A 72,089-nucleotide genomic window follows, 5' to 3' on the forward strand; every position below is an offset into this window, starting at 1 on the left:
ATCCACGACCTGTCATGGGAGAGGAGACAGATTGTGTGTTCCCAGTATATAGAAATACTGATGGGTCACCTTCCCTTGTCAGTCCCATCCCCCCACAGTTAGAATCACTCCCTCGGTAACACATTTAACCCCTTGATCGCCGCCTAGTGTTAACTCCTTCCCTGCCAATGACATTTAGACAGCGATTAGTGCATATTTATAGCACTGATCACTGTATAAATGTCAATGGTCCCAAAATAGTGTCAAAAGTGTCCGATCTGTCTGCCGCAATGTCAGGGTAATGATAACAATCATAGATCACCGCCATTACTAGTAAAAATAATAATAAAAATTCCATAAATCAATAACCTATTTTGTAAGCACTATGGGCCAGATTCACGTAGAATCGCAACGGCATAACGTATCGTAGATACGTTACACCACCGCAAGTTTTCAGCGCAAGTGCCTGATTCACCAAGCACTTGCGAGAAAACTTCCGCCGGCGGCCTCCGGCGTAAGCCCGCGTAATTCAAAGGGGCGTGTGCCATTTAAATTAGGCGCGGTCCCGCGCCGGACCTACTGCGCATGCTCCCTTTTGAATTTCCTGCCGTGCTTTGCGCAAAGTGACGTCATTTTTTTCGAACGGCGAGATATTTATTATAGCAAAAAGTAAAAAAACTATTTTGTTTTTTTCAAACTTGTCAGTCTAAAAGAAAGCTATATTTGTGGGTACATTGTTGCATGACAGCGCAATTGTCATTCAAAATGTTACAGCGTTGAAAGCTAAAAATTGGGGGTGAAAATGCCCGGTATTGAAGTGGTTAGCTCTTAAAGAGGAAGTAAACCCTGATGGGTGTTACTTTCTCTTTGTTTCCCTGTAAAGGTAAAGCATAATGGGCTACTATGCATTGCATAGTAGCCCATTATGTGACACTTACCTACAGGAGAAGACCGCAATGTCCCTGTCTTCCTCGCTAGTAGCAAGCGGCCATTCTTCACCCCTCTCCCTTCCGGGGCCGCAAACTCTGGTTCTGTGACTGGCCGGAGGCGCGGGAGCCGACTTTAACAGCATGACTCGAGATAGAAATGGCACAGAGTGCCCTTTCTAACTCCGGCGCATGTGCAGGAGAAATTGCCCTATGGCGATTTGTTAATATCTCCTAGACCGTGCAGGTCTGGGAGATATTTCTTGCACCTACACGTAAGTCTTAATCTAGGCTTACCTGTAGGTTACAGTGGTTGTAAAGGGTTTACAACCACTTTAAAGCTCTTCTTTAAATTGCATGTACATTAACACAACATGGAAAACAACTATCCAATTCCAGTAATACAACAGTGTAACTTTCACAGCAGCTAGCCAAGATTTCTTGAAAAAACTAGTGGGGGTTTCAGCCCACCAGTATCTGTCCAAAAGGGTAAATTGTTGTATCTATTTGACTGTTTTGTATGCTACATAATGTGGCACTGTTGGGTAATTACTACTGAAAGTTTAAACCACCATTAATGAAGGTACACAAATATACATGCATTCCATCTATACAGGATATCTTCAATGCGCAAATTATACCCCTGTGCCGAATTATGCAGCATTTTCTAAATCCAGTGGAAGAGATTAATTGGCACACTTATAATGCTTCTTACAACATAGACCAAATAGGAATCAATGGAATGTTTTTGCCCAACAGTGTTTTTTTCTATTCAGCACGCACTGCCCAATTATTTCCGCACTTGTCAGAATCAGTGGTGTTAAATGACATGTACCCTTTGTTAATGGATATCTTTTAAGGAATGATAAATTCCTAGTTCAGTTATTATTATGAATTTTAGTCATGGAGCCTCCCTGCTTAACATTCAACATGTTATGAATTTAGCCAATAGTAGTTCGTTATTACTGCATAAGTATTGATAATTGGTCTATTAAATCAATAATGGAATTAACTAAACAGTGCATATTAAGCTAAGGTAACGAAACTCATGAGTTCACTCTGCAAGAATCTTAGCTAGAGAATAAGACATCGTTTAAATTACGTGCTTTTCCTTGATTTTAAATTATGTGTTCCATTGTGTTTTATGTTACTATTGTTTGGCCCGGGCCATTGGGAAACCTAATTGAATGGAATTTTTAAGAGGTTTAGCATGAAAAGAAATGTGAATGGGGTTATAAAGTTTAACCCTTGCACGTGCTGTTAGCTGTTGGCTTTACTTAAATGTTTTTCTTACACTAATCCAGTCTGCTGGTATTAAACATAATACAGAGAAACCACAAATACATGCTAACTAATCCTGAGCAGTTTTGTGACTGCATATCTTTCCCTAACCAGCACACATGAGATTACCCTGAATTCACTATATCTGGTCTCCCACAGTACACAGAACATGGAAATGCAATTATTTTAGTAAGTATAAAAGGATAAATACCTTTTCTCATAAGCAGTATATAGCAGTCTCGTGACTTCTCAGTGTCCGCTTAAAGCTTGTAGGACGAGATTATTTTATTCTCTTTTGACTGTCCTATGAAGCTGCAGGACCCCTGACCCTCTGGAAAGTGCTGATTGGCCCTGTGCTGATTACATGCACCCTCCAAAAAAAAAAAAACCAACTCTCTAGAGAAATACACTAAAATGAGCATGTGCAGAGTGACTCCAAAGGCTCTGTATTATCAGGAAATGGATTAGGGATAGTGGAAGAAGTGACAGATCAGAGAAGACAGGATCAGCCTTTTTACACAATGCAGAGGATTAACCTCTCCACAGTGAGTATAACAAGCATGCTTTACTACATATACACACAGATTTTACTGTTGTGGGTTTAATAACACTTTAATGCAAACCACCTCTGATTTTATCAATTTAGCCTGTGGCTTTTTATATTTCTATAAGCATTATGTATCATTTCTAATTCTCACTTGTAATATACTTTTATTTTAAAATAGGTACATTGTATACACTTTGCTCATGGTCAATGACACTCACACATACACTGATACTTTGTGGACTGAGGACTAGGGATGAGTGAATCTGCATGGGTTTGATTTGAATCCTGCATTGATTTAAGCTCATGTTTAAATCTGGGAAAGCCACATTTAACAATGAACCCCATTGAAGTTTATGAGACTAAATCTTAAAACGAAATTATAGCCATTTTCACGGCTAATAGCCAAGCTATTGTCCAAAAAATGGCATGGGGTGCTGGGCACGCTATAGGAAACTTTTTTGCTATAATAAATATCCCCCAAAAACATATAAAAAAAATGTGTGCAACTTGGATATGACATTGGCTTTGACCAGGGATAATGGACAACTGTTGCACACAGATTGCATTATATAACATTCAGGTATGACTTCCATGCAACGTCTGTGGGTTAACATTAAAGTCTATGTATATAAATTGTATATAAAAGTATTGCTATTTTATTTAAATGTATTTAAAAGTTTAATTCAAAATAATTAAAAATGTTAATGTATACAGTGGAGTTTTTAAAGCACCTGCAGGTGAAACAATACATTGAAATGAAATAATATACAATTTTGAACTTGACCATTCAACAAAAGCTAGAATAAAAAGTGATTATTTTAGTAAATTGCCCTGTTGTGCATTCTTTTTATATTTATCTACATTCTACAAGAATATATATTTATTTTGTTTCTGTTTTATATCCATGTATTTACCTCTTTTATATAAAAAGTAAATTTTATAGTAAATTAAAGAATACAGGATACAGTGGATACTAAATGAGTTTTTTGTTTTTTTTATCTTTAATTTTAGATTCAATTGCTTACTGTGAACCATTTATAGCATATTACTATGGATTGGATAAAACTGTGATTGTTGAATACATGGATTACATGATGTTTTAAGTAAGGCACTAATCATTAACTTTCTGCAAAGTGTTGAGCAAAAAGAAAGTGGAATTTGTGAGGTTGCTGGTCCATATGGCCTGCAGGGAGTTAATCTTCTTCTTGATCAGCAGGTAGCTTGAGCCAGGCTGTCTGTTTGGGCTGCTAGTAACAGAGAGGCAGATCAGTTAACAGCAGGGAAGAGGATAAACCAGGGCTCAAATACAGTCAGGAATGCAGCAGGAAATTATTTTAGAAAATATGCTACAAGGCATATTGCAAACAACGAATGCAGATTTGAATATCCTACACACGGAGCAGCAGGTTGTTTACTATTTTGGCAAATTAACACTTAAACAAAGGGGTGGGGTTACATTGGATTTATATGATTATTAAAGTGGACGTTCACCCTAAAAACGAATTTTTAACATTAGAGCCAGCATAGTAAGGGCATATACTTTCGGCAGGTTTTTTTTTTTCTCCGTACTTACCTTTATATTCTGATTTGGTCCAGGGCTTCCTCGTTCTGATGACTCCGGGACTGGGCGTTCGTATCCCTGCCTCAGGGTTCCGATGACTGCGGGACTGGGCGTTCCTATCCTTCGGTTCTATGATTGACAGCTTGTGAAACAGGTGACCTGTCGCACAACGCGCGTCACCAGATTTCCGGAAATAGCCAAGCTGCGAGTCGGCACTATACGGCGCCTGCGCCCGCCGTGTAGAGCTGACTGCGCAGGTGCCGTATAGTGCCGACTCGCAGCTCGGCTATTTCCCGACATCTGGTGACGCATGTTGTGCGACAGGTCACCTGTTTCACAAGCCGTCAATCATCGAACGGAAGGATAGAAACGCCCAGTCCCGCAGTCATCGGAACCCGGAAGCCCTGGACAAAAACCGAATATAAAGGTATGTACGGAGAAAAATAAAAAAATAAACGCCGAAAGTAAATGCCCTTACTATGCTGGCTCTGCTAGAAGTAATGTTCAAAAAATTTTTTTGGGTGAACCCCCGCTTTAAGGATCTTACACCATTGATCTCTTTTGTTTCAAATGGATTCACTTTTAGAAAAAAGTGAATGTAAAGATTATTAAGGATCTTACACCATTGATCTCTTTTGTTTCAAATGGATTCACTTAGAAAAAAGGGAATGTAAAGAGGGACCACTTGTAAAAACACAGCTTGGTGGGTATGGATGTTAGGGTGTTAAGGCCAATGGAGATAGATTAAGACACACTCATACTTCACAACTGTCATTATCTTTCATATGTTTGCAATATAACTATAGCTCAAATTTAATTTTTAATTTTGGACATAGCAGGAAGGGTTAGAAGCTCTGTCAGTTTTATACTATTAAGAGGGTCCCCACTTGGAAGACTCCCAATCTTTTTTTGTCCTGGAGAAAATTCACTGAGAGTAGAGAGGAATTTGGACATCTCCAAACTCTCTTCTTTCTGAACTTCACACTCTAGTTTCGTCTAACCATCTGTGGGCCGGATCATTCACCACCCTGCAGTGGCACGTGTCTAATAAAAAAAAATAATAATTGTCCCTCACTTTGGAGAGATTGTCACTCATATTTTGTTGTGTGCTCATGATAGGAAATGAGGAGAAGTCTCCCCAGAAAGGAGTAAGCAAAAAGCCTGCCAGAGGTTCTAACACCTTCCTACTCTTGTCAAAACTATAAAATGACCGGTGTACTGTAGCTTTGCCTTGAATTGAGACAGAGATTCCACACTAACCTTTTAATGCACTTGCCGTTCATAATTTGCAACAACGGATTTTCCTTTCCTCGATATACCCACATATTTTTTAAAATGTTTAAAGCATAACTCCGCTTTTGTTAAGAAAAAAACATTCCCCTCTGGGTGATCTATGTACATTGCAAGGATTATAAAAACCTTTGTTGCAGATTCCTATCTTTTTTTATTCTGAAGAAATCCAATTCTTTTGTGTTTGTCTGTGCCTCTGAGTGGGTCTAATGGGAGTGGTTTCATAATTAACTGTCAGGTGTGCAGCTGCAGGGCACTAATGAGAAAATCTGCTGGGCCTGCATTCCTTTAGATGTGCTCTTAATAAAAGTAACTCTCCAAAAATGAAATTTTTGTTGCAGGGGGTGCCTGAAATTTGACTTGTATCTTAGGCAGACTTCTGGGAAAATTGGTGAGCCAATCACACAAGCAGGAAATTATGATTTTGGGGAGTGGCCAGTACACACTCTGTGTACAGAACAACTCCAGGTAGCCATATTGCAAAGCAATTTGCTATTTTTCCCCCCCACAAAAGTGTAGTTACCCTTTAACATTGTCCCATGTCCCATGTAAGATGAATGTTACAGAGCAGAGTGAAACAAGCAGCAGAAACATTTTTATGTTTTACCTTCCTGCTGCCATTGCCCCCAAATCGGCAATTATTACTTAAACATATTTTATGAAAGCCATAGAAAAGCTGCCTACAAACTGTTTGGATCAAAGCTCTTGGCATTGGTCTATGCTAATGAGAACAAATTCTAGATATCCAAGTATAGCATTTTTTTTCTTGGCGCTAGATTGTCCTTTAAATAGTTTTTTTGCATGTTAAAATGGTAAAGAATGGACTTTGGTAACTTTACAAGAAGTTACTAATTTTTGATATTATGCCTGACTTACAAATGCTGCTTTACCTTATCCTCATATACAGTGCCTTGAAATAGTATTCATATCCCTTGAAATTTTCCACATTTTGTCATGTTAAAACCAAAAATTTAAATGTATTTTATTGGGATTTTATGTGATAGACCAACACAAAGTGGCACATAATTGTAAAATTAAAGGAAAATGATAAATGGTTTTCATTTTTTTTTACAAATAAATATGTGAAAAGTGTGACATACATTTTTATTCAGCCCAATAAAGAGTCAATAAATTGTAGAACCACCGTTTACTGCAATTACAGCTGCAGGTCTTTTTGGGGATGTCTCTACCAGCTTTGCACATCTAGAAAGTGACATTTTTGCCAATTCTTTGCAAAATAGCTCAAGCTCTGTCAGATTGGAACAGCAATTTTCAAGTCTCGCCACAGATTCTCAGTTGGATTTAGGCCTGGTCTTTGAATGGACCATTCTAACACATTAATATGCTTTGATCTAAACCATTCCATTGTAGCTTTGGCTGTATGTTTAGGGTCATTGTCCTGCTGGAAGGTGAACCTCTGCCACAGTCTCAAGTCTTTTCCAGACTCTAGCATGTTTTCTTCTAAGATTGCCCTATATTTGGCTCCATCCATCTTCCCATTAACTCTGACCAACTTTCCTGTCCCTGCTGAATAAAATCATCCCCACAACTTGATGCTGCCACCACCATGTTTCACGGTGGGGATAGTGTGTTCAGGGTGATGTGCAATGTTCATTTTCTGTCACACATAGATTTTGCTTTTAGGCCAAAAGGCTACATTTTGGTCTCATCTGACCAGAGCACCTTCTTCCACATGTTTGCTGTGTAACCCACATGGCTTCTCGCAAACTGCAAACAGGACTTCTTATGGCTTTCTTTCAACAATGGCTTTCTCCTTGCCACTCTTTCATAAAAGCCAAATTTGTGGACTGCATGACTAATAGTTGTCCTGTAGACAGATTCAATATATTTTTTCAAAGCACTGTACAATTCACAATTAAGAATTACGTGTTTAATAATGTTTGAATTATTTATGTATTAGTCATTTTGCATTAATAGAGTGTACAGGTCAGGAGTCAGGGAAGAGGCTGATCGTGGATAGGGCACCCCTTGCAGCTAAGTGCAGTGCTTCCCTGGAAGTGATACGGGGAAAGCTGTGCCCAACGGTGCACACTTTGCCAGGTGTTTACTGGTGATGAGCTGGCCATTCGGAGAGAACTGAGAGTCACTGGGGTGATCTGTAGGGCCACTGAGTGCTTGGTTCAGGTAGGTATCTCCAGTAGGGCAAACCGGGAATGGAGGGTGAAGGCAAGCCAGGGGTCGTACACGTGAGATCAGTCGACAAGTATCAGATGCAAAGTATAGGTGAGGGAGCAGACAAGAGTGTAGTCGATGGGGCAAGCCAGGGGTTAATCAGGAAAAGATCCAAAGCAGAAGTCAGAACAAGCCAGGTCGGTAACAGGGAATCAGAATCATGAAAACACAGAAGCACAGGGAACACTGGGAAGCTGACGATAATCCAGCAAGGGGTGGCTCCAACAGCAGACTTAAATACACCCGGAATTACTGCCCACATCAGTCACACTGTGTGCCGTGACGGCTATGATTATCTTGGGAGGGATTGCCAGTCCTTCTTTGGCCATTTCCCTGACCGTACATTGGGTTGGGTATATATTGTGCATAATTTTACGTGGGCTAACACCTCCATTATTTTTCACTTTTTTTATTGCTCAAAAAAATTAATGTTTGCAATACTGTACAGCAGAGAAAAGGTTTTTCCCATGTGGCTTTGAAGACAACTTTGAAAACACGCACATCATTAAAGCACCTTAAAGCTATATGTAATACTATGAAATAGCACGATTTTCATGGAAATTATCAGGGAAAGGGTACACTGGAAGTGCATATTTGGCCGTGGAATTGATTGTTTTTTTTTTTTCACAATTAACTTGGTGAGCTGGTAGGCTTGGTGAGCTGGTAAGCTGCAATATATTACATTTTTGGTTTTGGGTTAAATACCGTTTTAATAAGAACTTCTTTCATCCAGACAAAGCAGGTTTATTAACTTTTGAATAAAAAACATATATTATATATTTCATGAAAACAATAACTGCTTTTGGGGTACTGCTGCTATATGTAAGCCAAGCTAATTGCAAACAAATACAAAACAATTACTTTCATGGCAAAATATGCACTGCCAGTCTGCGCTTTCACTGATAATTTCCATGAAAATTGTGCTATTTCATAACACTACTTATAGCTTTAAGGTGCTTTAACTAAAACAAGTGACTAAAATGTATACTTGTTTATATACACTCAGACTTAAAATCTTGTGGTTGTCGATGGGGGCGTGGCCTGATGAGGCATGTGAGCAGACATGCTGCACGGAGCTCCCGCCGATTATCCTATACCGATCCTTCCCTCACCGCTTTTGACGCCTGATTTCGCCACCGAACGGTGCAAACTGACCCCCGGGCACCTCCGGAACATATCCCCGCCGGAATCGTGGCATGATGACTCGGGGAAACCGCAGAGATGCCACGGCTGCGGCCTCCCAGGATTTCCAAGATGGCGCATGGATGTCTCAGCCTCCAAAGACACCACAAGGCCAGGAGAAGTAAACGGAGCAGGGGGGTAAGTCTGCTAAGCCCACTAAGACCAAGGACCAAGCCAGGGACATGCTGTACTATGCCCAGAAGCTTGCAGGTCCCACAGAATCTAACAAAGGCCGGGACACAGCAGCGAACAGCACCCACAGTGCAACCAGACAATGACAATGCAGGAGGGATGGATGACTGTGAGCCTATGGAGTCAATCCCTGATCCCTTGCTAGCTATGCTGGATACTCAGTCAGAGGGCAGTCCCCAACCAACACTCAGTGAAATCCTGCATGCTGTCCATAAGTGCACTGTCTCTGTGAATGACTTAAAGTAGCGCTTTGGGGGGCTGGAGGAGAAGGTGTCTCTCCTCCGTCAGGACATACAAAAGATAAGGGAGCGGACCACTGCCGTGGAAGGGAGGGTGAGTGACATTGAAGATCAGATGCCCCATGTAACCCGGGAAGTGCGGGTTGCAGCCCAGCAGGCCCGACAAGCCTATGATAAAACTGATGACATCGAGAATCGCATCAGACGCCACAATGTCCGCATAGTGGGACTTCCTGAGAAAGTGGAGGGCAGGGACCCCACAGCTTATGTTGAAGCATTCTCCCCTTTGTATGCGATTGAAAGAGCGCACAGGGTGCCACCGTGTCCCCTGCCGCCTGGTAACCCACCAAGAGCAATGCTGGCAAGACTCCTGAATTACAGGGACCGTGAAGTGGTGCTGCGACTTGCGAGAGAAAAAGGCGCTGTGCTGCATAATGGTACAAAAGTTTCCTTCTATCCTGATTTCTCGGCGCTCCAAATTTGCTGAGGTCAAGAAACAACTACAAAAACTTCAGCTCCCCTACGCCATGCTATTTCCTGCAAAACTTTGCATAACGGCCAGAGACCAGAACCACTTCTTTGAATCGACACAGGATGCAGCCGGCTGGTTGTATCACAATGAACAAGCTCTACGCCGTCGAGGCCGGGACGAGGGAGAAGGTTGATGCTGTTTTTACCGACTGAAAGGCGTATGCTTTCCTTTTGAAGTGTCCATTTGGCCAGTTTAGGGCCTTTACCTGATTCCTACTTAAAGCGGTAGTTCACCCCCCCCCGACACATTTTACCATCGAGACAGGCATTGTAGCGCGAGCTACAGTATGCCTGTCCCGATTTTTTTAACCCCGTACTCACCTTGTACTCGGACATCGTAGATTTCGGCTTCCGCGGGGAATGGGCGTGCCTATGGAGAGGGAGGATGATTGACGGCCGGCCCTGGCACGTCACTCTCCCCGAAGACAGCCGGAGTAGGTCTCGGCTCTTCACGGCGCCTGCGCACAGGCTATGCGCATGCGTCGTGAAGACCAAGCCTATTTCGGCTATTTCCGGAGAAGCGTGACGCGCCAGAGCCGGCCGTCAATCATCCTCCGTCTCCATAGGCACGCCCATTCCCCGGTATCTTCGATGGACGACTACAAGGTGAGTACGGGGGTAAAAAATTTGGGACAGGCATACTGTAGCTCGCGCTACAATGCCTGATTTTAAGGTAAAAGAATTTTTTTTTTTTTTTTTTCGTCGATAGGGTGAACCCCCGCTTTAAGGCGAGTGAAATGTCCACAACATTTTTTGTTCCTTGTTTTTCCCCATTCTTTTTCTACAGTTTTTAAGTCCCTGTGAAAGGGCAAAATGTGACAGTATACAATTGCCTGTTCAGGGCCTTGTATATGTAATAGTGTGGTTCCAGTGTTGGTGCCCTGTTGGCACGAGTAAGGTTTTTTCATGCCCAGCCTCACGAAATATGGGAGGCCCCTGTTGCGTCCCTTTGGTAAGGTGCGAGCCGCAGGCCGCATGTTGCCGTAATACCTGTTTCCATGTGTTTTTTGATGTGCTGTTGCGCATGCTACACTTCCCCAGTGTTTTTACTTTTTCATTTTTTTCAAGACAACCCTTTATGTGCTGCACCCCTTGTTGGTTGCCCCGCTCTGCCCACGACTCGGAGGAGAAGGATATTTGGGATTGCTCCCTGGGCATTAGGATCCCCCCTGTCCTTACGAGTGGATGACTGTATTTACACAATGTCAACTACACCCACAGTGACTTGGAATGCCCGGAGGGTAAATGATTCCCTGAAAAGGACAATGATCTCTGCGGGTTTAAGGAAGTTCCATCTGGCCATAATTGGCTTGCAAGAGACTCATTTACAAAAGAATACAGTGGGGTTTTTGCAGTTTGCCTGGGTGGGGCGGGCATATCACACCACTTACTCTGCGTTTTTTCGCGGAGTGAGTGTATTGATACATAAGGTGTTAGCCTATCAGGAGCTGGACTCCCTAATTGACATATCTGGTAGATTTGTGTTCTTGTACTGTAAGATATACACGATAACATTGATTTTAGCTTTTGTATATATTCCCCCCTGTTTTCGAGGGAGGTGTTGTAGTTGCTGCTGTCTTACCTGGCCAACAAACCTGATACCCCGGTTCTAATTATGGGTGACTTTAACTGTTATTTGGACCCCAGACTTGATAGGCACCCTCCGGTGACCCCCCCTGGGGGAGGCCGGGGGACTGCTCTTAGCCAGCTGCTGCATGAGGTGGGTTGGACTGACATTTGGCGTATCCGCAACCCCAATAGTAAACAATTCTCGTGTTTCTCCAAAACTCATGGGTCCCTGTCCCGAATTGATCTCTGTGTGGGTACCCCGAATCTAGTGAGTAGTGCATCTAGGGTGGAATATTTTCCACGGGGGGTGTCGGATCACTCCCCACTGGCCCTCTGGTTAGTCACGCAGCCCCCCAGCTCGATGCCTAGGGCTCCCTGGAAGCTTAATGCTTTTTGGCTTAAACTGTTCACCTCTCAGGAAAGGGTAGCCTCCCAGATACAGGTTTTTTTTAGAGCACATTCGCATTACAATAATAGCCTTCAGAAGTGGGAGACCTTTAAAGCATTTATTAGAGGAGTGTTCATTCATGAAATCCAAATTGTTAAAAAAAAATCATCGGCCCTGCTGGAGCGGGTGGGGGACCAGGTGAGACAGCTTGAACTGACATATGTGACTAACCCTTCTGATTCGACACGGGAGGCATGGATGTCGGCTCAGGATTCACTGGACCGTCTGAGATCCTCCACTGCGGAACGTAAAATGTTTTTATGAAATTGGCATTTTATGAGGAGGGGGAGAAGACGGCCCGCCTGCTTGCCAAAATTGCTCACTCCCAACAACAGTCACCGGCTATTGGCGCCATTCGCGCATCAAATGGTAAAATTATTAACTCTCCTGACGCCATTATATCCGAGCTGAATGCTTTCTATGAGAACCTATATGGGTCGAGAGAGGCCTACTCCGATGACGATTTGGCGACCTATATATCCCATATTGATTTGCCTTCGCTGTCCGCTGAGGCACGAAGGCAACTAGATGCTCCGATTACTTTAGAGGAGCTCCAGAGGCCTATTCTTTTCCCACATGAAAGGCTCCTGGTGAGGATGGCCTGCCTATGGAGGTGTTTACTCAATATGGAGAGCAATTACTGCCAGAACTACTGAAAGTTTTTAATGCCTCGCTGGAGGAGGGGGTCCTCCCTGATTCCTTGAATAGAGCTAACGTGATCCTACTGTTAAAGCCGGGAAAGGACCCGGTGGACCCTGGCTCTTATAGGCCTATCTCATTGCTTCAGAGTGATGTGAATATCCTGGCTAAGGTCCTGGCGCTTCGGGTCAATGGGATTGTGTCCTCAATTATCCACCAGGATCAGACTACTAATCTATGCAGGCTGTATTTAAACATACACGTTCAGGCAGATAATGGGGGTCGTAGGGCTCTGCTGTCGCTAGATGCCAATAAGGCATTTGACAGTGTTAGTTGGAGGTACCTATGGGCAGTTCTGGTCAGGTTTGGCTTTGGGGATCGCTTTGTGGCATGGACTAAGCTACTGTATGCGTCCCCTCGGGCGACCATTAGGATGGCGGATAAAATGTCGCCTGCTTTTGCTCTGGGTAGGGGAACATGGCAGGGCTGCCTGCTGTCTCCCCTGCCCTTTGAAAATGCTATATAACCGCTGGCGGCCCTGATATGGTCGAGTGCCGTGATTGATGGGTTTTGGTATGGTAGCCTTCATGAGAAAATTATGCTATACGCTGATGACATGCTACTCTTTTTGGGAGACCCTACCCTGTCACTGCAGGGGGTTATGTCCTTCATAACGCAGTTTGGTCACTTCTCAGGCCTGACCATTAACTGGTCCAAATCTGCCCTGATGATGTTAGATGAGGACCAGGAGGTGGTCATCCCAGGCCTCTTGTCCCATCCCGGTGGTTAATAGCTTCAAATACCTCGGTGTACAAATATCACCCAAACTCTCAGAGTACTGTTCGCTTAATGTGTACCCCTTGCTGTCCCGCTTTAGGGATAAGATCAATATTTGGAATAACCTTAAAATGTCACTGGCAGCCAAAGCTAACTTAATTAAAATGATTCTAATGCCCCAGCTATTGTATTTTCTACACAACTCCCCGGTGGTTATACACTTGAAAGTTTTCAGAGTGGTGAACACCCTTTTTCGGAGATTGCTGTGGAATGGTAAAGCCCCCAGGATCAGGCTGGAGCAGCTTCAACATGCTAAGGATAGCGGAGGGTTGGCGGTCCCCAACCCTTGGCTGTACTACATTGCTGCCCAGTTGCAGCATTTGGTAGGCTCTATGGCTCGCGATCCAGTGGCCTCTGCGGCACGGCTGATGCTGTTTGCTTCAGGAGCTGAAACCATACCCCTGGGCTTGGAGGCACAAATGTTTCTTAGGTCTAATAAACAGAACCCAACAATGACGTTAACTCAAAAAATATGGAACAAGGGTAGGCAGCTCCACGGACTATCGTAGCTGTACGTCGGCTCCTTTAAGGGGGATAGCAGGCGCTCGCTGCACTGCGGGGGTGTCAATGCTTATAACCACCGTCCATGCGCAATCGCAGGCACGAGAGGCAGAACAGGGACGTATGTGTGTAAACACACAAATCCCTGTTCTGTAAGGAGAGGAGTGGCAGACCGTGAGTTCCTACTAGCTAGGAACCACGATCTGTCATCTCCTATAGTCAGTCCCCTTCTCCCACAGTTAGAACACACATTAGGGAACACAGTTAACTTCTTGGTCGCCCCCCTAGTGTTAACCCCTTCCCTGCCAGTGACATTTACACAGTAATCAGTGGATTTTTATAGCAACGATCGCTGTATAATGGTCCCAAAAATATGTCAAAAGTGTCCGATCTGTCCGCCATATTGTCGCAGTCCCAGAAGAAAATCGCAGATCGTTGCCATTACTATTAAAAAAAAATATTAATAATAAAAATGCCATAAATCTATCCCCTATTTTGTAGAAGCTATAACTTTTGTGCAAACCAATCAATATACGCTTATTGTGATTTGTATTACCAAAAATATGTAGAAAAATACATATTGGCCTAAACTGAGGAAAGACATTTTTTTTTTTTTATTGGGAATAATTATTATAGCAAAAAGTACAAAATATTGTGTTTTTTTTTTTCAAAATTGTCGCTCTTGTCAGTTAAAGTGACGCAGTGCTGTATCGCAAAAAATGGCCTGGTCATTGAGCAACCAAACCCTCCGGGGCTGCAGTGGTTAAACGGTGCCCTTATAATAGGCTTACCTTTAGGTAAAAATAACCAAGCAGAGTTTACTACCGCTTTAAATTATATGTTTATCCTAAACAGTGGAAGACTACTATGAATGTGAGCTCAATTGATTTACTAACATTGGAGAGTGCAAAACCTGGTGCAGCAGGTAGCCAATCCGCTTCTAACTTCAGCTTGTTCAATTAAGCTTTAACCAAAAATACCTGAAAAGGTTTGATTGGTTTCCAATCAGAGCTGCACCCTTTCAGACTGGGGCGGGAGCCGCGGTGGCGGTATTTACCGCCAGGATTGCCGCGGGAATCAGCCGCTAGCGGTGCGGTATTAACCCCCGCTAGCGGCCGATAAAGGGTTAATACCGCCCGCAATGCGCCTCTATAGAGGTATTGCCGAGGTTTCCCATTGTTTTCAATGGGAAGGAGCGGTGAAGGAGCGGTATACATGCCGCTCCTCTCACCGCTCCAAAGATGATGCTGCTGACAGGAGATTTTTTTGTCTCCCGCCAGCGCATCGCCTCAGTGTGAAAGCTCCCGGGCTTTCACATTGAGTCTGCAGTGAAGGAGTTTTTCAGGCGGGATAGCAGCGCTATTTTTAGCGCTGTACCGCCTGAAAAACTCCTCAATGTGAAAGGGGTCTTAATGTCATATTAGCATTTTCCGGTACATCATATATTTTTACATTGAGGGAAAATACAAACAAAGAGATATTCCACTTGTTGATCAATATCTGGGCTAGTTTTTAATCTTGGTACTAGTATTGCCAAGTAGGTAATGGGTGTTTTTATTACAGATTTAATTGCGAGTATAATTAGTTCCAGGAGAATGCTTGTAATCCAAAGCACTCGCATATCAAAGCAAGTTTCCCCATTGAAGTCAATGGAAACAAAATGTATTTGTTCCGCATTGACGTCTGTGGCATGCAATACCGCATGTGGCCAGAGGTGGGGGGGTGCTGAAAAGCCTAGGAAATACTCGGAAAGGCTCGGGGACAGCTCGGCTGAACTCAGAAAAGCTTGGAAAGGCACGGGAACAGAGTATTTCAGAGGTTTTATGAGTATTTCTGAGTGTTTCCGAACGGCTCTGCTCAGCTTCAGCGCCCCCACACCTCTGGCCAAATGCAGTACTGCACACCGCTGTGGCTTGAATTCTGCTCATTTTGAGAGACTACACTCACAACCTGAGTCAGGTTTAAAAAAAAAAAAAGCTTGTATTGCGAAACACTCGTTAACCGCGTTACTCGCAATCCGGGGGTTTCACTGTATTTATCTATTCTAATTAAAGGTATACTTTTTATGTAGCATTTTCCTCTTCATGTTTTTATGCGCGTTATAATGTTTCCAGATTATATTTTTTCCCTGTGTTGATGGTACAAAAAAAAACAATAATTCATGGTAGATAATAAAAATAATAACCAACACAGCAAAGTATAATATTATTGTAAATCAATATTACCTAATGTGAAGTATATATAAAATTTTGTGCCTAATAAAACAAAAAATATTATGGTTGAACGTATAAAGAAGATGTAAAGACCATAAAAAGAATAAAGTGGTTTTACATTTGTAAAAGGAAACTTATCCCTCTTAAAATTCATAAAATAAGGGTTTGTTTATATACACTATCATAGTTTAGATTGCTCGTAATATTCCCAATTATGCCTGTTCCGGAACTGTCAAATTTTTGCTAGTAGAAATAAATCAAATAGTTAAATAAACCTAAATATTGAAAAGTAAAGACTGGGAAATGCAAAAAGAATGGTTCAAATAAAAATACTTTTGTATCTGTTTTGTAATGTATTGCATAAAAAAATCTACTAGCTCATATATATTACTTATTTCAAACAATATGTACTATAGAAATAATAAATGGTGTCATGCCATAGCAATTGGAAATTAATTGCAAAACCTAGGAGTGCAGTCATTTTAACTGCTGATGTAGACCTTCTGTATGTGTAGTGAAGAACTCATGTATATATTTATTTCTACCTTTAATGGTATATGTGAACCATGTTTGGAAATCACCTGCAGATATTCTAGCTATTACGCGCAGAAGGGTAGGTGTCTCTGCTCATATTACAACAAGGTGGTTCATTGTTTATGTGAATACAGTTAACAATCAAATTAGAGCACAAAGGCAATTCAGAGAGGCCACCCGATTGTTCATTAGTGGTTCCATTTTATTGAGAAATGTTTTGTTTCGCTGTAGTTTCACTCTAGAAACTGGCTTTTTAACACTTTCCTGTTCTTGTTCTAATTGTAACGCACCACGGTCATAATACTAATTTACTAAAGCAATAATGTACATGATGAAATAAGTAAATTCAGGAATTTGTTTTTCACATGATTCGATTCAATTGAATAAACAATCAATTTACTAAATGGACCTCTCAACTCCTTCAACTCAAAATAGCCCCTATGACAGTGGCGGCCTGTAAATTAGGGGGCACCCGAGCGTCGCCCCCTCTATCCACAGCCGCCACTCCCATGTTCTATCCACGGGCACTACCCCTTATTCATGTATCCGGCCCATTTCAAGACGCTGGGCGCATGAATTATGTCGGCAGAGGTGTTTTTTTGAAGCACCTGATTAGAGCCAGAAGCTCTAATAGGCTTCAAAATAGGGTGGGCTTATGGCGCAGAGCATTGTGATACGAGCCCACCCAGTTGTTACAACAGCAAATTAATATTCACTATTGAAACACTGATCCTCAATCTGGCCAAGCAGGAGCAGGTCTGAGACCCAATTTCCAATTGGCCGAAAAGAGAAGAGTCCCAATTGGCTGCCGAGGAAGATGGAGGAAACAGAAGCTGCGGCAATGCCCATGGAGAGCAAGGGAACGGAAGCCCTTCGCCGTGGCCGAGCAAGGGAAGCCGCCGGTGAAGCCTGGGATAAGTGCTGCCCACCATAGATAGAGAAAGTGCACCAGACCCGACTGACAAGGGGGGGGCATTGTTATTGTTTGCCGCCCCTCAAAAAAAATTGCCACTGGCGGCCACTGCACTATGACTATATAGTTTGATAATGCTATGACTGCAAGCTGTAATAGTATTAATAATCGTAAAATTAATAATCTACTTTTGCAGTTCTTTTAGGTGCTGATTTTCTGGTCAATTTACGATTACTATCCTAAATGCTGCTTTCTTCAACTAAACATAACAGTTTTCAATTTTCCTCACAATCTTTGCATAAGGTGAATGTGGTAATATCAGTGCACTTATAGCACATAATAATTATTCTATGTCTACCCCCTTCTACTTTGTCTTGGACCTACAAGAAGGAGGTAGACTCCTGACAGTGTGCAGAAAAAAAGGTTTCGGATACAGTACTTAACAGTGTTATCACAATATTTGGTACCCAAAATAATACCCATATTTAACATAGAACATACACTTGTTATACTGTTCCTAACCAGTCTTACCCACTTGCTTTCTGGGCACTTAAACCCCCTTTCTGCCTGGGCCAATTTTCAGCTTTCAGCACTTTCACTCTTAAGCCTCATACACACGATCGGACTTCCAACTGACTTTTCCCCCCTAACCTTCCAGGACAGCTACTTGAGAGATGATTGGCTCTGCCCTCTACAGGAAACACAAATCAGATACAATTTAAAAGGCCCCTCCCTTTCCTCTGACCCTCAGTTGTTTTGTGTTTCCAGACCCTCCAGGAGCACCGACACGTTTTTTGTTTTTCCTAGGTCTGGTAACTGTGGTTGGCGGACCCCCCTTCTCTGGCATCATCCAGTACTGGTTGTGGCCAAGTCCTAGGTGTATTAATCCCTGTATTTTCTGCCAGAAGGGTTCCCTATTTTGGAGGTACTTACTTACCTAGTGTAAGTGGTGGCAACTTCCTTCAGGTTTTTTCCCCCAGCTCTGCCTGGTGGAAGCCTTGTCCTCCTCGGCTTCACCAAGGTGTACCAAAATGGTGCCGGAAGTCACATGACGCACTTTCCAGCACCGTGTTGATAAGGAACACAGCGTAGTACACTGAGGACATGCTGCCTGGGACAGCAGCCTATTTCTCCGGGCCGATCTCCACCCACCGCATGGAGCTTGAGGACAGGCCTGAGGATGGAGCACCTGTTCGGATTGAACCAGCGGCAGCCTCCGGTTCCCATACTGCCAGGTAAGCCCGTATCTGTGATTATACAGCAGGGGACCTTTTTTTGTATGGGCCTTCTTTTCTTATGATTCTTGTTTCTCCAGATCGGTGAAAAAAAGAAATGTGTAAACTTTAGAGCCAGGCTGACTTTTTTGTGAGGATTGTATTCCATATGGGGTTAGTTCAGAGACTACCTCTTTGAAAGAATTATTGTCTTCTATGAAGGAGGTTATAGCCTCCTTCCAGTCTCTTAATGACAGGGCAGCAGGTCTGGGGCCTTTTTCATCTGGTCCCAGAACTCAAGAGCCTTCGGCCTCAGTTAGACCCTTCCTCAGTCCGAGACCAGTGGTTCGCACTATGCCTCTGATCTGGAAGAAGAGGCAAACCCAAGCTCTTCATCTGATGGGGATTCCGCATCAGTGGATAAGGCGGGTAGCTCTAAGTATCTTTTTCCAGCAGAGGATATTGATGAACTTTTAAATTCAATATATACCTCGGAACCGATTGAGATGCCACTGCAAATCCAATCTGTGCAGGATAAAATGTATAGGGGTTTTCAGGGGCGGAAATCAAAAACGTTCCCGGTACACCAGTCACTTAAGGATATAGGGGGTAATCCACAAAAGGGATACGCCAGCGTATCTACTGATACGCCGTCGTATCCCTGTTTCTATCTATGGAACTGATCCACAGAATCAGTTTCACATAGATAGGGAGAAGATCCGACATGTCTAAGGGACTTACACTGTCGGATCTTAGGATGCAGTACCGCAGCCGCCGCTGAGGGCATTTCTCGTCGAAATGCCGCTTAGGGTATGCAAATTAGCACTTACGGAGATCCACGAAGCTTTTACGCTTCATTTTTTCTCCGTAAGTATTAGTTTGTCATCGCAATATTAGGGCTGCTTTTACAAGGTCTAAACTGTTTAGGCCTTGTAAAAGTAGACCCTTCTATCCCGCGTCGCCGTCTTTTTTTCTTTCAAATTTTTTTTTTTCCCGCCGCAACTCTTATTTTTTTTTTACGCCCGTCACGATTCTCAAAACCCGGCGCAACATAAAACCGCGCAATGCACGTCGGGAAAATGATGTCGGGAACATGCGCAGTACGTCCGGCGCGGGAGCGCGACTAATTTAAATGGGACTCGCCCCATTAAATTAGGAACGCCTTGCGCCGGTCGGATTTAAGTTACACAGCCGAAAATTTCTAGGTAAGTGCTTTGTGGATCGGGCACTTAGGTAGAAATTTTCCGGCGGTGTAACTTAAATCCGAATATTTAAGTTACACCGGCTGGCTGTGGATTAGGCCCATGATTCTTTCAGAATGGAAGGAACCTGAAAGCATTTTGTTGTAGTCTAAAGGGCACAAAAGAAGATTTCCTTTTTAATCTGAAATTGAGGAGAGTTTCTTTAAATGTCCTAAGCTATATGCCCCTATTTTGCAGGTTTCTAAAAGGTCAGACCTGTCCTTTGAAGACTCGAGGGTCCTTAAATAAAACTCCTTGCTGCATAAGGCCTGGGATGCTTTAGCTTTATCCTTGGGTCCATCTATATCATCCACCTGTGTGGCTAGGAATTTGGACGTATGGGTTCAGCGTCTGGATGATCTCCTTTCATCCTACACCCCCAAAGAGGGGATTAGAGAGTCTCTCCCACTTATTGCCAAATCGGTGGCCTTCTTGGCTGATACAGCGGCAGCCTCTGTGAAAGCTGCAGCTAGGTCTTCTGCTCTCATTAATTCAGACAGGCGAGCGAAATATGGCTTAAATCTTGGGAGGAGGACCTTAACCTCCAAGAACAAACTCGGTGGCATTCCCTTTGAAGGCAAGCTCTTATTTGGTTCCACCTTGGTGGAGGTCCTAGCTCGTTCCTCTGAGTAAACGGTCCCCTTCTTCTCAAAGCAATAAGCCACAGAATAAGAAGCATTTTCGCGGTTTCCAGAGTCTTCCCCCCCAGAGATTTTTTCTTACTCATCTGCCGAGAAACCAAGAGAGACGGCATGCCATGTTGAATCGAGTTTCTGTGTGGGAAATAGAGGGGGTCATATCTCCTGTTCCGGAAAATCAAAACATTTGGAGGATTTTATTCCAACGTCTTTTTGGTTCAAAAAGCCTCCGGGGGCTTCCGGATGGTCATCAATTTAACCACTTCCATACAGGGCACTTATACACCTTCCTGCCCAGACCAATTTTCAGCTTTCAGCGCTGTTGCACTTTGAATGACAATTGCGTGGTCATGCTACACTGTACCCAAACTAAATTTGTATCATTTTGTTCCCACAAATAGAGCTTTCTTTTGGTGGTATTTGATCACCTCTGGGATTTTTATTTTCTGCAAAAAAAAATAAAAAGACCGAAAATTTTGAAAAACAAATACTTTTTTTTTGTTTCTGTTACAAAACTTTGTAAATAAGTATGTTTTCTCCTTCACTGATGGGCACTGATGGGGCTGCACTGACGGGCACTGATAAGGCAGCACTGATGGGCACCGATGAGGTGGAATTGATGGGCACTGATGGGCACTAATATGCAGCACTGATGGGGCACTGATAGGCGGCATGGATGGGCACTGATAGACAGCACGGATGGGCACAGATAGGCGGCATGGATGGGCACGGATAGGCGACACGTATGGGAACAGATAGGCGGCATGGATGGGCACTGATAGGTGGCACAGATGGGCATGGATGGGCACTGATAGGTGGCAAGGATGGGCAAGGATGGGCACTGATAGGTGGCACAGATGTACTGTATTATATTTTACTTATGGATGCCAATCAGTGCCAAACAATGCCTGCCAAACAGTGATGCCCATTGTGGGCACTGATTGGCATCCATTGTGGGCACTAATTGGCATCCCTGGTGGTCTAGGGTTGCATACCTGGTGGTGGGTATCCCTGGTGGTCTGGTGGCATCCCTGGTGGTCTAGTGGCAGGCATCCTCGGGGGGGGGGGGCTGTGATGATAATCGATCAGCACAAACCCCCCCTGTCAGAGGAGCAGCCGATCGGACAGACGCGAGTGAGGAAAAGCCGATAACTGGCTCTCCTTGTTTACATCGTGATCAGCCGTGATTGGACATGGATGATCACGTGGTAAAGAGTCTCAGTCAGAGACTCTTTACCTAGATCGGTGTTGCGGGGTGTCAGACTGACACCCTGCAACAACGATCGCCGCTATGTGCGCCCCCGGGGGCGCACAGCGGCTCAATATCCTGAGGACGTCATATGATGTCCAGTCAGGATATTGAAACCACTTTGCCGCCGTTAATTTGTAAAAGGGCAGGCGGCAAGTGGTTAAGCATCCTGAACAAATATATTGTCTACAGAAGTTTCCGGATGGAAACATTTATTCTGTAAAGAATCTGTTGTGGCCAGAGATATTCATAGTTACCCTGGATCTTCAAGATGCTTATCTTCATGTTCCAATTTGCCAGAGACACCGAAGGTTCCTCAGATTCTCACGGACAATGGGCCGAGTCATTGGCAGTTCAATGCCCTTCCTTTCAGGCTCTCAGCAGCACCCATAATTTTTACAAAGATCAAGGCCGAAGTCATGGCCTTTTTTCGGATACAAAGTGTATCGATCATCACATATCTGGATGATTTTCTGATCTTTGCCCAAGACAAAGAGTCCCTTATCCGGGATCTGCAGTTGGTCTTGCGGACCTTTCAGAATCTGGGGTGGAAAGTCCAACCAACAGAAGTCTTGTCTGGTGTCCTCCCAGAGCATACTTTTTCTGGGTTATCTAATAGACTCTGTTGCTCAGAAAATTTTTCTTCCTGAGGAGAAAATGTTGAAACTTCTCTCAATGCAGGCCTTCAAATTGCTCCCACAGACCTCTTTGGCGGATCAGGCAGTTATTAGGATTAGTGACTGCAGCCATCCCAGGGGTGCCCCCGGGCCCAATTATACTCGAGACCCCTTCAGGCGTTTCTCCTACACCTTTGGGATCGCAGGAAGTATTCTCTAGATCAGCTGGTTCATCTGCCAAGAGAGAATTTCTCAATCTCTCCTGGTGGGAGCAGCAGGGTAACTCACGGGGTGGAGTTTGACGCAAAATTCTAAAAAGTATCAAATAATTACACATCCCCTTTGTCCCTAGTGGTCTGTCCAGTGCATGCAGTTTTATATTATAAAAACTGTTCTTTCTGCCTGGAAACTGGAGATTGTCCATAGCAACCAAAAAGTGTCTGTTTATGTCAAAAGTGGTTTTAGCTAGAAAACAGCGATAATAAATTAGAATCACTTGCAGAATTGAGCGATAGCGATTTGTGGGGAAATTCATCATCAAACACTGAAAGTAATGACAGCGACAATTCTTCAAATTTCTGTGTTTTTGATTTGATTACATTATTGAATAATTGTTATTATAATTACATTATTATTTGTTATAATTATTTATAGTTATTTATTATATTATAATTTATGATTTTGTGTTTCAAACTTTATCATACCCGGGATGTCTACTAGACTCTTGTTTGCACAGATTTAAGTGTGTTATTCCTAAGAATTACAGGCCTACAATATAAAACGCCAAATTTCCATGCAAAATAATGGTACCGCTTTCAGCACCAAAAATCTGAAAGAATAATACCGCCAGGGAGGTTAAACACACAAATTCCTGTGCTGTCAGAGGAGAGGAGCCATATTGTTTCTTCCTACGAAGTAGGAAAAATGATATGGCTTCTCTCCTAGTCACTCACATCCCCACACAGTTAGAACATGCTATGGGAACACACATTTAACCCCTTGATCACCCCCTAGTGTCCCTGCCCGTGACATTTACACATTAATCAGTGCATTTTTATAGCACTGATCGCTGTATAAATGCCAATGGTCTCAAAAAAATGTCAAAAGTCTCTGATCTGTCGAAGTACCGCTAAAAATCGCAGATCACCGCCATTACTAGTAAAAAATATAATAATAATGGCCTAGATTCAACAAGCAATTGCGTCTGCGTAACCATAGTTATGCAGCGCAATTGCTTAGTTGCGCCGGCGTATCGACTGCTCCTGATTCAGGAAGCTCGAAACGCCGACTGCAGCCTAAGATATGACTGGCATAAGGCTCTTATGCCGTCGTATCGTAGGCTGCATTCTTACGATGGCCGCTAGGTGGCGTTCCCGTAGTGGTCAGCGTAGAGTATGCAAATTGCATACTAACGCCGATTCACAACAGTACGCGCGCCCTGTGTACGCAGTTTACATCGTTTGCGTTCGTCGGTTTCTGCGTAAGGCTGCCCCTGCTATTAGCAGGGGCAGCCAATGCTACGTATACCCGTTGTTTCCGCGTCGCGTTTTTGAAAAATTACGTCGTTTGCGTAAGTGAATCGTGAATGGCGCTGGATGCCATTTACGTTCACGTTAAAGCAAATGACGTCCTTGCGACGTCATTTGCCGCAATGCACGTCGGGAAAGTTTCCTGACGGAGCATGCGCACTACGTTCGGCGCGGGAACGAGAATAATTTAAATGATCCACGCCCCCTATGGGATCATTTAAATTACGCGCGCTTACGCCGGGCAGTTTTCAGGAGCGCACACGCAAATTACGGAGCTACTGCTCCGTGAATCAAGCGTAGCGCAGGTAATTTACGGAGGCGCAGTGTTAAAACGGTACGCTGCGCCTCCGTAAGAAATGCGCAATTCGTACCTGAATCTACCCCAATAAAAATGCCATAAAAATGCCCGAAATCTTTCCTATAGTTTGCAGACGCTATAATTTTTGCAATTTATTTTACCAAAAATATGTAAAAGAATATATATTGGCCTAAACTGAGGAAAAAAAATTGTTTTTAAAAAAAAAACTTTTGGGGGGATATATTATAGCTCTTTTTTTGTTTATAGTGCAAAAAATAAAAACTGTAGAGGCAATCGAATACCACTAAAATAAAGCTCTATTTGTGGGGAAAACAGGACACAATTATTTATTTGGGTACAGCGTCGAACGACCATGCAATTCTCAGTTAAAGCGACGCAGTGCCAAAATGTAAAAAGTGCTCTGGTCTGGAAAGGGGCAAAATCTTCCGGGGCTGAAGCGGTTAAAATAGTCTTCAACTTTTTATTAAAAAGAATAACTCTACTGTGAACTGATAGCGACTTCTATTCAAATCTTCCCTGAAGTAGCCGTCTTGTCAATGCTTCCTGGACCCTTTAAATCATAGATCATTCACCGCCACCATACCTTCTCTTGGGGAGTGGGACACTGAGACACTGAGATTCTGTCACAGACCTTGAGCGTCTGTTGACGCAGGAAGCAGGAAGGGAAGAACAGTTTTCACTAACCTGGAATTGGTGGTCTATGTTGCGCTACTCATCTGAGTTTTTCACTTGGGCCAAGGGAAATTCAGTTCCCACCTCTCTCGAGCCATGATGGAGTAAATATGTTCTCTCTTTCTATGTCCCCTACTCTATTCACACTCTCTTGCTCTCTTGTATTCTATGATTCATACATTTGATTCCTCTTCTCTACCTTGAAAATTGGTCAAAGACTAGTCTATCCTAGTCTAACGATTTCTACAGCATACACATAATCTTTTAAAATCTGAACACTAGGGGCCAGATTCACAGAGCAAGTACGCCGGCGTATCTACTGATACGCCGGCGTACTTTCAAATTTCCCGCGTCGTATCCTTGTTTTGAATCCTCAAAACAAGATACGACGGCATCTGGATTAGATCCGACAGGTGTACGTCTTCGTACGCCTTCGGATCTAAGATGCAATACTTCGACGTCCGCTGGGTGGAGTTTGCGTCGTTTTCCGCGTCGGGTATGCAAATTAGCGATTCACGACGATCCACGAACGTACGCGCGGCCGTCGCATTTTCTAACGTCGTCTGTAGTCGGCTTTTTCCGGCGTATAGTTAAAGCTGGTATTTTGCGGCGTATAGATAGAATTGCCATGTTAAGTATGCCCGTCGTTCCCGTGTTGAAATTTGAATTTTTTTTTTTGGCGTAAGTCGTCCGTGAATAGGGATGAACGTAACTCACATCTAAGTTAAAAAAATTACGTTGTTGCGACGTCATTTCGCGCAAAGCACGGCGGGAAATTTCTGGACGACGCATGCGCAGTTCATTCGGTGCGGGGACGCGCTTCATTTAAATGAAACCCGCCCCCAACCCGCCCAATTTGAAATCCGCCGCCAGAAATACACTACGCTGCCGTAACTTACGGCGCGAACTCGCTGAGGATTCGAATATATGCTAGGTAAGGTACGGCGGCGTAGTGTATCTCTGATACGCGCCGCCTAACTAAATGTATGTGAATCTGGCCCTAGATGATTTGCACTTGTCTATTGACCTTTGCCCTATATCTACCTTATATAACGATACCAAAGGAGATACTCTATACTTTCTGCTTGATTCATTTTTTAACTTGTAAAACTGAAGATCAATGTATGCGTGTATTCTATGCTTTGTACCCTTTTTTTGTACTTGCTCTTTGTTTGTATTCACGTTTTTGAAACAATGAATTCAAATTAAACAGAAAGTTGGAAAGAAAAAACTCAGCCAGTTCACTCAGATTTTTCTGCAAGTTAATATCTGCTACTGCAACATCAGTGTAAGAAACAGCAGTGTACAGCCTTGTTAACAAATTGACAGTAGAGCAACAGGGGTTTCAATTCTGCTGTTTGCCACTTGCCTTCACATCACTGAAATCACTGAATCACTCATTGAAAACCTCATGAAAGTCCCTCCTTCCACCAACTTAATGCAGTGCTCCCCCACGGCTCCCTCTTCTGTGGCTATCTGGTACTTAAGATGTGGGGACCATCTCCCATGATTCTGGGCTTAGTGGGCTTAGGCCTAGTGGCCAAGTGCTAAGGCCGTGTCACATTGCAGAAGGTTGACAGTATACTCCCTATTAAATCTGATCCCCACTGACCTCAGCCGTTTTTTTTTTTTCTTTGTTTTTTGTGGCTACTAAGAGTACTTTGAAGTTGCATATATTTATACATATTTAAAGCCGTGCTCCAGGAAAGCGGCTACTAAGAACACATTTAAAATATGTTGTAAAATTATAGAAACTATGGGCCAGATCCTCAAAAGGGATACGCCGGCATATCTACTGATACGCCGTCGTATCCCTGTTTCTATCTTTGGAACTGATCCACAGAATCAGTTTCCCAAAGATAGGCAGAAGATCCGGCATGTGTAAGGGACTTACACTGCCGGATCTTAGGATGCAGTACCGCATCCGCCGCTGGGGGCATTTTGAGTCGAAATGCCGCTTCGCGTATGCAAATGAGCACTTACGGAGATCCACAAAGCGGTTTAGCTTCGTGAAATCTCCGTAAATACTTACGTTGCAATCGTAAAATTAGGGCTGCTTTTACAAAGTGTAAACTGTTTACACCTTGTAAAAGTAGACCCTTCTTTGCAGCGACGCTGATTTATTTATTTTTTTAATTTTTCCCGCTGTATCTTTTCTTTTTCCCGACGCAACTTTTTTTACCCGGCGCGATTCACAAAACACGGCGTAACGTAATTTTGCGCTATGCCTGTCGGGAAAATAAATTGGGAACGCCTTGCGCCGGCCGGATTTAAGTTACACAGCCGAAAATTTCTAGGTAAGTGCTTTGTGGATCGGGCACTTAGGTAGAAATTTTGCGGCAGTGTAACTTAAATCAGAATAGTTAAGTTACGGCGCCTCTTTGTGGATCTGGCCCAATGTTACCTGGCAAGGACTTTGTATTCCAGAATAGCCACTGATTTGTGATTAAGACAGCCGGCCATGTAGCATATCCAGATCCTCACCCCCTACTTCTGCAATAGCACAGCTTGGTCAGAGAATGCTGGTTCAAACACACACACAACCTGCAGATTGGACAAAAAGGATACAGAAGCTAGTAATTTGTCATCCCTCTGCTGACTCCAGTCTCTACTCCTTTAAGCATGGTATAAGCATAAGTAGGAGCATATCACATATCAGAGTAAGCTATATATATCAAACATCCTAGATATTGCAGCTTACCAATTCTCAGATGTGATGGCTGCATTCGTTTTCTTCTTTGGCCCTTGATCTTTATCTTTGTCAGCCAAGAATTGTCTGCTTAGCTCTTTTGATTTTCACATTCAATGATGTTGGGCAGTAAGGTGCCAACAGGACCACCCGCCGTTCAAATACAATTAGTGTACTATCATCCAAACACTACCATCTTCCCAGATTTAAAAAGATTTAATTTGGCCAAAATGTATGAAGAATATTTTTATTTTATATATATTCTAGCAGAAAGTAAAAATTATATATATGTTTTTCAGAATTTTGCGGGTTTTTTTTCATTGATATCATAAAAAAATAAAAACCCAGTGTTAATAAAACACCACCAAAAGAAAGCTCTATTTGTGTGGGGAAAAAATGATACAGATTGAATTTGCGTACAGTGTTGCATGACTGCACAATTGCAGGTAAAGTAGCACAGTGCTGAATAGCAAAAAATGGCCTGGTCATAAAATAGGTAAAACCTTCTAGTGGTTAAAGGGGTTGTAAAGGAATTTTTTTTTCCTAAATAGCTTTCTTTACCTCAGTGCAGTCCTCCTTCATATACCTCATCCTTCGATTTTGCTTTTAAATGTCCTTATTTCTTCTGAGAAATCCTCACTTCCTGTTCTTCTGTCTGTAACTCACCACCGTAATGCGAGGCTTTCTCCCTGGTGTGGAGAAAGCCTCTTGAGGGGGGAGGGGGCTATCAGGCAAGTCAGGATGCTATCTACTTTTCAGATAGAGAAAGAAGCTGTGTGTTAGTGGGCATCCTGACACTCCTGCTCGCCCCCTCCCCCTCAAGAGGCTTTCCCCACACCAGGAAGAAAGCCTTGCATTACGGTGGTGAGTTACACACAGAAGAACAGGAAGTGAGCATTTCTCAGAAGAAATAAGGACATTTAAAAGCAAAATGGAAGGATGAGGTAAGTGATGGAGGACTGCATTAAGGTAAAGGATGCTATTTAGGAAAAAAAATTATTCCTTTACAACCCCTTTAACCGGTTAACGCCCGCCGCATGTCCACAGAATGGCAGGTACAGGCATATGGGCGTACATGTACGTCCCCGCCTTTCCGCGGGTCGGGGGTCTGATCGGGACCCCCCCCCGGTACATGCGGCGGTCGGTAACCCGCGGGGACCGATTCGTTTATAGCCGCCCCATCCTGATCGCTCCCTGGAGCTGAAGAACGGGGAGAGCCGTATGTAAACACGGCTTTCCCGTGCTTCACTGTGGCGGCTGCATCGATCGAGTGATCCCTTTTATAGGGAGACTCGATTGATGACATCAGTCCTACAGCCACACCCCCCATCAGTTGTAAACACAGACTAGGTGAACCCTAACTCCTACAGCGCCCCGTGTGGTTAACTCCCAAACTGCAACTGTCATTTTCACAATAAACAATGCAATTTAAATGCATTTTTTGCTGTGAAAATGACAATGGTCCCAAAAATGTGTCAAAATTGTCCGAAGTGTCCGCCATAATGTCGAAGTCACAAAAGAAATCGCTGATCGACGCCACTAGTAGTAAAAAAAAAAAAAATTATAAAAATGCAATAAAACTATCCCCTATTTTGTAAACGCTATAAATTTTGCGCAACCCAATCGATAAAGGTTTATTGTGATTGTTTTACCAAAAATAGGTAGAAGAATACGTATCGGCCTAAACTGAGGAAAAAAAAAATTATATATGTTTTTGGGGGATATTTATTATAGCAAAAAGTAAAAAATATTGCATTTTTTTCCAAATTGTCGCTCTATTTTTGTTTATAGCACAGAAAATAAAAACCGCAGAGGTGATCAAATACCACCAAAAGAAAGCTCTATTTGTGTGGAAAAAAAGGACGCCAATTTTGTTTGGGAGCTACGTCGGACGACCGCGCAATTGTCTGTTAAAGCGATGCAGTGCCGAATCGCAAAACCTGACCTGGCCTGGGTATTTAGCAACAAAATGGTCCGGGGCTTAAGTGGTTAACCATATTAACTAATCCTTTTTTTTTCCATTTAAAATTTGTATTTATTTCTTCCACAACAAGAGCGTATGTTCATGACAGTAAACAATTCACTAGCAGAGTAATTGATTATGCACGTATACTGTATATTATATATTTAGAAAATGAAACCTTGTATGGGGTGTTGCTGGTGTATTCCAAACGTATTTGAACTTAAACTATTAGCCCAGCAAAATATATAAAAACAGAAAATATAACTGAAGCACAGGGTGTTATTTTAATGCAAAACTGATACACTGCATATTATATACTGTGTATATAGACATCAATAGAGTAATATGTTTTTTTTACTTGTTATGGGTCAACATCAAGTGTGCTTTAAGCCTGTCGACAGCTTTATAAACTACTTACAGAGCATTTGATCCATTAATGTCCATATAAACACAGGGTTATGTGGTCTAGTACTTAATTTAATCCTTTAAGCTCAAGCAGGGGTGCTACATGTAGATCGTGCTCTACAAATCTCCCTTTCTTCTTCCTTGTCACAGGATGGATCATTAAACTGTATTTTCAGGGTGATCTAACATCCAATTAACTAGCTGACAGTCCTCTAGTATCTCCCACTGGTCCTCACATGCACTGTTTACAAACACGGGCTTCTGCCTCTGTAGAAAGGGCCAGGTTCATTTGCTCCTACTGAGTCAGTTTGTTGAGTCCTGCATGGCTTCTTTCAGGAAGGTCTTTGTGTGCTGTTGATAAGCCATATTGCTTCCAGCAGTACCTATGCCACCCGAATGGCACCTCTCTCAATTGGCGGGAAGGACTCCAAAAAGCCTGGGGGGTGACAGCTATAAATGAGCACATTAATTGTGTAAATTGAAGTTTAATTAAATGCAAATAAGTATCCATGTGCACATAAATGGTAGTGATGGACAAACTGCTCTTATTTAAAATGGAAATGGAAAATATATTGCCGTATGATGTGTGATGGTAAATTGGAAGAGGAGAGATCAGTAGATTAAGTAAGGGCTGTGTGCAACCATATTTATGCATGCAAGACCTAGGAGTCTATTTAAAAACGTCACACCAGGGCCACACAACTTTCACCAAAGATTCATACCTTTTCTAATTGAATTTATTCAAAAATGTGTGGATCTTGGGCAAAAAATATATACATAAACTAGTCCCCCAAAGTGTATCTATTCCCATTCCAGAAGCAAAAAATGTTTTATATTGCAACTGCACAGTTCTTAGATGTGGTGACTGTTGTAGTTTTCTTATTTAATGTAAATTTTCTATAAGTACAGAAAAATATTAAACATGTGCATTTGTTTTCGTCCGAATTTCGGGTATTTTCTTTATTGTTTCAACAAACTAAAATGAACGCGCAGAATCCGAAATCCGAAACATACGATATTAAAAAATGCTTTATTTTCATTTTCGTTGCTACAACAGTTCGATATAGATAGGAGATTCGACATGACGCTGAAAAAAGCAATCTGTGTCTATCGAATCTGCGGTCGAATGAGCCTAACCTTAACTCTATTAGTCCAAGATTATTCTACAGAGGAAAGATTCGACATAGAGAGAAAAGATTCAACATTATAGAGACAGTGTTGGGGTAGACCTATCGACATGAATGACGAAGATTTGACAAAGCAGTGAAAAACATACAAATGTTGAATCTGTCATTGAAGGCTTATGGTGTCTGTTAAAAGTTCTAAGAAGATTTGACGGAGCAGCTAAACTGTACGACGCCGCAATCTTACATTTCCGGTCAAATGCTCAGCCCATAGGCTATTGAAGAATTTGAATGTTGGTTGACTACTGTAGTAATAATAATTTATATATATAATTATTACTATGGGATAACAGGCAGCATATAATTTAATGACCAAACAGACATGAATAATAACTGACCAAACTCAAATATTTGGAATAAATATGGTCGCGACCTTTATTAATTGTTTTTTATTAATTTTAATTACCTATAAACTTTTTATTTAAAGTTTACCAATAAGCAGTATTTTAAAACCAAACTAATACATATGATGACCAATTTACAGTTCAGCTATTACAGCTCGAACCTCATAACCAACAGTACAACAGTATATATTCACTGTCCCCCTTTCACAGGAAAGGTGACCCACCACATTAAAAAGGCTGCAACAAAACAAAAAGAAACAAAAAACAAAAAAAAGGGGAGGGGGGGTTGGGGAGCTCCTGTAGCTATACCTTCTGCTAGCGACTGGCCACAGAAACCGTTATGGACCCCTTTTTATAGGGTCTGCAAGGGGTCCTGGAACATTCCATGCATTTTCCAGGCTCCCCCTTACAGGCAGTTACTAGGCTCCCCCAAAAAACACGAGCCCTTCTGCCCTGCTAGGGATACCTGAAACTTCTTGTGCAGCCGTTATCCCATGAGGAAAAGGGGGGCCTTGACACCCTTATTCCCTTTTCCCACATTCTTCTATAGCTTGTAGGTCGGAACATTCGACCTGGAAATGTACAATTACGGCGTCGTACAGTTTAGCTGCTCCGTTGAATCTTCTTAGAACATTCGACAGACACCATAAGCCTTCAATGACAGATTCGACCTTAATTAATTTGGATTTTCAGACGAATGCATTTTTTAACGAAACAAGATAAATAAAAACAAATTTCGGGAGTAACTAAATAAATGTATTTTTCGGACGAAAACTAAATTCCGAAACAAAATATTTCAGTGTGCACATGCCTAAAACATATATGTTGATCCTGCAAGGAAGGAATCCAATAGAAGTGCGTGTTAGGGAGATGCACGTAGGTGTGCTTGCTTGGTAACACAAATTGCTAATCAGCCAATCACATGGCAGAAACTCAATGCATTTAGGCATCTAGGCACGGTGAAGATAACTTGGTGAAGTTCAAACCGAGCATCAGAATGGGGAATAAAGGGCATTTAAGTGACTTTGAACAAGGCATATAGTAGTTGTCGCTGCCAGCCAGTCTGGTCTGAGTATTTCAAAAACTGCTGATCTACTGGGATGTTTACACACAACCATCTCTAGGGTTTGCAGAGAATGGTCCAAAAAAGAGAAAATATCCAGTGAGCGGAAGTTGTGTGGACAAAAATGCCTTATTGACGTCAGAAGTCAGAGGAGAATGGGCAGACTAATTAGAGATGATAGAAAGGCAACAGTAACTCAAATAATCACTTGTTACAAACAAGGTATGCAGAATACCCACTACTGTCAGTCAAATCCTGTGACGAGTGAGCAGGGGGCAGGGTCAAGCCACACTTTCTGTGTCCATGAAACAGGCAAGGCGGCTCGGGTTAAAGCCTATACGAATGCCCCTGCAGAAGATGAAGAGTCAGTAGTGCCAGAGGGGGATCCAAGAAGAAGTGATTTGAGGGCCATTATATTGCAGATAGCATGTTTGTTTAAAAAAAAAAGACTTTACAATGACTTTAACTGGTGACCTGATTTGACTGTAGCACCCAACCTTTACCCTAACACATAGATTGCCCTATAAAATTATTGCTTATCCTGCAGCCAGACACTTAACCTTTTACTGTAATCTTATGCCGCATACAGACGGTAGTTTTTTGTGATGAAAAAAAAACGACGTTTTAAAAAACGTCATTTAAAATGATCGTGTGTGGGCAAAACATCGTTTTATGTCTTCAAAAAAATGACCAAAAAAAAATTCGAACATGCTCGAATTTTTTGTGTCGTTTTTCAAAACGTCGTTTTTTGTTTCACAGAAATTGACCGTGTGTATCAAAAAACGACGTTTAAAACGACGTTTTTAAACCCGCGCATGCCCAGAAGCTAGTTATGAAGTGAGCTTCAATGGAAAAAAGTGGTGAAACGTAACCTCGCTTTGCTAGAGCATTGTGAAAAAACAATGGTGTGTAGGCAACATCGTTTTTGAAAATGATGTTTCGAAAACGTCGTTTTATTTCATGATTTAAAACATCGTTTTTTTTCATCACAAAAAACGACCGTCTGTACGCGGCATAACATTTAAAGGGTAACTCCGCCTTTGCTTTAAAAAAAGTAGCAAATAAAAAAAAATAATATTGCATATTGTAATTGAATGTTATTCCAACAAGCTTCAACAGCTGTAATTTGTTTCTGTAAAACTCAATACAATATGGCATGCTAGAGGCCTGCTGTACACATTTGGTGTACAGAATTTTCCCAGAAATGTAATTTCTTGCTTGTACGATTATCTCACTAATTTTCCCAGAAGTCTGCACTTAGACCCCTTTCACACTGAGGAGTTTTTCAGGCGGTACAGCGCTAAAAATAGCGCTGCTATACCGCCTGAAAAACTCCTGCACTGCATACTCAATGTGAAAGCCCGAGGGCTTTCACACTGAGGCGATGCGCTGGCGGGAGAGAAAAAAAATCTCCTGCCAGCAGCATCTTTGGAGCGGTGAGAGGAGCGGCGTGTATACCGCTCCTTCACTGCTCCTTTCCATTTAAAACAATGGGAAACCGCGGCAATACCGCCCGCAATGCGCCTCTGCAGAGGCGCATTGCGGGCGGTATTAACCCTTTATCGGCCGCTAGCAGGGGTTAATACCGCACCGCCTGCGGCTGAATCCTGCGGCAAATTTGACGGTATAGCGCCACTATTTTTAGCAGCGCTATACCGCCACCACGGCTCCCACCCCAGTGTGAAAGGGGCCTAATGTGCAAGTCAGATTTTAGGCATCATCTGCAACAAAAAAGTTCATCACTTTTTAATGGATAAACCCAAGGCACATTAAATGTATCCCTGGTGGAAATACTGAAGGATACAGATCAGTGAGTGGATGTCCTGGATATAAGAAGGGTAGAAAATCTTGCGCAAACAATGAATAAAAGTATAATAATGATGATATATGAAAACACAATCATGTAAATGGTGCAAAATGTGACTAAAGCTGCTACATAAGAATGAGACAAAAATTCTAAATGGAAAGTGGTAGAAATGTAGCGCTAAACCTCATGTGAAATAAAAGTGCACATAAACAAAGGAGTGAAAATATGAATGGATATTCAGCAATAAATCTAAACAAAGAAAATATGGAAAAAAGGTAAGTCCACAACAATACAGGGGTGCTCTTCAGACAACTGGATGGCTGGTGGACAGGGCATCAATTGTAAAAATGAATCATCACTGTGTAGAAAGAATGAATACCCTTACCGCAACAGATTGACCCGCGTGTAAGCAACAGCGGATCATATGAGCATAAATAGACAAAACGATACGTGGCCCAAGTGGTGGAAGGAACCCAAGATCTCCAGTCGGAACTTCAAAGATGCCTTAAGGCACTCCAACAGATAAGGGTGAACCACTGAATAAGGTTACTACCCTGGCAGGTTAAATTAGATGAGTTCAGTATGTGGTGAAAATCGCCAGCCCTGGAGTCTCATAAACGTCCTATTTAGGGTCCTGTTTTCCCTTTGCAGCCTGAGGCACTGGTGTGATATTACAGGGATGCAGAGAAGGCTGAAAACCAGTAAGCAGGAAACGAGAAGCAGCTGGTCGTGACTTCACAGGAAGTGTCCAGGATATATCCAGCACACATACCAAATCCCCCAAAACTGTAAGGCCGAGTACTCACGGCAGGACATGTCCGATGAAAACGGTCTGCAGACCGTTTCCATCGGACATGTCTGGCCGGGGACTGCCCGGGGACTTCTGTTCGATGGCTATACACACCATCGAACAGAAGACCGCGCGTAAACAATACGCGGGGCGTGTCCGCGGTGTCGACGCGTCGATGACGCGGTGTCGCCGCGACAATGACGCGCCGGCGTGGGCGGCCTGCCTTGAAAATGCTTCCACGCATGCGTCGAAGTCATTCGACGCATGCGAGGGATGGCGGGCGGCAGGACATGTACGGTAGGTCTGTACAGACGACCGTACATGTCCGGGCGGACAGGTTTCCAGCGGACTGTTTTAAAGCAAGTCCGGGAAACAGTTGTCTGCTCAGAAACGGTCTGTCAGACAATTGTTTGCTGGAATCCTGTCCGCGCGGCTGTACACACGACGGAACATGTCTGCTGAAATTGGTCTGCCGACCAGTTTCAGCAGACATGTTTGGTCGTGAGTACGGGGCCTTAGGGTCCTAGTGGCCCAAAGTGATCTGGTGAGTGGCCCCCCTTACCTTAGGTGGAGGCGCACATTATTTAAGAAGAGCGCAGATGGAAAAAAAATCAACCCTTATCACTATTTTGCACGTGGTGAATACTTATAAAAGTGGATGTGAAGAGTTATAAATATATTCACAAGGACTAATTACAGTTGTTTATTTATATTGATGTCATTATAAGAGCCCATATATATATATATATATATATATATATATATATATACATATATATATATATATATATATATATATATATATGGTACTTTAGAATTTGGTAACACTAAGGTTGAAATTGCATAAGGTTTTTTTTGTGTTTGGCACCTGGATATTGATTGGTTATTGGTTAACCATTGGAATGTGTTTCACAAATACATTATGAACTTCTATTTACACTTTGGAAAATATATGGGAGCCTCTCAGTAGTGAAGATAAATAAAGAGTAATAGTACCATCATCCTAAACATAATTTTGAATAGAGATAGGGTTTGTTGGGACCCCAGAGGCCCTAAAAAGCCAAGGAGGTAGGTAGGGGCAAGGGGACTGTAGTGGTACTAGGTAAGCAAGTTAGGAGGAGAATTGTGATAGAGGTAAAAAATGAATCAATTTATTGAAAATAACATTAAAAAAACAGGAAATACACAATGTTATAAAAATACATCAGCAGCAATATAAAATAGACATATTATACAACCAGCCAACTCATCACCGAGATGGTAAAGGACCCTGATCAGAGGGTAGCGGTGGAGCGAAGGGGGTCATTTAAGTCAGGAACTCATCTCTACTAGTTTCGCTACTGTAGTAGCTTCGTCAGGAGATATTATTCTGTGCACAAAGTGACCACTCGTTGGGGGAGCATGGGTCCAACGTGGAGAGGGGTTCTCACACGGAGGCCTAGATGGAGGAATTGCCCCAGCGCAGAGAGGGCCTGTGTTCACTGTCTTAAGGTATTGAAGGTTAAAGGGCCCTGGGACCTATGTGGTCATAGGCAGCAATGACTGTAAAAGCCGTGTACAAGGCTGGAGGTGGCCGGTTAGGCTATACCTGCAGCAGAGGGGTACTTTAGGACAAGGAGCCGCTTGTGGTTGGTAGACGACAAGTGTATCCCAGGGCCAGGTGTGTATCACCCTCTGGGGTCCCAACAAACCCTATCTCTATTCAAAACTTTGGAAAATATGATATCTAACCAGCGTCTCAACATACGATGTTCATGATTTTTGGCAATAGACTAAAAATTTAAGGCAGCGGTTAATCACTTTATTTATTGCACATAGATGGCCAATCATCCAATTAGAACAATGTCACAGTAAAAACGCACCGAGAGAGTTGCTGATGACCCAGGATTGTGCAGCAGCATGATGTCAGCATGATCATAGCTAAACTTTTAAAGAGTTTGAAGGCCTGGCAGGACTCAGCTTTAAATGGCCTGTTTGATGTTGTGTTCACATGCTCCTGTATGCATCACATACATGCAGAACCATACACAAGTTCGTGCGCCGTTAACTGATTGCACAGGCTGATACAATCTTCCTAATGGCACTTGTATAAAGGCTTATCTTGACATCCCTGGTTCTAACATAAATATAAAAATGTGATAACTCCAGGTCTAATACTAATTTTACCCATATGGGGATGCTGTTGTCCCTGTTTCATTGATCACATTCACATATGACATTCTGCAAAGGACAAATCAGTAATAAAAACATCCATAATGGAAACTAAGTTTCCAGAGGTTGGGTTTACAATGCAAATGGATGCTTTACCTGGACAGATAAGGAATGCCATTTCTTTCATCTTTACTATTCTCAGAGGAGGTAGACCTGCATCAATGATTTCAGGGGACAGCGTGAATGATGTGCTTACAGTTAAAAGAATTCTGCTGAGAATCACTACTTGATGTGCAATGGAAGGAACATCCAGTACACAGAGGAATGTCATGTCTTAGCCTCACTCAAGCAGCAAACACAAGAATTAAATGCATCACTGGATGGGATATTGTGGGGTCACATCTCAGTTTTAACAATTGTATGTAACTATAAAAAAAAAAAATTTACTCTTGTTTTGTAACACTTACTTTGCATAGGAGACAAAGAAGATCATGTATCGTCAAAGTGGAACTGAACTTAAAAAGTGAACATTTTCTATGTTTAAGCCCAGGTTCACACTGGGTACGATTTCCTTCGATTTGAGATGCGATTTCACATCTCAAATCGGCGGCATTTGCCGTCAATTGTCGGCAATGACACTGTCCTAATCGGTGCGACGCCGCATCTGCGGCGCTGCACCGATTTCAAAAAGTAGTTCCTGTACTACTTTTTGCGATTTCGGGCCGCGATTTACATAGACATCTGTGCAGAAACCTGCACAGATGTCTCTTAAATCGCGGTCGAAATCGGGACTGCCGGCGGGAGTGAAATCGTGCGAGTTCAGCTGAACTTGCACGGCTTCCTCCCGCAGCCCAGTGTGAACCAGGGCATAGAGAACATTTAGAAATGTCAAGTGTGCCTCATACACACTATCAGTTTTTTTTCGTTCAACTCAGCGGGTTGAACGAAAAAAAGAACTGGCAGCTCAGGTTGGAGCCACTGTACTAAAAATCCGAATTTAGTGCAGTGATCTGCCCTGGCTGAGCTATTGTGTTCTGACAGGAGGACCTGCCAGAACACTCCAGTCGGCTGCTGGTTTTCCAGCATGCTTGTCTGACAGCAGCGGGCTGCCATACACACGGGCCAATGTCGCATATGGCATTTGGCCCGTGTGTACTGGGCTTTAGCAGTACCTTCAAAATGTAAAAGTTTAGAAGAAAACCTAGAAAGGCTTGTATCCATTACTTTCATACCCATTAACAGATCCTCTGCTGAAACAGAGCCAAAACGGTGCCCTTTTACATTGCAGCCTAATCAAGCTGCCTGCATACTTTCCAGCAACTGCACAATATTTATGTCTTATGGCTCTCATTTTTATATTAGTATCTTGTTTCTCCCTCGTACATTGTGGGCTACTCAAGCTACTTACATACTGTCTAGCAACTGTACTATATTTTGACTATTGTCTCTGAAACAATACACTGCAAGATAAAACCTGCCTTAACTCTCCTTCTTACATTGCAGACTAACTTACATACTGCCCAGCTAATGTACAATAAGTGTGACTTGTCTCTGAATTTATACTCTCTAATGTTTGTTTCAGGATAAAATCTGCCTCATCCCTGCATTTTATATGATGCATGTCCAGCCACTGTACAATATATGTGACTAGTGCCTCTTAATGCTCAAAGCAGCGTATTATTGCAAAAAGAGAAGTTCAACCACTATACTATCGTTTTGCCAGTGGCCAATTTGAATGAGTTTGAAGGCTTTGTTTTTTAAGAACAAACTTTGTTAAAGCTTCTGTATCTACTGTGGTACCTACTTTTACTATTTAATTCTTGCCAATTACCACTGGATAATCCTGTGTCACAGTCAAAAATCTAAAAAAAAACACCTTTTCAAGTTAAGATGGATCTAATTGGTGTTCTGCTGCTCTGTTAAGCCAAGCAATAATATAAAAAAAAAAATGTAAAAATAAAAAATGAATTATACATGTACAATATGTGATGCCAGAACACAGTGTAGCTGATACTGTATGTAAGAATAGTACTGCTCAATGCACAACATAAACCTTAATTGGTGTCTCCCAAGCATGTAATTTAAAGGATTGGTGATTTTCCTAATGTCCACTGAATTTTTTTCCATACTTTGTTTTCCATCGTTACATATCCTCCATCACAATGGCCAAGCTCCTTGTGCCTACCCCCCTTTTTCTTTTTTTTACAATCCAAAACCAAATTTTAAGATTCACCCCTCTTTGATTTTAGTGAAGTAAATATTCATGTTCACAATTTTGGGATTTTATTAAGACTTCCATGAACACCCTTGAACCAAATATTTGCTCATACTTACTCACTGAATGCAGCCCAAGAAAGGAGTACTATCACACCAATATCCAGCACTTTCAAACAGCTTTATTGATCCAGATAGTCAAAGCGCGACCCCACACAATACCTAGGCTTAATCATAGCAACTTTATTATAGCAATTTTACATTTGCTTTACAACTGTCAAAAAAAGGATTACTTTCCCTAGTAAACATCTAGTTCACTATTCAATAAATATCCACACATACACGTAAATAGAACATAAACTGAATTAGAACTCAAATACAGAAAATGTGGGCAATAATTTATTCTTTATAATAAATAAATTAGGTTGTCATTTATCTTTATCTTTTCTTTTTTCTAAAATGTGAATTAAGTTTTATATTAACTTTGTGTATTGTGCACAGTTTTTTTTTTTCAACATGCGCACACTTGCAGTATAAGTGCTGGGACTTGCTAATGGCTTCAAAGTCCTGATCTGTGTAGCAGGGCCACTATCAATGTCTCTTAGCATTTATTGCTGTCATAAGGAATGTGCAAATAATTACAGTATAACTATTTTTTTTTTTTTACACTGGATTCATCTGCAAAAAAAACTGAAGTACTTAGCACAAAATACCTTTCTCTCATGCAGAGCCAAGTCAAGTTACCTTCTACAAACCTATATGGTTTTAAATGTCTCGAGTGCCACATAGCACAGCTGCTGTAGTTGCATAATTGTCACATACACATGCTGTTATAGTCAAATATTATTTTTCAATATAGACTGGACATGGTTTAACCATGATCATGGTTTTCCTTTATATACTATTTAATAGTTGCTTTTCAGCCAAAATAAAGAAACCTTACATAGTTAGTCTGGTTGAAAAAAAGACACAAGTCCATTTAGTTAAACAAACAAAAGGGAGAAAAAAATACAACCCTATATACACAGTTGTTTCAGAATAAAAAATAAAAAAAGCAGAGCATGATCCAATTTGCTCTAGCAAAAATCCTTCCTTATCCCCGAGAGGCAATCAGATATTCCCTGGATCAACTTCACCTATAAATGTTAGTATCCAGTTATATTATGTACATTTAGGAAATAATCCAGGCCTTTTTTTTAATGCAATCTACTGAACTGGACAGAGCCTAATGACCTGAACCCAAAAAAATAGAATTTGCTACGTTATATATAGACAATCCAAGAATGTTAATTGTGTCTTGGTAGTACCCCCAAACGTGTACAATTTATTTAGAATTCCCCCTGAAAAATAGCAGCGCACTTCCTGGTATGAGAGGTTGCTCAGGCATTGTTCTGGCTTTAACCTTATAGCTGTATACAACAGATCCCCTTACAGCAATGATAAAAGCTTTGAAAAAGTATTCATACACCTTGAAATTTTCCACATGTTGTCATGTTACAACCAAAACGATAAATGTATTTTATTGGGATTTTATGTGATAGACCAACACAAATTGGCACATAATAGTAAAGTGGAGGGAAAATTATAAATGTTTTTCCAATATTTATACAAATAAAACACTGCACATCACCCTGAACATACAGCATCATTTTGTGGGGGTGTGTTTCTTCAGCAGGGACAGGGAAGCTGGTCAGAGTTGATGGGAAGATGGATGGAGCCAAATTCAGGTCAATCTTAAACCTTATACTCACGGTCAGACTTCAAACAAACTTTTCCGTGGATTTTTGTTTGAAGGGCGTTGGCCGTGAACTTGGTATGCACACACACGACAGGATTTTTTCAGCAAACTTTCCCAAAATCACGTGTTTTTTCTGCTCTTTTCTGCTCTTTACCGCTACCCTTTGGTCAACTTCTGCTATTGTTGGTTGATTTTAACATTGGTTCTGAGCATGCGTATTTGTACTTTGGACTAAAGTCCAATGGATTTCTGTACACACGGCAGGACTTTGTACCGTAGGACTTTTGTTGCCGAAAAGTTTGTCCGTTTGCAGAGCGAACTTTTGTCTGATGAAAACCGAAAAAGTTTGTCCGATGGAGCATACACACGGTCGGATTTTTTTGAAAACCTGCTCATTTTGAAGTTTGTTTTTAAAAAGTCAGATCGTGTGGCCCAGTCAAAGTTCAGACCTAAATCCAATTGCGAATCTGTGGCAAGACTTGAAAATTGCTGATTACAGACGTTCTCCATCAAATCTGACAGAGCTTGAGATGTTTTCCAAAGAAGAATGGGCAATAATGCCACTCTCTAAATGTGCAAAGCTGGTAGAGAGATCCCCAAAAATACTTGCAGCTGTAAGTGAAAGTTGAAAAGGTGGGCTGAAGGGGGGCTGAATACAAACGCAGGCCACATTTTTCACCAAAAAAATTTCAAGGCACTGTAAATATTTTTTTTTAACCCAGCTATGATCCAAAATGAATATTTTAAAAATGTTCACATTCTAGCCTTCTCCCCACAATTCTCCCGAAACAACTTCCATCTTGTAAAAAGAGTAATCCCCCCCCTTTTCATATCTTAAAATACGCTGTAAAGTTGTGTCAACTAATCTCATCATTCATTTCATTCTTTCATGGCAGACCAGACTATGTGGAAAGTGCTGTTGTGCACATGTCACACAGTGGTGGCATGTTTCATGCAACATTTCAAATCCTAGCATTCGATTCTACGGTTTGTGAAGGAGGTGAGATAATGTTTATGGGCATAGGTGGGTACACTTCTACCAAATGACATTTACCCTATAACTAAAAGCTAAAATATAACCAGCTAGGGGGGGAATAATTAATGACCATTATGCCTTGTACACACAGTCAGACTTTTGCAAAAGTCCGCTGTGACCCCGTCGGAAGTCCGACGGACAAAAAGAGAACAGGTTCTCTATCTAAGGTCCGTCTGACTTCCGAGAAAAAAAGTCCGATGGAGGCTACACACGGCCAGACTTTCCAAGAAAAAAAGCCAGTCTGACTTTTTTTCTAGGAGAGTCCGGCCGTGTGTACGAGGCATAAGGCCTTGTTTACATTGAATGGAGCTTTGAAATCATGCAACTTCACCTGAAATCGCACCATTTCAAAGCCGCATGACAGTGTGACCTTGAAGACATCTGCACAGCTTCAATGCACTGTAGTTATGAATATTTGCATACAAACAGTTGTCCAAACATTTATGAACAGGCCATTTTTTTATGTACAAATTTAACATACAGCATTAATGAAGATAGTTCAATGTCTGTGCTTGCAACAACACTGTCATGGTAATAGCCTATTACCTACTTTACCACTATCAGAGAATCCAGAAGGCTTACCCACAGACCTTAAATATTTCTAATTATCCTGTTTTTCTCAATTAAAATATCTATGGGTTATGGATGATAACTACTGATGATTTGTGTTACCAGAGGAAGAATGTTTCTACTGGAAACTTTTAGCCATTGGATTGTGCTTTTTGGTGACAGTGGAACTACAAGACAAAACACAGGCTGGGGGCTGAATATTTTTTTAAGGCAACCTATGATGATAGAAATGTGATAATTCCATTGCTGACTTGTTTTTAAAAGATGCAGACTCCAAAGCTGACAACATGATCCTGGCGTTATCACCTAGTAAGTAAGACTTTTTTGACTGTATGTTTGTCCCAGGTTAGTGACCCAATAGGCAATTAAGCAATGAAAGCCCTGTAGTCTGTGCCTTTTAAAAGCATGTTAGCAATGACAGATCCCCAGGGCTGGACTTACCATTGGGCTTGACTGGGCTCAAGCCCATGGGCCCCTCCCAATAGGGGGCCCCTGCCTGTTAAAGTCTTGTTACTTTTTTCTTCTTGTATTTCGTCCTGCAATGTTTGATTATTTCTCTACCACATGCGCTTCCCATTCACTGAGTCACAGTAATGCTCTGTGTGTGCTGTTTCCATTTCAACATTATGCTGTGTCTGAGAGTTCCGCTCTCAGCGCCACAGCTTAGCAGACACGCGAGACTTGGCAGTCATTCTCAGCTTCCTCGCTTGGTTGCTGTAGTAACGTCGGTCAAGAAAGAGGCTGGGTAAACATACAATCGCGCATGCGCAAGATTTCAGCAAGGGGAAGCAAGGAAGGGCGGAAGTGGTTTTCACAGGGGACTAGAGAACAATACATACACAAGATGGTGCAGGCGCAGCCTAATCCCTAAGTAGAATTTATTCAAAATGACTTAAACACAGTAAGTAAGAATCGTTTTTACATATGTTAGACTGGGCAATATTGTAAATAATGTTACACATTAACATGGCATGAAAAGCCTGATATGAAGTGCTGAGTTTACTTCCTCCTTAATTTAAAGTTTATTGATTGGTCTAGCATCAATGTTAATTTAATTAGCTAAATTAAATGTCAGTGATCTTGAGGTTTGCTGACTGGTTATTGTTATTTGCAGTTACGTAGTGCCTCGTTTACTGCCGTAATGTAATGGCGGACAAACGGTATCAGAGTGGCGCGCTTAAAAGAAAACTTTTTGGGCGCGAAAAGGTCCCGTGGGGGCCCGAAAGTAACTCAATCCCAGGGGCCCCCACTACCCTAAGTCCTGCCCTGCAGATCCCATATTGTTATTGTCATAGTTTTTCTTTAGGATTCAACTCAATTCAATGTTCTTATGTGTAGGGCTGACGTGAAGTGTATAGCCAGCTAAAATGTTTTATTAGTATTAGATGGAGTGGGAAAAATAATTAGTCTAGCAAGGTTTATACTTCAATCTGGGGTACTGTTAAAAATATTTACCCTGACTTCATGTCCTGCTGACAACTTTTTACCGAATAGGAAAGAAGAGTTATGTTTTTCAGCCTTTAGAAAAAACAAAGTTTTTTCCAACTTCATCATTAAAACGACGTTGCCCACACAAAATCGTTAAAAAAAATGCTCTAGCAAAGCGCTGTGACGTACAACACGTACGGCGGCACTATAAAGGGGAAGTTCCATGCGGATGACGCCACCCTTGGGGCTGCTTTTGCTGATTTCGTGTTAGTAAAACTTTGGTGAGAGATGATTTGCGCTTTTCAGTCTGTTACAGCGTGATGAATGTGCTATCTCCATTACAAACGCTTGTTTTACCAGAACGAGCGCTCCCGTCTCATAACTTGCTTCTGAACATGCGCAGGTTTTTCACGTCGTTTAAGCCCACACACGATCATTTTTTACAACACGAATAACGACATTGTTTAAAACGTCGTTAAAAAATGGAGCATGTTGGAATTTTTTTTTGTCGTTTTTCAGAACCCAAAAAAAGCTGTGAAGCCCACATACGATCGTTTTAAATTACATTTTTTTAAAACGTTGTTTAGATCTAAAGACATAAAAAAAGAGTCGGGACATCTCTCCCTGCATTTCTTGCAGGTAGAGCAGCTTATTAAAATTAATTGGCTGCCCTACCCATGACGTGTGTGCGCAAATGTGCATGCACAGATCTGAATCAAGCCTTATCTCATAATCCCATTCTCACATTAGCACTATTAGTCCCCCCTTCACATCACAGTTCCCTCCCTTTCACTTCAAAATCCTCTCCTTCACATTAAAGTCCTCAGCCCCTCATATTACTGTCCTTGACCCCCCATATTACTACTGCCTTTAGCCCCCCATATTACTCTCTTCAGCCTGCCCCATATTACAGTGCTCAGGCTCCCCATATTACTGTCCTCAGCCCCCGATATTACAATACCTCAGCCCCTCTATTACTGCCCCCCTTCACATTGCCCCCCCCTGCCCTTCCTTACCGGACATGGCGGAGGGTGGGAGGCACAACAGGTCTGGACAGAGGGAGGGAGCTGCAAGCTTTTGATCACCTGTTTGTTAACTCGGGAAGCACCTGCCCTTCCGTCCAGAGCTATCCTGCCTCCTGCTGTCATCCCTGGCAGAGTGACAGTGGCGGCAGTGAGGGTTGTGGCCATCAGCTCCTAAATGGCAGGACTCCAGTGGTCCAGATGAGACATTGACTTGGTCCAGGTCTGGACCGTGTTCTGCTATTTACTGATGCCTGACCTAAAGTAAGTATAGCAGGGTGCATGGCCAATGGTGGCCCAATATAAATCCAAGATAAAGAAATAGCTACCATGCCTTATACTATATAACAGGGATATGCAATTAGTGGACCTCCAGCTGTTGTAGAACTACAAGTCCCATGAGCCATAGCAAAACTCTGACAGCCACAAGCATGACACCCAGAGGCAGAGGCATGATGGGACTTGTAGTTTTGCAACAGCTGGAGGTCCGCTAATTGCATATCCCTGCTATATAATATATGAATAGATCTTTTGATAGTTAAGTAATTTTCTATGCAGCTGTCACATTATCTACAAGCATAGCTTATTGTAGGATGTGATAGAGGCCTTGCTCAATTTGAAAAAAAAAAATGCCTTAAAAATATAGATAGAATATACTAAAGATAACCTTAATCCATATTTTTTTAAACATAGATTTTCAATATTATTTAAAAAGCTATTAACATGCCTAATGACTGTATATTACAATAATAATTTCAGCCCTTCATAGTGCTATGGGATGCTTCACAACTCATTGATTCAGCTATTCGTTTACATCAGTCAGTCATCATTAACAGCTTAAGGTGGATATAAATAGCAGCAATATACTTTATATCCACTCATGATATGCAAACTACAGTAATCCATAATCCAAGCTTCGTCTTTTAGCACTTTAGAATGACAAGGACGAAAAAAAAAAAAAAAAAAACATTTCCCTTGAAATTGGTTTGGATTAATGCAAACCATCTTTTACCTTCCTGAACAAGCCCATATTAAAGAGAGACAAATGCTGTTTTAATTTTTACCATTTAAATGTAATTCTGCCTCCTCAACAAAATACAATCTTATGTAAATGGTGAAAGGATCAGCCCTAAACTACATCATAATTCTCTGAGCATGCTCAGTATATTTTAGACGTAGTGCTGCACAAACTTGGCATGTTTTGTAACAACATAGAGACCAGTGTTGATTGTCCCTTTAATTAATTCCATTCTAAAGATTATACAACTACTGATCCTGTCAGTAGGTCCCCTATCTTTTCCTCGAGAGGGCTCTCTAATTCCCTTTGTGGTAAGCGGGTTGATAAAGAGGACATCTGTGCTGTTGTCACAGTGTGCAATTTCAGGTAGACCATGTGTTGTACCTTTACCTAACATCTCATTTTTGACCAGTGAGGCCAATTAAAGAAGGAGCATGAGAAGAGTCAATTGAGTGGCTCGTGCTGGTCATAACCACAAAGACTTAAAGGCTATAAATCTCTGTTATTACCAAGCTGTTCCTGCCAGCAGCATGCTGCCATGAAACAATGAGAATAGATTAGGATCAATCAGGCCTCCCCAAGGCTTGTCAGTGGGACTTTAAGCCACACCTTCAACCTAAAACTTTCCCCTTCAAAAATCACCTACGCTGATCCCATCTAACAAGGTGTCTGCTGAGTTTAGTTCTTCTGCTGAACCATATGTTCACAATTAGTTAACTTCTTGTTTGTCACTAGGGGTATAACTGAATGTGAACCATCCCTAAAGGGTGTTAAAGACCCAATAAGGTGACGCTAGCAAAGTCCAGCCTGTCCCTCCCAGAAGCAGAAGAAGCATATTTAATTCCAGCTGTGAATTAACTTCATCCTTAATTTAAAAAACCAGCATGAAATCAAAGGACCCTCGGATACAGAGAGAAGAGATCACGGGTCAGCTCAAAATCTGCTAAGTGAAAATACTATTGGCTCACCCCATTTAGCCATCTACTTGGGCCTGGGCAGGTGGCTGCAGGCGTTGTTATCCCTGGCTTAATTTCTCACAGAGTGGCTTATGTGCATTATCTGTCCTGTCACTGTGTGAGGCAATCCTTTGGGTAATGATACTAATGAAAACTAATAAAATTCTCTTCTGAATATGCTGACACAAGAAAATCATATTGAGGTAAGTTTAATATTTTATATCTCACTTAATTACAATATTATTAGCAGTAATCAGTTACCGGGTGTTCCAATGTTAGACTAGAGAATTGACTGTAAATTACTTCTCGTATATTACAATGTGTCAAGGACATCAAATGAAATGTTGATTTTCTGAAAAGCCTGTAGAGAACAGAGTACACAGTAAGTACACTTGTGGACAGGATGGAGAAAATCTTTCTGATCTGTTATATATTTATACTTTTCGTGCTAATACGAAAGCAACGTATCTGAGCAGTTTTAGGAAATTGGTGCATACTGTCGTAAAGGGGTTGTAAAGGTACAATTTTTTTTTTCCTAAATAGCTTCCTTTACCTGAGTGCAGTCCTCTTTCACTTACCTCATCCTTCCATTTTGCTTTTAAATGTCCTTATTTCTTCTGAAAAATCCTCACTTCCTGTTCTTCTTTATATTTAAGAATAACTCTATAAAAGTGATTTTATTGAGTTTGTCCAGTAACTTTTTTTCCTGTTGACATGATTAACTTTCTTTTTTTCGAAGTATTATTATAGTGCCAACAATTCATGCAGCAGCTTACATATTTGCACACGTACATCAGTCTCCGCCCTCAAGGAGCTTACAATCTGCATATATACACATACATGGACCAATTTAACACAAGATCCAATTAATGCCTACCCAGAGGACAGAATAGGCTTCATATTAACTGTTATTTGATTAATATTTCATTCTTGAGTAGCAAAGTCTCAGATGGCTTTTGTGTTTTATAAAGTACTGCAGTTTGTTGGTACCACACAAATGCATTATTATGGCACTATGTTCTTTTTTTCTCTGTGGGTTCTGTGTATATTGATTATGTAGGACGTTTTATGTTCGAATTCTTAAATGTTAATTTTTACATGTGGTTGCCCATAGCAACCATCAGTATTCACACTGATGCTGTCAGAGCAATACATGATAGATCGAATTAGTTGTTGAGCATTGATCCCTAAAAATGAACACTTAAAGAACACCTGTTTCTTGTCATCAGGTTCACTATATAGCAACCTCTCTTTGTTATTTGTACTTACTTAGACTGTCTTACCTCCTTGAGGGCAGGGGCTGATAAGGATGTACAGTATATAAAGCTTACAAAGGGCCAAGTCTCTTCCTCCTGTCTACACATGATGACACAGGGTGACTGGGTGCTTTCACTGTGTAGGAAAGGGAGAGAGTCAATGCTCCTCTATGTCTAGGGGTTTAAAAAAATTCACAAGGTAACACAGTATTAACAGGGTAGTGGGGGAGTGATTGGAAGGTAAGTGTCTGCAGCAGAAGGGACCCACTTGGCTGCAAACCCATAACTTTCCCCTGAATCTGCAAAGTTTAAGTTTCTTGTAAGAATTAAAAAGTCTTCATTAAATAAGAGCAATATAGGCAAGGATATTGTTAACAATATGTTTGATTAAATGTTTGATAATAGGCAAGGATATTGTTAACAATATGTTTGATTTAATGTTTGATTTAAAAATAACATTTACCAAATATGCAGGAGTTCACTTATTAAAATGTAATTTTCCTTTCAGTTAGTACTCACTTTAAAAAATCTAATCAGGATGCAGGGACTATACTATTTCCTTTTCAATTTTCTGGATATTTGAGTGAAAATTACTTTTTTTTTTATTAGTTTTATGTGCTTTCAGTATTTTTAATTCTAATTTAATATTTGTATTGCTTGATGCATTGTTTAAACATTTTCGGGTCAATTTAGAATTTATGTGCCAATGTGATCTCTTACAACATTAATGTAAAGAAAAAATGTTGAATTAGCTTTGGCTGCAAATATAATTCTGGCTAACTCAGCTTGCTTTAGACACAGATTGAGTGTATGGAAAGTCAAAAAATTTTTTTTTAGTTTTGAATAGTGCTGGGAAGGATTAAAACACCTGTCAGGTTTTTATTGCCCTCTGTTACCCCGCTGGGGAGATTCGAGCCTCTACATGTCCTAGGCGCCATTGTCACAGAGACAGAAAACAATGAGAAATCTAACATTTTTGAGTTATCACCAAGACCTGTTCCAGTGACAACTGTTTAATTCCCTTATTTTTTTATTTTTATTTTGTTCACTTCCTCTTGCATCTCTATGACAGAAAGAGAACGGAAACCTCCACAAAGGACACAAAACGCTAACATGTTTTGGCAAAAGGCTTCCTCATAGCTGAGGAAGGCTTTTGCCTAAACATGTTAGCGTTTTGATGTTGCACTGCTGTTTGTGCTCAATAAAGATTTATGAGTAAGGCTTTTGCCGAAACATGTTAGCGTTTTGGTGTTGCACTCATGTTTGTGCTCAATAAAAATTTAAGAAGAATCAATCGAGTTTCCGGCATTCTTTTTTCAATTTTGATTTATGGGACACAATGGCCTGAGCACCGTTATTCAGCTCATTATCCTACAAACATGCTTTAACATTTGTAAATATGCTCATAAGGTCACATCATATGCAGACGATCTGATTTTATTCCTTTCATCCCCTCAAACTTCACTTCCAGTCTTGTTACAAGAACTTGAGACCTACAAGGCACTTTCAAATTACAAAATCAACATTTCAAAATCAGAAGCCCTTAACATTACGTTACCCCCTTAACAATTAAAGAGCCTGCAATGACAATTTATCTTTAAATGGTCTTCTTCTCATATTAAATATTTGGGTACCCCGATTCCTGACAACTTAAGACAGATTTTTGAGTTGAACTTCTGATTGTTAAAAAGATTAAAGCTGACCTACAAAACTAGAACAATGCAGCCCTTACCTGGTTTGGTCAAAATAGTGTCTTGAAGATGAATATTCTACCACAGCTCCTTTTTTTTATTACAAAGCCTCCCGAAGTACTACAAAGTTTTTTGAAAGATCGAAGCACTACCATTGGGGAGGAAAAAAAGGCAAGTATCAGCGGGGCGATTTTGACTCTTCCCAAATCAAATTTGATGTTACTGTTTATTTGAGGAGAGTTTGTTCTTTAGTCGTCATCTGAGAGGATTTGCAACGAAGCAGGGCCAATCAGACATGGCCTGTCACAATCCTATTCCTTGCTGATAGCCAGAAATCATCACTGGGATCCAAGCTTTTTGACAAAATGGCAACAGGATCTAAATGCTACGTTTCTCTCCTGCCCAAAAAAGATAACATCATTTTTTCCGCTCACAAAGCTCACTAGCAAACAAACACATATCAAGAAAATGGCTATAAAATACTTACCAGGTGGTACAACTTTTATTAAAAATCCGTCCTCAAGTGCCCCCTCAAGCTGCCACTGCCAAAACACATCTTTTGGGTCTATCTAGTGATTAACACTTTCTGGTCAGAAGTTAAATCTTCCATTATAAACATTACCGGATGGTCTATTGCAGACTCACTTAGCAACATATCTCTTCCATGATACGCTTTTATCTTTTAAAGTGTATAAAAATGAACTTTTAAAACATCTTTTGAGTGCTGCAAAAGCATGTATACTGGCTCGTTGAAAACAAACTACTCCACCCGCATTTGAACAATGCCATTATGGGGTATTTGATATCCAACTTATGGAACAGTTAACCACTTTTATTAAAATTCAGTCTGAGAATCATCTTGAGATTTGGATGCTTTGGCGATTATTCCTGGTCTCTCAGTGAGTAGGCCTTTAGAGCCAGGAGATGTTATTACTGGTGGGAAGAGCTGGGCCCTTCCTGTCCTACCCCTTCAACTCTTCCCTTCCTTCCCCTACTTCCTCTCTCCTCCTTCCCCCTCTCCAGTAAGACCCCCCCATCCTCCCCCATCCTAACTCCCTCTCTTTTTTTTCTCTTTCTTTCTCTTCCTCTTTCCCCTATTTTCTTTGTTTACCTCTTATCTGTCTATCGTAAAATAAAGCAATCTCAATACCTTAATAACATGGTAATGCAGTCTTTTTTTTTCCCCTGCAGATTATATGTTTTCAGTTACCAATTATTGTGTTGGTAACTGGTTTTTGATATAAGGACAGCTGGACTAAATATCTGATTGTCATAAGATGTATTATTTACCCTGTAACATGATCGGAATAAATAAACTATTTATAAGGTATTTATTACCTTTCCTAAATATCACAGTATCCTCCCTTCTTTAATATGCCTTTTTTCCTAGAAGGAGGAAGCCATGTTTGTTCAGTCGATATCCTGAGTCAGCATCTACATACTGGACTGAGATGCTGTCTCAGCAATAATGCAGTCATATAGATCCTGATACCGGTTTTTACAAATATTGCAGTTTGGTGAAGAGAAGACTAAGGCCGCGTACACACGATAGGATCGCCAGAGAAGAACGGTCTGAAGGACCAGTTTTATCAGTCCAAACCGATCGTGTGTAGACCCCATAGGTTCTTTAACCTTCGGTCAAAAAAATGAGAACTTGCTTTAAAATGGAACCGATGGACGCCTAACCGATAGGTCAAAACTAGGGTTGTCCCGATACCACTTTTTTAGGACCGAGTACAAGTACCGATACTTTTTTTCAAGTAGTCGCCGATACCGAATACCGATACTTTTTTTAAATGTGTCCCCAAATGCAGCCATGTCCCCCCCATATGCAGCCATGTCCCCCACATATGCAGCCATGTCCCTCTAGCCATGTCCCTCACATATGCAGCCATGTCCCTCTAGCCATGTCCCTCACATATGCAGCCATGTCCCTCACATATGCAGCCATGTCCCTCTAGCCATGTCCCTCACATATGCAGCCATGTCCCTCTAGCCATGTCCCTCACATATGCAGCAATGTCCCTCTAGTCATGTCCCTCACATATGCAGCCATGTCCCTCTAGCCATGTCCCTCACATATGCAGCCATGTCCCTCACATATGCAGCAATGTCCCTCTAGCCATGTCCCTCACATATGCAGCAATGTCCCTCTAGCCATGTCCCTCGATGCGGCGGCGCGATGCGGCGGCAGCGGCGGGGGGGGGAAAGGGGGGGGGAAGTATTCTATTTAGGTATCGGGGTATTTGCACGAGTACGAGTACTCCCGCAAATACTCGGTATCGGTCCCGATACCGATACTGGTATCGGTATCTGGACAACCCTAGTCAAAACCGATCGTTAGTATGCAAAAGCATCGGTTAAAAACCCGCGCATGCTCAGAATCAAGTCGACGCATGCTTGGAAGCATTGAACTTTGTTTTTTCAGCACGTCGTTGTGTTTTACGTCACCGCATTCTGACACAATCGTTTTTTTAACCGTCCTTCAGTCCGTTATAATCGGATGGACTGATCGTGTGTACGCGGCCTAAGAAAATGCTTCCTGATAAACTCAAACTGATAACATCATCTCAGCCTAGGCAAAGCAAACGTGAGCTCAAGGACTGCATTTCTTAAATGATAAATGGTATCACTTTCCTTAAAATTATACCATGCAGTGTATAAATATATCAGGAATTTATTTTTTGCAGACTTGTGAAGTTACTGAAAAGTCCACTTTTAAATAAAACAGGGGAATCTAGCATCTGCTGCACTTGAAAAACAGCTAACATTTTAGTACATACACTAGAGCTTGTTAATATACATGCTGTATGTCTGGATGTCTAACCACTTCCAGACCTGCGCACGACGATGTACGTCCTCTTTTTAAAGATTGATATCTCGGTAACGGCAGCAGCTGCTGCCACAACCGAGGTATCGATCTTTAGTGTGCGCGGTCTGATACACGATAACTTCGGTCTCCGCGGCGGATTCGCCCCGAGATCGCCGTTATCGGTGGCGGGAGAGGGCCCCCCCTCCTGCCGCTCTACCGCGCCCTCCGCCGCTTACCGGAGCCGTCCGTAGCGGCGGAGGAGATCGGGACCGTTCGGCTGGTGACTGGGGACGAGACTGAAGGAAAAATCTCCTTCGCCCGTCCCCATAGCTCTGCTGGGCGGAAGTGACGTCAAAACGTCAGTCCCGCCCAGCCTCTTAAAGAGACAATTTTTTTTTTTGTCATTTGGAAAAATGACAGTTTCAAATTTTTTTTTTTTTTTTTTGCATTTTAGTCTAAATATGAGATCTGAGGTCTTTTTGACCCCAGAGCGGGCGCAATTTTTAAGCGTGACATGTTGGGTATCATTTTACTCGGCGTAACATTATCTTTCACAATATATAAAAAAATTGTAAGACCGCTGCGCAAATACGGTGTGACAAAAAGTATTGGAATGACCACCATTTTATTCTCTAGGGTGTTAGAAAAAAATATATATAATGTTTGGGGGTTTTAAGTAATTTTCTAGCAGAAAAAACTGTTTTAGTCTTGCAAACACCAAATCTGAAAAACACCTAAGGTCTGGAAGTGGCTAAAGAACACATAGGAGTATAGGAGTATACAGTGAGACCTTGGAGCAGCTGCAGGTGCCAAGAGGACTCTGAAAAAGGTTACACGAAGAATTTTAGAGAAATCTCTCTTCAAAAAACATGTGTAATAAAGGTAGTACAATACCTTAAAATGAACACTGATGCAATTCTTTATTAAAAAAAGCATTGCAGGTCAACCTTCTTTTATTATTACAGTACAATCATCTATACGTATGCCTTAAACTAAATTAACAATGTTTTTTAATCTTCCCTTAGAGAAATTCAAATTCAAAACCATTGGGTAATTACATCAAGTATTCAAGTATTTTTTTTTTTATTATTTCACATTTTTAGGGTTTGTAGTAGTAACATAAAGATCAGTTACCATTACACTGTACAAAGAGATTATGCCCCCACACTGAGAACCATAATCTAATCATCAAGGATATCCTAAGTTGTCAATCACTAGTCTAAACTACACTATACAAGATACATGATACCAATTTACATGATATACATCTCAAGGTCAGGTGTATTGATTGGGTGTTAGATTATTGTCCATTTGGACTATACTATATAAGCTCATAATGACTCCCTTCCATAGTATTATTGTCCAAACAGTATTCATGGACATTATCCCTTAATGATCCATGTAATAGCTTCCTAATTATACATGGCACACTTTCTGGCCTGTTATTTACTTCAAGGGATTCTGTTCCCATATGAATAATACTTCACAAAGTTTTTTTTTATCAATATTTCAAAGATTTTTATTTTATATTTTATTAGAAACAATGGACCCCTCTGTAATGCTAAGAGGAGCTAAAGCGGAAAATATTGGAACTAGTAACAGATTTGGTTAACTTTGATACATTTTCACAGACTGGTTCTGCTTTATATGTAAAATATTTGGGATATCTAATCTTTCCATCTTTTGTTTAGACAATGTGACCAGTCAAATTCATGTAAAAGCAATTTATAATTTCATTGAATTTCTAGATTAAATTGTCAAACGCAAATTCCTTTGTTTTCAAGGAATCCGCTAACTCAAACTTCCACAATGAGAGTGAGCAGTAGAGAACAAGTGAAACATATAAACAAGGTTTTTAATTATTAACACATATTGACAAGATTATTAACATATATCTGATTACTTTATCATGTTATATAAAGAAAATAGTTTTGTACTTTGGAAGGTAATTTCTATTCTTCAGGGTATTGTGCAATTCTAGTGAGCCATGTCATTGTCTCCTCTCCCCAATTACAGAGCATTCAAGCATGACAGAAAAAAATTACAGTCCCGCATCTGTAAACATATTGTAAGCAACACAAAATAATGATTAGTTCTAGGAAAGAGGAAATGATCATAAGCTGTATCTAAAACGTATCTAAAAGGTCTATGAAGGTACATTTTTGTGTATCTTCTTTCTTTATAGAGCATAATTCTCGCACTCAATTAGAGATTAAGAAATCTGACCTTATTCAATTTCCAGCAGGATTTATTGAAATCCATGAAACCCGAACTTCGCAAAAAATCCCATTGAAATCAATGGGATGGTGACTTTTGATATAAAATTTGGCCATTTTCAATGCTAATAGAAAAGCTACTGTCTAAAGGGGCATGGGGAGCTGAATACTACCATAGGGAATATTTAACAATGCAAAATGGAACTTTACGAACAACATGCAAAAAACACCAGTCCTTTATTTAAAGGAGTTGTAAAGTGAAAAAAATTCACCCTAATGCAATCTATGCATTAAGGTGAAAAAACATCTGTTGCTGCCGCCCCCCCCCCCCCCCGAGCCCCCGTTATACTTACCTGACCCCTCGAAAGTCCCGCGCGGTCCCGAGATCCTCTTCACCGCTCAGCCTGCTGATTGGCTAGAGCGGATAGATTGAGAGCAGCGCAGCCATTGGCTGGCGCTGCTGTCAATCACATCCAGTGATGCGGTGCGCCGAGGGGCGGGGCCGAGTGATACAGTGAGCTCTCGCATGACTGTGGTCAGTAATTACGGGGAGGACCAGAGACAGCCACCGAGGGACCCCAGAAGACACGGATCGGGGCAACTCTGTGCAAAACGAACTGCACAGTGGAGGTAAGTATAACATGTTTGTTATTTTAAAGGAATTTTTTTTTTCCCTTTAGTAACCCTTTAATATGCTTGAATTTGAGTGTATACAAACAATCAATACCCACATTTTGGTAAAATTTTAGGGATAATGTTGGGTTGAGTAAATCGATACCAAAAAGAGCAAACCTAAAAATGATGCATGCTTGCAAAATTGCAAAAAAACTGCAGTACTAAAAATTGTTAATCGGCTACGCTGTACAGCATATCAATTTACCCTAAAATGAATCACTCTGGTGTGCATGGTGATACCCAATATGTATGACGCAATCATTATTTGTGTATGGATGTGCATCACACACACACTCCTGTATTCATAGTTGCATGTACGTGGGGTTGGAAGTTTTTTCTTTTTTTTTTTCTTTTTAAACTTTAATATTTTCAATGTTTTTCCTAACTTTAATGTTATTGCAAGGGGACTAATAACTAACAGGGCCCTAATTTAACATCTGCACACAAATCATGCTACTTCCCTTGCCAGAAAAGCTGGAGACCGACAGCTCTGATCCTGGAAGTGATCAGAGCTGAACTTAGAGGGGTTCCTACTGCAGCCTGCGGCTGGGAGTCTGTTTTCATGTCAATACTACTAACACAATAAAGCAGGAGGATCAAGCTATATGTGGTATTATGAAAAAGTGCTATTTTAACAAAGAGCATCAGTGACACTGTTAAAAGAAAAATTTGGAAATCATACTCACCTATATGGCTGCAGCAGTATTTTCATGCCGCAGGTGTCCCCAGCCACATCTAAAACCGAGAACTGAGAGATCACATGATCACTGATCGCTCAGTTCTCAGTCTGCTCTGAGCAGAGAGTAGTGATTTTCGCTCTCTGTTTTTCCCCTCCAGTGTTCACTGGAGCGCCATCTGGAGTGGCTGACTCAAGCTGTCTGGATCCACTTTCTGATGTCAGCCGACAATGGGCTTTAGCCCAATGTTGGTTGATTCTGGGTCACGGGAACCCAAAAGTAAGTGCACTCCTGTGACCCACAAGTACGATGTAAATAAAGAAGCGTTGGCTATATATTCTTTTTAGGATTGGTGCTGGGAGGTGAATTGGGAGGAGAAGGGTGGATTAATGCTGGGAAGGTGATTTTGGGGAAAAAGATTTGTACTAGGAGGTGGATTTTGGTGGGGGTGGAATATGGGTAGGATATTTGGGCTAGGAGGTTATTCTTGACCTCAGTCCTCTCCACACACCTGACCCAAGCATGTTGTGCATTAAATACTCCTGACCTCTGCACAGTGTGTGTTATGCACAACTAAACTGAACACAACACTGTTAGGTAGATTCAGGTAGAGTTAGGCCGACTTATCAGTAGATAAGTCGACCTAACTCAGAATCTACGCCGACTTATGTTTAAGCGTATGCTCAAACAGACATACGCTTAAACATATCTAAGATAGGACGGCTTGCGCCGTCCTATTTTAGATTGCAATATTTTGGATGGCCACTAGGTGGCGCTTCCATTGCGGTCGGCGTAGAATATGTTAATGAGTTGATACGCCGATTCACGAACGTACGCAGGCCTAAAGTTATTCCATCTATTAGGTGGAATAACAATGTTAAAGTTTGGCCACCATTCCCGCCGCGAGATTCTAATTTTTTATGTCGTTTGCGTAAGTCGTCCGCGAATCGGGATTTACGTAGTTTACGTCCACGTCGAAATCAATAGGCCCGTGCGGCGTACGTAGCCGCAATGCTCACTGGGAAATGTAGGCGCCGGCGCATGCGCAGTTAAGAAAAAACGTAAAAAACGTGAGGTCAAGCCTCATTACCATCAAACACACCCCCACCAAGACATTTGAATTCGGCGCCCTTACGCCCGCCCGCTTTAGTCTACACCATGGTATATTAGCAGGCAAGTACATTGAGAATCATGTACTTGCCTAGCTAACTTACGGCGGCGTAGCCTAAACAGGCTAAGCTACGCCGCCGCAAGTTTAGGCACTTCTCTCTGAATCTACCTATGTGTGTATTAAGCTAGCCATACACTAATAGAAATTCATCCATTTCTGCAGGGACCAGCCGAATTCCGATCAGTGTATAGCTGTTCTTGTCACACAAAAGGCGATTGTTTGAGCACATTGGAAACGTTTTTATTGATTACACAATTTACTGATCACTGTATTCAGTGTCCTGGCAGGGGATGGGGTGGATTCCTCCATCCAACTCATTTGTGCTTATTGTGAATCTGTTAACTAGCTGTATATGTTCAGCTTAACAGATGCCTTTACTATACACATTATATTGCACATGACTCCTGCACTTTATACACTATATTGCACATTTTATATTTCTGACCGAAGTGTTCATTTTCTCAACAATTGCTGGTTGATAGACAGTCCCTGACTAATTTAATAAAGTTCTTCCTTAACCTCCCTGGCGGTATGATTCTGTCTGGAATTACGTACCAAAAGCGGTACAATTATTTTGCAAGGAAATTTGGCGTTTTATACTGTAGGCTTGTAATTTTTAGAAATAACTCACTTAAATCTGACCAAGCAAGAGTCTTGTAGGCATCCCGGGTATGATTTTTTTTTTAAAACAAAATTATAAATTATAATATAATAAATAATTATAAATAATTATAACGAATAATAATATAATTATAATAAAAATTATTCAATAATGTAATCAACTCAAAATCACTGAAATTTGCAGTTGCAGAATTGTCGCTGTCATTATTTTTTTTTTTTTATGACGAATTTCCCCACAAATCTCTATCGCACAATTCTGCAAGTGATTATAATTTATTATCGCTGTTTTCTAGCTGCTCTAAAACCATTTTTGACATAAAGGGACACTTTTGGACAATCTACAGTTTTTAGGCAGAAATTACATTTTTTTTTTTTATAAAAGTACATGTAGGGCACTGGGCAGACCACTAGGGACAAGGGGGGTGTGTATTTTTTACATACAGTACTGTAATCTATAAGATTACAGTATACTGTATGTAAAGTGTTTGTTTACTTTTTTGAATTTGGCGCCGTTCTCCGCTCCCGTGCGTCGTAACGTCGCAGGGAACGGAGATCAGCGGCACAGGAGGAGACTGTGAATCGAGCGAGGAGGTCCCGCTCGCTCACACAGCGGGGTGGCATCGCTGGATCCAGGGACAAGGTAAGTAACTTGCCTGTGGATCCAGCAAAAGGTAAGCCGCGCCGCTGCACGTCCACCCCGAGCGTGACTCGGGGATACCGATCCTAACATTGAAAACCAACCCCGAGTCACGCTCGGGTTTACCGCCAGGGAGGTTAACAGCTTGCCAACCAGCCACCGTCATTATACTGCAGCAGGTTGGCTCGTTCCCACAAATCGTCATAGCGAAATGTGACAATTGTGGCACCGAAAGGGGGGAGGAATCCGATGAGCGGAAGTTCCACTTTAGGATGGAACTCCACTTTAAGAAGAGTGTTGCTCTGTAAATTTAAACATCATTCCAACTGTGAGGTCACAGGTGATTACAGCTCCCTACAGTGCCTAGAAAGAGTTTTCAAACCCCTTGATATTTTCCACATTTTGTCATGTTACAACCAAAAACGTAAATGTATTTTATTGGGATTTTATGTGATAGACCAATACAAAGTGGCACATAATTGTGAAGTGGAAGGAAAATTATAAATGGTTTTCAATTCAGCCCTCTTTACTCTGATACCCCTAACTAAATTCTAGTGAAACCACTTGCCTTCAGAAGTCACCTAATTAATAAACAAGAGTCCACCTGCGTGTAATTTAATCTCAGTATACAAACAGCTGTTCTATGAAGACCTCAGAGGTTTGTTAGAGAACCTTAGTGAACAAACAGCATCATCTAGGAACATACCAGACAGTTCAGGCCCATGGTAACTTTGGAGGCGCTGCAGAGATCCACAGTTCAGGAGGGAGAATCTGTCCACAGGACAACTATTAGTTATGCACTCCACAAATCTGGCTTTTCAGGAAGAGTGTCAAGAAGAAAGCTATTGTTGAAAGAAAGCCCTAAAAAGTCCTGTTTGCAGTTTGCGGGAAGCCATGTGGTGAAATGTGGAAAAATCTGCTCTGGTCAGATTAGACCAAAATTTTACGCTTTGGCCTAAAAGGCCTAAACAGGAGATTCTTCTGTATGTAATTTGACAGCACTCGTCCCCCCTCCCTGTCCTCTCTGAGGCAGCACCGATAAATACAGTATATATCCAAATTACCAGGGGGGCCACATTAAACTGGAACGGGGGCCACAATTGGCCCCCGGGCTGGACTTTGGACATGCCTGCTGTAGGTGAATGAACACTGGCAGAAACAGACAGGAAGTCCTCCCCGATAAAACCCCTCCCATACAGGAAGTTTTGTAGCAAACAATGAACTCCCCAAAAGGGGGGGGGGGTCTGTGTGTCCAGTGATGTAATCCAAGGAATTGATTTTACAGGTAAGTACAAAAATCCAATTTTCTTTTTCGAACATCATGTGAAACAGAGCATGTCATAATGCATGACTGTACAAACAAATCACAACCACCCCTACCTATAACTGGCCTTTGTAGCAAGGAGCACAAAAAAAAAATCCCATCACACTTACCAGCCAGACTGCAACAAACCAAATTGACCCTGTCTAACAGTTCACATTAAAAATAAAGGGTTTTGTTGTTGTTTTTTTTTTTGAGTTAGGATTGCAGTACACTGTGGTGCAATGACGTGGCCCGTGCAGCTTACACATACTGGGCCAGATTCACAAATACGACGGCGTATCTCTGAGATCCGACGGTCGGATCTATGCAACTGATTCTCTTAGATCTCCCTTAGATCCAACTGGTGTAAGTGACTTACACCGTCGGATCTTAGGCTGCAATCTCCCACCGGCCGCTAGGTGTCGCCTCGTTTTTTTACGCGTCGGATATGCAAATGAGGAGAACCGCCGATTCAGTAACGAACGCCCGCCCGTAGTTTTTTTTTCACGTCGTTTGCGTTCAGCTTTTTCCGGCGGATAGTTACCCCTGCTATAGCAGGGGTAATTGCGGCGTATCCTATGTTTAGTATGGCCGTCGTTCCCGCGCCGAGTTTTAAATTTTAACGTCGTTTGCGTACGCCGATTCAGAATTCTTCCCGACGCAAGTTACGCTCACGCCGAAACCACTGACGTCCTAGCGACGTCAGTGTGAGCAATGCACGCCGGGAAATTTAGCCGGCGGCACATTTAAATCGGCGCGGGGACGCGCCTGATTTAAATACTACACTCCCCCTGGCAGCGGAATTTGAATTCCGCCGGGGGAGTTACGATCCGCCAGTGCAAGTTTCGAGGTAAGTGCTTTGTGAATACAGCACTAGCCTCGCAAAAGTGCACCGGCGGATCGTAAATCACCTAGATTACGCGGATCTAAAGATCCGCTAATCTATGTGAATCTGGCCCACTGTATATTTGCTAATGTGGGCAAACGAAACCCCTTGGGGCAGATCCACGAAGAAGTTATGACGGCGTATCTTTTGATACGCCGCGTAACTTCTAGTTTGCTCCGGCGTATCTTTGTTTTGCATCCACAAAACAAGATACGCCAGAAGCTGGGCTAGATCCGACTGCCGTACGTTTTAGTACGCCGTCGGATCTAAGGTGCATATTTACGCTGGCCGCTAGGTGGCGCTTCCGTCTAATTCCGCGTTGAGTATGCAAATTAGCTAGATACGCGAATCCACAAACGTACGTCCGGCCGGCGCATTTTTTTTACGTCGTTTCCGTACGGCTTTTTTCGGCGTAAAGTTACCCCTGCTATATGAGGCGTACTCAATGTTAAGTATGGACGTCGTTCCCGCAACGAATTTTGAAAATTTTACGTTGTTTGCGTAAGTCGTTCGCAAATAGGGCTTTGCGTAGAATGACGTTCACGTCGTAAGCATTGGCTTGTTGCAGGTTAATTTCGAGCATGCGCACTGGGATACCCCCACGGACGTCGCATGCGCCGTTCAGCAAAAACGTCATTTACGTCGGGTCAATAAAAATTAACATAAAACACGCCCACATCTTTAACATTTGAATTCCGCGCCCATACGCTGGCAGATTTACGCTACGCCACCGTAACTTTAGAGGCAAGTGCATTGTGAATACAGCACTTGCCTCTCAAAGTTGCGGCGGCGTAGCGTTAATACGATACGCTACACCTGCCGAAAATTACGATCCAATACTTGGATCTGGCCCCTTGTTTTTAACATGAACTTAGACAGGGTAAGTTTGGTTTGTTGCAGGCTGGCTTGTAAGTGAGCTGAAGTATTTTGTTTGTTTGTTTTTATATATAATTCATGACTTCCTGGAATGTTCCAAAGTAATGCACATGAAGGGGGCGGACACAATAGCCACCTCAGGCCCAAATTAACCACTTTGCACTCGGCAAAACATTGCAGGTAAAAATGTCCTTGTGTGCACCTGGTAAAAATCTTGAAAAGGTGTGTACTGAAGTCCAGGTCACAGCCTTGCAAACCTGAGCCACTGACACCTGATGACAGATAGCTAAATAGGATCAACACTTCTGGTAGAGTGAGCCTTCACTTGAAAAGATAAAACCTTATCCTTCAAGCTATAGGCTTGGGCAATGTGACCATGTAACCACCTGACCCTTCCTAGAACCTTCAGGAAGGATGAACATTGAATCCGCTGCCTGATTGCAGCAGACACTTTCAAATACATTCTAAGGCTGCATTCACATCTAGACGGACGAAATCGCGGCGTTTTGTCGCCGCAAATCGCGGTAAAAATAGCGGCGTTTTGTACCGCGATTTGCGGCGACAAAACGCGGGTATTGTCCGCCTAGATGTGTCCCAAGATGACCCCCTCTATGGAGATGATTGCCATCTCCTAGCCGAACGCTCGAAGACGCCTGAAAAAAAGGTCCGGGACCTTTTTTCACGCCGCAGGCGACAGGCGTCCGGCGTTCGGCGTGGAGATGTGAACCATCTCCATAGAGGGACATGTATTTCCAGCCCTCTGGCGGCAGAGGCGTAGCGCTACAGGCGTAAAAACGCCTAGATGTGAATGGGGTCTAACAGCTCAAACCACACCTCATGTGCAAAGGGCTTTGTCACCTGGTGACTGAGGCCTGGGAAAAACAGAAGTGTGTTTAACGCTGGCCATAAAACAAGGTTTCCCTGATGTCAGAATACAATGATCACTGCTGGTGGCTATAACCGCTGGCAGTGACTTTATGGAAAAAAAACTCCAATGAGGGAGGAAATTGGAACATGTAGGCAGGTATCCTCTACGTCCATTGATGCCTGGGAATTTGTTGAGACTCTTCAAATACAAAAATTGGGCGATCATCTCCATTTGGCTTGGAACCATAAACACGTATAAATAAAAGTAGAAAGCCCCTTCTTTTCCTGGAAGTGGCACGATTACATCCTGGACATCCTATTTTGCATCCTCTTTTTCAAAATCATAGAAAAATCTGTAAATGCCTGCAAAGTTTCCCCACCTGAATGTAGTGCTACCCCCTCAGGAGCCGCTGGTTGTTTTGGGATTGGCGTATTAAGTTACCTTCAATCGTTGTCTAGGGTGGTTGTAGTGAGTAGAGCAGTAAACGAATGTCCAATCAGCGAATAAGATTTTCTGAATGCTTTATTGTCTCGGCCCAACACAACCAACATCAACATGAGATAGGACAGAAAAGGTTGATGAAGTAAGAGAACCATGCAGTATCAGGCTTGGATAAGAAACAAGCAATCCTGCTCTCAATAGTAATGAATATAGTTCGTCGCCACTCTAGCCAGAGTGGGTGAAGTGCCTCCGGACAGACTCCTGCCACGAGCCTGGCAGCCTGAAGTGTCACTTTAAGGTTGCTGGGAGGAACAGGCCACTGCCACAGGCCTGGCTCTAGTAGGACCTCTGCCACAGGCCTAGAACTTGGATGAGCGGAATAGTTGAGCTTATCCTCCCAGTAAATTGTGCTTTGGGGTCACCGACTGACAGTACTAAGGTTATCTGTCAGTCTTCGGTCACCCAGATCCCCGATGGTTCGTTCAAGCTTCTCAGACAACCTGCCTCTTGGTTCTCCTTGAGCCGATCCCCCACCGTACATCACGCAGCTTGGGATCTCTTCAGTAGAGTTGGGAACCCAGTAAGTCACTGGGGCCCCCGGTAGTATCAGTTGCTCCAGGCCATGAGGGCCCAGAGTCAGGAACTCCGCGTTGCGCGCGACCCCAGGCCAGGTAGGCCAGGTAGGCCATAGTGGTGGGGCCCGCGATGTGCGCACACCCTAAAGGTGGGTGCCGCACCCGGAACCAGGAACCCGCGAAGAACCCAGAACAACAGCCTCTGCCACAGAAATACTTCTCCCCAGCATGCCCCGCGAGGGAAAACTCCTCTAATTGGCTGCTAGGGAAAAGCGGCTCCGCCTGGACCTCTCTGGTGCCACCTGCCGCCCAGGGATGGTGTCTCATCCCTGGAACGCAGTTTAGCACACAGAACAATCCAGATTTGGCAAAAAAGAAATTGACATAATTCAGAATGAGAGGAAATTCTCTCTCTCATTCCCCCACTAACTTTAGCGTAGCGCCTTCACTGAAAGTAAGGGGCACTACATGAACAAATGGGAACACCTCCTCATTAGAGTGAGACCTGTAATCTGACCTTTTCTGCCCTTAAGTACCAAGTTATTTTATGGAACTAGGCCTAAAGCTTCGCTCTGGAGGATAAGTCATGTGGGTGATAAAAAGACTGCCTCAAGGAAAGCTGTTGCAAGATAACTTTGCTAACCAGTACTTTCAGCAAAATATCCTGCATGTGTGAATAGACAAAAGCCCCAAGTATGAAATCTGCTGAGTGGAATCCTTCAGGGCATTCACAGTAAAACATAAAGCCTGAGGTAACTCTGCTAAGTTTTCACTTATGTCACCCTCACTGTCTGTCGAATGCAAATTCCTAGACATGTGCTTTACGCAGCCCTAAGACTTTGACAGACACCAAAACACTGCTACTGCCTTTCTGCAAGGCAGCCCCAGTGAAAAAGAAGAGGCCTTCGGCAATGTTTCCAACCTCTTGTTTGCTGGAGCCTTAAAGATGCCAACATCATCCACAAAGCATTTCACTCTTGATAGGAAAACAGCTGCCTCAACTGGGGCCATACTCCACCTTTTAAAAAAGTTTCCACCATAGGATGCAGCTAAGTGAACCTTTTTAGGAAGAAAAGAACACCTTGTCAGTGTGGGCTTTTCTACAAAGATTACCTCTTCTAAATGAGGACAAAAGAGCAAAGACTAGGAACTTCCCGTGCCGTCTTTAAGGCAGGGCAAAGGGGGCAGCTGCACTGGGCCCTGTCATTGTTGTGGGGCCCAAAGCAGCTGCCTCATACTTGCCAACTATGCCTGTTTAAATTCCATTGAAGTTTTAGTCATGTGCTGTGTCCCATTATCTCCGTGTGAAGTACTGCTACTATTGCTGCCCAGCTCTGCCCTATTGTTGTGTACAGATGACTCACAGTCATTCATATGCTAATAACGGGATCATTCATATGTAAATGAATGTAATCTCTAGCAACTAATCAACAAGAAGAAATCATGTGCTGTAACCTCTAGCAACTAATCAGTGAGCCGTAGTGTGTGCTGTAACCTCTAGCAACCAGTCAGTAAGTCGTAATGATGTGCTGTAACCTCTGGCAACCAATCGCAATTACTGCCTGATCTGATACAGTAAACTGATTTTAAGTCTAGCTGATATTTATTGTATGTCTCAGAGCAGGTGGAGAGCAAACTTGCATGGGGCCGCTATGAACCCAAGGTGCCTTCAGGGAGGAGAAGGTGGTAAATGTAATCACTAAGGACCATCCCAGATAGTGACTTCACTAGGCCTTGCTGGACCTAAAAAACACTGAACATGAGGTTCCTCAGGCAACTCAGATGCAGAAACAACTGAACCTTCTGCGTCCATCTTCGCCACATCAACTATATGCCCGTCATTCACGCAATACTTTTCCCAAAAAGTTTAGGGGACAAGCAAAGGAGAGTGACCATGCTTCTTAGTACCTCGCCTCATAGGGGGCAAACATACCAGCAAGCTCATTCAAGTGAGTAACAAATCCTTGTTCGTAACACATGTAGATATCCCTGTTTTAGCCACAAGACCAGAAAGGCAGGGCCGGTACAAGGCAGGGTGCGGACGGAGCGAGTGCCCCAGGCGCTAGCAGTTCTGACACACAGGCAGCCGCGGCCACCAGACCAGTACACTTGTTGTGTGTGTCATAGACTAGTAGTCAGCGTGGGCAGTGGCAGTGGCACTGTACAAATTGTGTGCCGACTGGCTGCCGAGTGCGCTCCTCAGCATCTGGGACGTCACCTCCTGGCTCCCTTTCCTGTTTGTTTACTCCCCCCTATGGTGGAGTCAGTTGGTCCATTCCAGTGGCGTGAGCCGCGTGACGTCACAGCCGGAGGCGAGGTGAGAGAGGGAGGACTCGGAGCACTGCGCAGGGAGCTGTGTCTGCTGAGCTGGCAAGGACTAGTCACAAGGAGCCTGCAGTGTGCTACTGCAAAGAAGACTACTGAACTTGTCTATAAAAGTAAGAAGAACAGAACCTGTTAAAGCAAATAATTAAATGGCTGTATTGGGGGGGGGGGGGGGGGGGGCTGACTGAGGTGACCAGCACTTTGTTAATAAAAAATGGCAGTTAAAAAAAATGTTTTTGTGTTATTTTGAGCCATGCTTTCCTTCTCTGACTAGCAAAAAAAAAAAACATCAATTGCCTCACTATGCCACCAAACGCAGCCACTGTGCCATCACATGCAGCCACTGTGCCAACACACGCAGCCACTGTGCCATCAATTGTCGCCACTGTGCCCATCAAACACAGCCACTGTGCCAATCAAACGCAGCCACTGTACCCATCACACGAATCCACTGTGAACATCAAACACAGCCACTGTGCCCATCAAATGCAGCCACTGTAACCATCAATTGTTGCCAGTTTGCCCCATCAATTGCCGCCAGTGTGCTGCCAGTTTGCCCCATCAATTGCCGCCAGTGTGCTGCCAGTTTGCCCCATCAATTGCCGCCAGTGTGCTGCCAGTGTGCCTATCAATTGCCGCCAGTGTGCTGCCAGTTTGCCCCATCAATTGCCGCCAGTGTGCTGCCAGTTTGCCCCATAAATTGCCGCCAGTGTGCCCATCAATTGCCGCCAGTGTGCTGCCAGTTTGCCCCATCAATTGCCACCAGTGTGCTGGTGGAGGAGGCTGACTGAGGTGACCAGCACTTTGTTAATAAAAAATGGCAGATAAAAAAAAAGTGTTTGTGTTATTTTGAGCCATGTTTTGAAACAACATCGATTCTTTCTTAAAAACAGGGAGTTTGCCATCTTTCTCCCTGGTTTGGAGTGTCAGTGCGCTTTTCCCCTCCCTTGGACTACGGGAGAGTCAGGACGCTCTTTACGTTGCAGATAGAAAAAGGAGCTGTGTGTTAGTGGGAGCGGAAAAAGTTCTTGTCGGAAATTCCGATCGTCTGTATGCAATTCCGACACGCAAAAAAACACGCATGCTCAGAATCAAGTCGACGCATGCTCGGAAACATTGAACTTTTTTCTCGGCTCGTTGTAGTGTTGTACGTCACTACGTTCTTGTCGGTCGGAATTTTGTGTGACCGTGTGTATGCAACACAAGTTTAAGCCAACATTCCGTCAAAAAAAAAACACGGTTTTCTTGTCGGAATTTCCGATCGTGTGTACACGGCATTAGAGTGCCCCCACTCTGGATGAATGAGAACAGGGAGTACCTTTGGACAGCATCATTGTCATTCTGGGAGGAGGGGAGTGTTAGTTGTACAGATTTATATACACTAAAAAAATGAAGCTAACACTTTATAAGTGGGAATAGCAAACATGTATTTTTTCCTTTTTTTAAAAAAGGTTTTACATAAGTTAATAAAACTGATCATTGTAAGTAACCCTGGCAGTGTTTAATGGTTTGTCTCATTTCTGTAACTAATAAATTCAGTTGGACAGCTTGTTCTTTTGAAAAACAACAGACTTACTGAAAATAGAAAAAAACAAAGCCTAAAAAAGAAAATCCAGCGATCATATCTAAGAAATGATAAGGTGCAACATAACAAATGTTTGTGTTTGGGTTTATTACCAATTTAACTGGCTATCATGATAGTTTCAAGCAGCAAATCAAAAAATTGGAGATGAATCCAGTGTTACTTAATCTGTAAATGATTAATACGATGTGTTTGTTACTGTTATAACACCAGATGTTTCTTTAGTTATTGTTTTTGCATGGTTTTCCTTATGCTTTACTATACTGCTTTTTCACACATGCCTTTTTTAGCCACTAGATGGCGCACCTGTCAACTGCGAAAAACCACAATCACAATATAACTCTTAAAGGAAAACCCATCTTAAGAGTAACATAAACAAGTATGCTGATAGTCTTCGGATTTCACTCAGACTTTCCTTATATGTGTACTTTCTCCGGGTCCAAAAAAAAGAATTCAAAACGATATATTGTTTTTAGAATCACTTTCTTTCTACTCCAAATGAAAAAAAAAAAATTACTTTTTTCATGTCTTACTACTAATGCTTACTTTCATTTGAAATGTAAACTTGTGACCTAAAATTTAAAAGAAAAAAAAAACATGGGCGATAGAATAAAAAGGAAAAATAAAAAAAAGCCACACTAGCACATGCGAGAAAATGATGGTCGATGTATTGCTGTTATTAAATGACACCCCAAAGTGCATACACAGACGAAACAAATGCACCTGATGGTTAGCATAGAAATAAAAAAACACAAACACACATGCATTGCCTTGTGGCACACTAACACAAAAAATGGCAGCCGCAAGATCAAGTTAAAAGAAAGCCTTGTGGTTTTACGTCTTTGCAAATTTTAGTTTCCAACCATCCACCAAGCAGTAGAAATTGAGACCTAAATACAGTGGAACGTTGGATTACGAGCATAATCCGTTTCAGGAGAATGCTCGTAATCCAAAGCACTCGCATATCAAAGCGAGTTTCCCCATTGAAGTCAATGCAAACAAAAATAATTTGTTCCGCATTAACTTCTATGGCATGAAATATCGCATGTGGCCAGAGGTGGGAGGGCATCGGAGAGCCTCGGAAAAGGCCTGGGGACAGCTTGGCTGAACTAGGAAAACCTCGGAAAGGCTCGGGAACTGAGTATTTCCGCGGTTTTCTGAGTATTTCAGAACGGCTCATAGCGGCTCCACTCGGCTCCAGCTCTGAGGCCAAATGCGGTACTGCACACAGCTGTGGCTTGAATCCTGCTCGCTTTGTGAGACAACATTCGCAAACCGAGTCAGGATTTTAAAAAAAAGTGCTCGTTTTGCGAAACGCGCGTTAACCACGTTACTCGCAATCTGAGGTTTCACTGTAGTTTATATATACAACACATGAGATACTAATGCCACTTATTAACCCTTAGCCTTAGATAATATGAAGAGTATCAATTTAAGGAATGTACATTGACAATGGGTAACACACCCCCCCCCCCCAACATTTTTTTTAAATAAAACACCAAAATGTAATACAATGGGGTTACAGCACATTAAAGGGGCTGTAAAGGTTCGTTTTTATTTTCGAAAAAGGTTCCTTTAATCTAGTGCATTGTTGGTTCACTTACCTTTTCCTACCTTTTGGCCCCTTCCTGTACCAAAATGACTGCGTATCCGTGCACAAAGCAAGGTCCATAAAGACATGGATGGGTGAGTTTGGGGTGGAGGAACTTGACTGGCCTGCACAGAGTTCTGACCTCAACCTGATAGAACACCTTTGGGATGAATAAGAGCGGAGGCTGTGAACCAAGACTAGATAGCCAGTCCACCAGTAGATGGCGCTCTCCCGGCCATATCATGCCAATAGCAGTGTTTAATATCTTAAATGTCCATGGCGCTTGATTTGGGTTATGTACCATGGACATTTTTTTTCTTCAGATAAAAATTAGAGCATGAGCCAGCGTCCCCTAATAAACAGCCTTAGCCTGCAATAGTCATAATCACTGAATTCACAGCAGTACAGCCACCCACCTTAGTAGAGATTTAAAAGGATCTTATGGAGGGCCACACAGCTTTTCTGGAAGTAGATGACCCCTACTGGTAGAAAGCAGTTGGCAACCTAAACTTTAAGCCACTGTGGGCCACTATTACATCATATGTTTTGTTACTTTTGAGTTCAGTCTACTGCCACCTGGGAGGTATATGAGTTGCTGCACCTGTGACCATGGTTCACCTCATATTTTGAACCTTTTGCCATCCTATTGCTCTTTTCCTACAAGTAAGTAGCCCAAAGCCACAAAGCCTATTAATTATTTAACATGTATATGTTGACATTAATGTTTCCCTGCGCTACGTATATGTGCAGCTACTATATTTAAATTAACATTTATAGGCAAGTAGTTCCCCCCCCCCACGCCTTTTTGAATAATGTAGGCTTCATTAGGAATTGTTTCATATTTCAGTTAGTTGACAAGATTTGGCCGTCCTTCTCTTGTGTGTTCCAGTGCCCACCACAGAGGCTTCTCCATGCATGTGCAAGGTGAACGCTCTCTGTTTGATGCATGACGTGTTGACATGTTGTGATTGTTAGACATTTTGCATGATGGTAATGTATGTTTTTTTATCCATTTATTGACTCCTGTTTTGTCCTGCTGTGTGTCCTGAGGAAGCATAAAGCGAAACGTGTTGCTACACACGGACTTTAAATTGAACTGCTTAGCTTTTTGAAACATGATCACAGTGTTTTGATGTACCATATTATCTCTGTAAGATGTGCTTATGTATATGTCTTTAAATTTGGGCACGTAATATATGGGCCTCTGTTTTAATGCTGTTTTAGTAAAAATAAAATTGTTTGATTTTATCCTACTTAGTGTCCCTGCTGCCTTTAAACTTCAACCAATGTTTTTTCCTCTCCTTTTTTTTTGTTTTATTTATTTATATCCAACGTCTATGCATAATAGGGCCATATTAGACAGGAACTAATTAATCTATCAATATATCTTTGGAGTGTGGGAGGAAACCCGTACAGTCACAGGGAAAAAAATCCAAAAGTATGCCGTGTCCTGAACAAGATTCAAACTAAAGACACCAGTGCTGCAAGGCATAAATGTTAACTAAGCCATTGCGCTGCCCAGGTGACTCATACCCTATGCCAAAGTCATGCAAACTTACCAGTGACATAATCGCCAGAAGCCGACCATGTCTTATGATGTCACTCCCTTGTTGCCCTTACCAGAGACATAGCACTCCATCAATGCACCATCAATACCAGTTGAGCTTTTGTTGTGTTTTGGTCTTGCATTGCACCTTTTAACATTTTAAATAATACATGCAACTATGTTTTTACATTATCTAGACATTGTTATGTTTCTTTTCTTTGTACACAACACACAATTGTTGCTACTTAGTTGAAGAAGAGAAAAATAGGCACATTAGGTAGTCATGAAAGGATTACAAGCACTTATGGTTGCATCAGGAAAGGATTAGGGAAAATGGTACATCTATGGCACTCTATGATAACCAATGGCCAACAGACCTTTAAATAATTTCTTGCATATGATTGTTGTCATTCCTCCTCAGATATAGCTGATCTGCTTAGTGCATGAATGTGCAGACCTAATAAAATGACCATGCATGCAGTGACGGCTGGTGCGCAATTTTGTTTCAGGGGCGCAAACAAACTGAAAAAAAAAACATCAATTGTGGCCACTATGCCCATTAAACGCAGCCAATGTGCCCATCAAACGCTGCCAGTTTGTCCCAAAAGCAGCCAGTTTGCCCCCTTAAATGCAACCAGTTTGTGCCCCCAAATGTAGCCAGTTTGTCCCCCCAATTGCAGCCAGTTTGTCCCCCAAAATGCAGCCAGTTTGTGCCCCCAAATTCAGCCAGTTTGTGCCCCCAAATGCAGCCAGTTTGTCCCCACAAATGCAGCTAGTTTGTGCCCCCAAATGCAGCCAGTTTGTGCCCCCCAAATGCAGCCAGTTTGTGCCCCCCAAATGCAGCCAGTTTGTGCCCCCAAATGCAGCTGGTTTGTGCCCCTAAATGCAGCCAGTTTGTCCCCCCAAAT

This window comes from Rana temporaria, chromosome 4, assembly GCF_905171775.1.
Source record: "Rana temporaria chromosome 4, aRanTem1.1, whole genome shotgun sequence".
NCBI classification, from domain to species: Eukaryota; Metazoa; Chordata; class Amphibia; order Anura; family Ranidae; genus Rana; species Rana temporaria.